This window comes from Camellia sinensis, chromosome 5 (assembly GCF_055761805.1).
Source record: "Camellia sinensis isolate YWXY chromosome 5, ASM5576180v1, whole genome shotgun sequence".
NCBI classification, from domain to species: domain Eukaryota; kingdom Viridiplantae; phylum Streptophyta; class Magnoliopsida; order Ericales; family Theaceae; genus Camellia; species Camellia sinensis.
Genome location: NC_138965.1, coordinates 134,588,238 through 134,660,326, shown reverse-complemented (window position 1 = coordinate 134,660,326; position 72,089 = coordinate 134,588,238). Strand labels below are relative to the sequence as shown.

General features: G+C 40.9%; 1 pseudogene; it reads right to left on the bottom strand.

The window, feature by feature from the left end:
• Positions 1–35,105: 35,105 nt before the first annotated feature.
• On the bottom strand, positions 35,106–58,349 carry LOC114289037 (hydroquinone glucosyltransferase-like; annotated as a pseudogene).
• Between the last annotated feature and the right edge of the window lie 13,740 nt (positions 58,350–72,089).

Here is a 72,089-nt window from a genome sequence, read left to right as displayed (position 1 = left end):
ATTTTTTATAAATAATTAAAACATTAATTAAAATAGTCAGCTCCCAAACACGTGTGATGACATTTGTAGTTTTTATCAAAATACACAGATCATAAATGCTACATGCACCCCAAAAAAATGCACAAAATAAGTCAATGCATAATTTATTCTGAGTACGGTGAAAATGATGATAAGTATGTTTCAATTGCCATGAATGAAGACATTCAATTCTAACTATGAGTTGTGAATGACTTTACGGTGATGTTATCATGATGCACTGGTGATGTAATAATCATCTGAAAATTATGCCAGTCTTAGGAGGAGTAATTCGGTGGTCATGATGGTTCACTACAAATATTTTAATTGATACAGAGGATAGAATTTATGATTTTATATTAAATGATTGAGAAATAATAAGAGAGATGATGTATGGTGATTGATGAAGAACATGAACACGTAGCATATCAAGAGCACTAAATAGTTTTTTTCCAATTTTAGAGTTACACTACAAAAATTAAGGTTGTAGAGACTAAAATTTAGGGACAAAATTATTTTTTAAGGAGCAAATATTTTTGTTGAAAAAAGTGTCATCATTATATTTTTAACAACGAAAATTAGATATTAATGATGAATTATTATCATTTTAGGACCATTTTTTATCTAAAAAAATCATTTTGAGACCAAATTATTTTATTTATAAAAGTCTATTTATTAGTGATATTTTTAAAATTTGATCACTAAAAGTCTTATTTTTAACTTTTCGAGATCATCTTTTAATGACTATTCTCACGACGTAAAAACTGACTCCTAAATTCTTTTTGTAACAAAATTTGTACTTTTAAAGATTAAAAAATTTAATCTCTAAAAATTTTATGGGTTATAGTGTTACAATTTGGGTCTAGTCTAACCCCACTAATGGAAGCTATGACGATCACGACAATGACAATTGTTTGTTGATGCTGATGAGAGAAATGATGATAAACAAATTAGAGGGTGTGTCATAAGGTTCATAACCTAACTACTTAGTGTAGAAAGTTATTGAATTAGAATTAGATAGAGAAGTATATGTATTTGGATTCTGTATCAATATCCTGTACCTCATCCATATTTGCATTAGAATAAAATATATGACAAGGACAATAATCCCCTATGAGGCAGGACGATTTTGGCAGCAGCAAATATCGGCTTTTGGATCTGCTTTTAATTAAGTTTTGTGGGGTATATTTTCTGAATACCAACACGTGGTATGGTGTCGCCGACGTGTCAGCCGAGGTGTCACGTGTCGTGGTAGTTAAGCCGAGATGATCTCAGGAGTTGCCGAGGTTATCCCCGAAGATATCGGAATCCGAGATAAGCAGATAAGGGACAAGAGTCCTAAGGCAAAGAGGGGACTTAACCAAGATAAGGATAAAGCTCTTAAGGAGTTTATCTTTATCTCTTAAAGAGTCCAAAGTAAGCACTAAATTGAAGTTCATAGAAGTCATACTTCTAGTGGGACTTGGATTTAGTATATTATAAAAGAGAGGCACCCCCGTGGGTCTAAGGTATGCAATTTATGTTTTGAGTATTAAGTTTTGCACTTGATTATCTTTGAGAGATATACTGACTTGATCGTCGGAGTGCCCCTGGGTGGAAGAACCACCGCCGGAGCCTTTTCTTTCTGTTTCAAGTTACTGAAGCCATCTATTCTGCCTGTGCTCTCCAGTTGATCACTAAGCAAGCAGTGTGGTCAGATTTTCACCACACAATTTGGCGCCGTCTGTGGGAACGAAGGAAGAATAGATGGCCAGTAACGGACAGCAGGAAAATATTGGGAATGACGCTCCCGTTGGGAGTGGCAGACCAATTGACCTTGACATTGAAGGAGACAACCACAATACAGAAGCCCACGACCAGGGTCACAGAGAGAACGACGTCATCCCGGAAGACGACACGTCAAAAAGGACAAACCAAGGAAAATACTACAATGAAGATAACCTCCAGGTATGGAGGGACAGGTGCCTACGGAGGGATGAGGAAGTGAAAGAATTGGCAAACAAGTTGGCAGACCTTCAGTCAGTCGTCAACTTCATAATGCAGAATAACGTTATGCAGCCACCATACCCGCTGCAAGATACGCCGATGCCAGCAACCAACACCCAGAAAGGCGGAAGAAAAACAATCCCCGAGGTCCCTCAGCATACCAAGAGCGGAAGGCATTCTCATCGGCCTTCTAGGGAAGTCGGACGGGAAAAACCGAGGCAAGAAAAGTCCTGAAGGACGCACCACATGAAGAATCCAGAACCCAAAGAACACCGACATGTTCAGGGGCAAGTACTCTACTTTGACACAACCCATGGAGAAAGATCCAAACGGACCCACCATGAGGCCGAAAGCAGTGTACCAAAAAGACTAAAATCCAAAGACAGCCGAGCTCCAGGGAGGAGCAAAGAAGACCTGAGGGACTACCTCAAAAGGAGGCAGCAGAATGCTGAAGCCGAGGTAAACTCCCCAGTAAAACCGAAGACAACCTTCTCGGTGGAACTGGACAAATTCGAACCACCAAAGAGATTCAGCATGCCGAGGTTCCAAATTTATGATGGCAAGTCAGATCCAAACTTTCATGTTGGACTATACTTGAATTCAATGGCGTTATACAGCGGGAACGAGCCGTTGCTCTGCAAAGTATTCCCCTCATCCTTTGGGGAAATTGCATCTGATTGGTTCCATAAATTACCAAAGGGAAGCATAAAGACATGGAAAGGCCTGGCCGAGATGTTTGTGGCCAGGTTCGTGACCAACAAGCTGCAACCCCTGAGGGTTGATGCTTTGATGGCTCTAAGAATCACCAAGGAAGAAGGCCTTAGGGCCTATGCGAAGAGGTACTACGAGGTGTTCAACCGAATACCCGAATGCAACCAAGAGGTAGCGGTCGTATCTTTCAAGAACGGCCTGAAAGATGACTGCCCGCTACGGAAGTCTTTGGCAAAAACATTGCCAAAAAGCATGGAAGAACTCATGGCAAGAATCGAGAAGTATGCCAGAGCCGAAGAAGATACATCGGGAAACAAAGAGATAAAACAAGAAAAGGGAAACGGCTCGCCGAAGCGAAGCCGAGGCAACAATGGACCGACCAAACAAGAAACAGAGTTGAGAAATAAACAGGCGGTAACAACAGTATTCCGGACCCCAATCCATAAAGTCTTAGATCAGATTCGAAATCAACCTTATTTCAAGGCTCCGGCAAGAGCACCAGGGGAATTCATGGGAAGGAACGTTGGTAGACGTTGTGCCTACCACAATGAAGAAGGGCACCCAACTCAAGGTTGCAGAGCCTTGAAAGCACACTTGGAGGACCTGGTAAGACAAGGCCTTCTAAGGGACCTGGTCGATGAGGCCAGGACCAGGGAAGAACATGCAAGGTTGCCTCAAGCACCAGCAGCACCGCCTCCCCCAGCACAACTACCACCAGTAGGAGGACCGAGAGTAGTTAATGTGATCCACTCTAGGGTCAACGAAAACGAAGTCAGAGGAGAGACCCAGAGGGTAAGACATTTACAGCATATCTACCAAGTCGGGGAGAAGAGACATCGGCTAGAAGAATGCCAAGGGCCGATGATAGCCTTTACTGAAGCCGACCTGGAATTGGTCCAACATCCGCATAATGATGCCTTGGTAGTATCCCTCCAGGTTGGGGAGTGCCAAGTAAAACGCATCCTAATAGATCAAGGCAGCTCCTGTGACATCATGTATGTCAGATGTTACAAGGAGCTAGGCCTTCACCCTGATGACTTAGAACAATCCAGCGGCCCGATGGTCGGCTTTAATGGAACGCCGACATGGCCACTAGGTGCAACAAGCTTGGAGGTACAAGCCGGCACTAAGAAGATCCAGACGGAATTCCTGGTAATTGACACGCCCTCACCATACAACATCATCTTGGGAAGGCCGTGGTTGTATGCAATGGGGGCAGTTCCCTCAACGTTGCATCAACTACTCCGGTTCCCAACAGAGCATGGGATTGAAGAAGTCAGAGGGGATCAACTACAAGCAAAAAATTGCTCCATGACAGCAATGAAATCCACCTGTAGTATACGGGAGCCAAGGAACGCAGAAGTTGAAGATGAGGACATGGAGGTCCTAGAAGACGTCGGGAAGGAACCAGCCGAAAAGAGCGAAGAGGCGCTAAAAAAAGTTTTCGTCCAAGAGGGCGACGAAGAGCGTTTCTTTCTTCTCGGCCCAGGCTTAGCTAGAGAAGAAGAGAAAGAACTGGAAGATTTCTTAAGGGCAAACATAGAGGTGTTCGCCTGGACACCTTATGAAATGCCAGGCATTGACCCCGAGGTCACTTGCCACAAACTGAATGTCGACAGATCGGCAAAACCTGTGATTCAACGAGCCAGAAGACCGACGTTGATGCACGTCGAAGCAGTAGAAGAAGAGGTAGACAGACTCCTGGAGGCCAGGGCCATCCGAGAAGTTCAGTACCCAACATGGCTGTCCAACACAGTAGTAGTAAAAAAGAAGAATGGCAAATGGAGGGTTTGTGTAGACTTTACCAGCCTCAACAAAGCTTGCCCCAAAGACAGCTTTCCTCTGCCCAAAATCGACCAACTGGTAGACGCCACTTCAGGACATGAAAGGATGAGTTTTTTGGATGCATACAGAGGGTACCACCAGATTGCCATTTACCCTCCAGACGAGGAGAAAACCGCGTTCATCACCCCTAAAGGCCTGTACTGTTACAAAGTAATGCCTTTTGGGTTGAAAAACGCAGAAACAACCTATCAGAGGTTAGTAACAAAGATGTTTAAGCACCTGATTGGCAAAACAGTAGAAGTCTACATCGACGATATGGTCATAAAGACAAGGGAATCAAAGGGTCATCTTGCCGACCTAAAAGAGGTCTTTCACATACTCAAAAGATATCGGCTCCGACTCAACGCCTCAAAATGCGCCTTTGGAGTTGGATCAGGTAAATTTTTAGGATATCTGGTAACAAGAAAGGGCATTGAGGCCAGCCCAGACCAAATCAAGGCCATCCTGGACTTACAGAGCCCGACATCGGCAAAGCAAGTTCAAGTGCTTACTGGAAGGGCCGCAGCCCTAAACAGATTCATCAGCAGAAGCTCAGATAAGTGCAGACCCTTCTTCAACCTGGTGAAAAAAGCCACGGACTTCCTATGGACAGAGGAATGTGAAGCCGCCTTAACCGACCTAAAAAAGTACTTGACCACAACTCCGGTTCTTTCCAACCCAGTACTAGGGGAGGAACTGTTTTTGTACTAAGCAGTCTCAGAACACGCAGTCAGTGCAGTGCTAATCTGAGAGGAAAAAGGAGAAGAAAAGGCTGTTTATTATGTAAGTAAAACTTTGGCCGACGCAGAAACAAGATACCTACCACTGGAAAAATTAATGCTAGCCTTAGTAATGGCTTCAAAGAAATTGAGCCATTACTTTCAGGCACACAAGATTGTGGTCCTAACAGAGCACCCACTGAAGTCCTTGTTGCAACAAGAAGACTTAACAGGAAGGATAGCAAAATGGGCATTAACACTGGGCCAGTTTGACCTGGAGTTTAGGCCAAGAACAGCAATAAAGGGCCAAGTTTTGGCCGACTTCGTCGCAGAACTCACACCTGAAGCCATCACACATCGGGCTCCGTCGAGCCAAGATGAGCATTGTCCCAACAAGCAAAAAGAATCCCAGCCAAAGACAAAAAAGCAAGAGAAGCTCAGACCCTGCAGCATCTACATCGGCGATTCATTCAGACTATTCGTCGATGAAAGTTTAAACCGCCAGGGAGCAGGGGCAGGAGTACTGCTGATAGCTCCAGATGGAGAAATAGTAGAACAGTCCATCCGGCTGGGGTTCAAAGCCTCCAACAATGAAGCAGAATATGAAGCATTAATTGCAAGGCTAAAGCTAGCAGCAGCAGCAGAGGCAGACAAGGTAATTGTTTTTTGTGATTCATAACTCATTGTTAACCAGTCAACAGGAGAATTTGCAGCCAGAGACGAAAGAATGTCGGCATATGCAAAGGAAGTCATCCGACTGGCAGCCCTATTTCAGAACTGCAGATTACTCCAAGTTAGCCGAGATAACAACACCCACGCCGACGCGTTGGCTAACCTGGCCAGTTCAATTCAAACTGGAAGAACAAGGACAATTATGATCGATTACATGTCGGCCCCGAGCATAGATAAACAGAGCACCGAACAAGAAGCAATGTGTGTAGACTTGGGACCAAGCTGAATGGATGCAATCATTGCATTTCTAAAAGAGGGGAAGCTGCCAGAAAACCATAAGGAAGCACATAAAATCAGACTGAAGTCGGCCAGATTCAGCCTAACAGCAAAAGGCCATCTCTACAGAAGGTCCTTCACTGGACCGCTTTTAAGGTGCGTACACCCTTTGCAGGTTGAAGATTTTCTTTACGAAATCCATGAAGGAATTTGTGGAAGCCATGCTGGGGGCAGATCATTAGCCCACAGGGCCATTACCCAGGGGTATTGGTGGCCCTACATGCAAAAGGATGCCGAAGCCTATGTGAAGAAGTGTGAACAATGCCAAAGGTTTGCACCTTTGATACATCAGCCAGCAGCTGACCTAAACCCAGTATCCAGCCCTTGGCCGTTTGCCCAATGGGGCATGGATCTGGTTGGACAACTTCCCCAGGCAACTGGACAGAGAAAATACTTGCTGGTAGCAACAGACTACTTTACAAAATGGATAGAGGCAGAACCTCTTGCCAAAATCCGAGATGTGGACGTCAAGAATTTTATATGGAAAAACATTATCACCAGATTTGGGATTCCAAGAGCAATAGTTGCCGACAACGGAACACAGTTTGACAGCAAACTCATCAAGAACTTTTGTGCAAAATTCAAGATCAAGAATTATTTCTCAACACCAAGTTTTCCCCAAAGCAATGGGCAAGCAGAGGCATCCAAAAAAGTAATTCTGGATGGAATAAAGAAAAGGCTGCAGGCAGCAAAAAGGAAAATGGGTAGATGAATTGCCCAATGTACTTTGGGCATATCGGACTACACCGAGAAGATCAACAGGAGAATCCCCTTTTGCCATGGCTTATGGCACAGAAGCAGTCATCCCATTGGAGATCGGCATCTCAGGGATCAGAACCCAGGGAGTAGAGAATGGCACCAATGACGTACTCTTAGCACGAGATCTGGATTTATTGGAAGAACGAAGAGAGAAAGCTGCAATTCAGCTTGCAGCATACCAGCAACAGCTTGCCAGAGCCTACAACAAGAAGGTCAATCCAAGAGATTTTCAAGTCGGCGACCTAGTCCTGAGAAAAGTCGTCGGAAACAAGAAGGACCCCAGGGAAGGAAAGCTTGGCCCAAACTGGGAAGGACCCTACAAAATTACTTCAGTATTAGGCAATGGAGCTTATCGGCTTGAGGACAATGAGGGCAAAGCACTGCCCAGACCTTGGAATACTTGTAATTTGAAATTTTTCTATCATTAGATGTACATCATATTTCGGCCGATATCATCAATAAAGTCTTTTCAGAATTCTTTCAACACACATGATTAAGAAAGTTATGCATTAATGTTTATTGAAGACATAATTAATGTGAACCCAAGTCAAACTCAGGTTCACATTGGGGGCAAAGAAAAAGCAGAGATTATTCCTTAATTCACTTGTTGAAATTTGTAGCAATTTACAAGTTGGAATTAAGCTGATTCCTTATCTTCACTTGTTGAAATTTGTAGCAATTTACAAGTTGAAGTTAAGCCGAGATTATTCCTTAATTCACTTGTTGAAATTTGTAGCAATTTACAAGTTGGAATTAAGCTGATTCCTTATCTTCACTTGTTGAAATTTGTAACAATTTACAAGTTGAAGTTAAGCCGAGATTATTCCTTAATTCACTTGTTGAAATTTGTAGCAATTTACAAGTTGGAATTAAGCTGATTCCTTATCTTCACTTGTTGAAATTTGTAGCAATTTACAAGTTGAAGTTAAGCCGAGAATATTCCTTATCTTCACTTGTTGAAATTTGTAGCAATTTACAAGTTGAAGTTAAGCCGAGGTTATTTCTTAAGTTCTCATGTGGATTGTTTAAACCTTAAGGAAGATGCTTAACACTTGTTGAAATTTGTAGCAATTTACAAGTTTATGTTAAGCCGACATATGGTCACCAGCCGAGGTATACAGAAACTTACAAGTTGAAATAAAGGCTAAGTATATGGTTTAAACACTTGTTGAAATTTATTCAACACTTAGAAAAGTTTACAGTATATGTTAACACTTGTTGAAATTTGTAACAATTTACAAGTCAGACCGAAGTCCCTATTTAATACTTGTCGAAACTTGAGAAGAAGCCTGCAAAGTTTACATTGAGTAGTATATGTTTTATACTTGTTAAAATTTATGAAAAGTGTGCAGGTCAGTATCTTGCCGAAATAAAAGTTTTGCAGTCATACCCGAGGTATGTAACCCCGAGAAGATTACCCAAAAGAAAACTTCTAAAGTATAGAACCATGACAGAAGCAATCAACAGAACATCACAAGATTAAAAACGTCTGTAAAAAGAACAGTTGCAGTTACACATTGAAAAGGCTACGTCGACCATAAAAAGGAGTTTTACATTGTCTAGAAACTAAAAAAGTACAAAGTACAAAGTACAGAAAAAAGAAGGAACAAAGTACAAAAGACATTATCAAGACTCCTCAGTACTAGCCGCTGCAGGGATTGGGACCTCAGATGATTCTGGAAGAACCTCCTCGGCCACTTTTTCCGCTTGTATCTCGGCATCAATCTCTGCTAATGTTTTCTCAACACTTCTTTCTACCAAGAGAAGATCGGACGATAGCTGCCCAGTGACAATTTCCTTGGTTGCCCCCTCAACCTCATCACCCTCCTCATCCAAGGTTAAGTCCATAACCTGCTCAGCAGGAGGAGGGGACTTGGCTTCAGCACCATCCTTCGATTTCCTTACCAAGGCTTCGTCATCATTTTTCTCCTCATCCTCATCCTCATCCTCATCCTCAGCATCTGCCTCAGTCTCTGATTCGCCTTCAGGAGGAGGTGGAGGAAATGGTAAAGGAATAGCGTCGGCCTGGCGCAATGGCGAGTCAGCAGGAAGATCAAGCTTCTTTATCAGGGACATCCAACCAAGCGAAAATCCCCTGTTGCATGCCTGCCTGACTTGAAGTTTATAGTCCTCTGCGACGTCGGCCATACCCTGGGCATAGGCCTTCTCGTCGGCCTCTTTGACTTCGGCCTCTTTGGTGGCCAGAGCTTGTTGGAGCTCTTTCTCCACTTGGGCTTTCTTAGCCTCGGCCTCTCTTTTCTCAGCCTCGACAACTTTTTTAACGGCCTCAGCAGATTCGGCCTTCTTAAGAGCTAAAGTTTGGGCCTTAGTAGCCGCCTCAGCCTGATCCTCCAATTTTTTCATCCTTGATTCAAGAGATCTGATCTCCTTCTTCATGGAAGATGCTTCCCTCTTCATATCAACCAATCTTTGCCGGTTTTCAAAAGATTGCATTGAAAATGAATGGGCATGCTGAATGGCCTAAGGAAAAACAGAAGTGTTAGAAAATATTCTCAGTAGGAAACAGAAGGAAGAATCACAAGCGCAAACAGGAACACTTACTTGAACGGAGTGTTGGAGCATGAGAGCGTAATTCTCATACTCGCTAAGCTTAGCATTTCGCTCCAAATCATTTGGAAGGAGAAGAGCAGTGCTGAGGGCGACACCAACGTTAATATCGTCGGCACTTTCACTGGCCATTATAGGCCTATCCTCCAGAGTTAATTCAGGAGCCCATGGAACGTCGGGCTTCTTTGACGCCGAGGTCGTCGCGGACGATGACCTTGGCCTCTTTGATTGTGTAGACCCTGAGGGTTGGCCCTCAGCAGACCTCTTGGTGGAAGCAGAGGTTGATTTTTTGCTTTCTGCCAGTTTAGAAATAGGCAAAGCATCCTCAGCCTCGGCATCTGTAGCCTTGGCCTTAGGCTGAGCCTTTTTAACTCTCTTTGGCTTTGGTGGGGGCATTGATTGCGTTGGTACAGCTTCGGCGTCAGTTGGAAGGTCGGCAAGAAGATCTTGAACGACAGGCCTTGGACGAACCATCTCGGCAGTCTTTACAAGTCTTCGACGACGTTTACGTTCTGGAATTGGTATTAAGTAGGGGACCGAAGTTGATGGAAGATCGGTTGGTTCAGAGGTGGATCCTTGATCTGTTCGGGATGAAGAAGCGGTTACAGTTGTAGCAGTAGGTGGAGAGAGACTCTTTTTCTTCCTTTTTGGGATATCGGGCAAAGTGGATTTATATGTAGGGATGAAGTTTAGTAACAGTGGGGCTTTTCGTTTATGGACTGGAAGGTCAAGGAGTTTTTTCAGATCTGTTCCTGGGAAGAAGGATTGACGGAAGTTTTTCGGTGGCTGATGAAGATCTGCAGGACAAAGAAACAGACGTCAGAAACAGAAAGTATTAAAGACTTAAATAAAAACAACTAGGTGTTGGCTCAGGGCTCTTACCCTTGCCCTCTGAAATTGTTCGAGGAAGAGGGTAGAGGTGGACATTTTCGTCTGGGCCAAATTCCCAGTTTCCCGACGCAATAACAAAGTCATCTCCAGCCCCCTTATTAGAGGCTAGAAGGTCGGCTACAATTTTAAACTGGGTGGACCTCGGCTTAAGGTAATAAACGAAGCCCCTATCCTTCAGGTTGAGGGGACACATGGTATAACAGTATTGAAGGTCGGCCAGGGTGATTCTAAGATTCTCCTGCCTAGCTAAAGCTATAATACCGTTAATCACTCTGTAGGAGTTGATAATAAGTTGCATGGGGTTCAGCCTGTAGAAATGAAGAACTTCACGAAAAAGGGGGTGAAGTGGAAGCCGAAGTCCACATTCGGTAAAAGCTACTATAGGAAAAAGGCATTGTATGATCTATGGGCATGATGGTATCATTATCCCCAGCTAGCTTAAGGTGAACATCGGCTGGGATAGAGAATTCCTGCCTAAAGTATTCAAGTTTTGTTGGGGTATTTACCCTATGCCTCCACATACCCATTATGTCAGCTTAAAATATGTTTCAGAAGATGGGCGTTTTAAGAAGGGTTACAAGAACCTCGGCAAAGACCTAGGAAAGGGCTGATAAGGCTTGTTTCAGTTTTTCCTAAATTTGGAGGTTCTACGCACAAATCCCAAACCTAAGAACTATAAAGATCAAGATCGAAGGCACAGATCTGGGACAAATACAAAAAAGAGAAAACAAAGACGAAGTTTCAGATTCAAGAACAAAGATGGACTATCAGAAACACGAAGAATACAAAGGGATAAAGGTCAAGAATTATGGCAAGAAAAATATTGAAACAGTACAAATGTTCAAAATATGGGAGAAATCGAGCAACAAAGCAGTAATGGTAAAAGCGCATAAAGAGAATTAAGAATGAAAGGAAAGGATCTTACCAGAACAAATGAAGCCGGGGCAATGTTCGCCGAGCTCAGAAATCAGTTGCAACAGCAAAGAAAGCTTCACAAGAATGGGAGATTAAGGACAGTTCCAGAAGAGAGATCGAAGCAATGGCAGATTCGAAGAAGAAGGAGCTTTTGGAGAGAGAAAGAGCAAGAAATCAGAATGAAAAAGTAAAGGAAAAATAGAGGCAAAAAAGAGTTTTTGTCAAAAATTTGAAACGGCGGCAAAATTAGGGCAATTATTACGCTTGGAGCAACGCAGGCGTCAGACGGCGCAGACAAATGACAGACAGCTTTCAGGCGCGTCACAGACACGCTCCAATGAAAACAAAACACGTGAAAAGGAACGGTTAGATATGCATGACAGCTCATGCGCGTGGAAAATTGCGTTCGAAACCTTGTTCTCCGAAGAAAACACGTCGGCTGAAAGAGGATTATCTCGGCCAAACAGTTTTTAAGCCATTACTCAGAAAAGAAATGTTGAAATGTCGATATAGGTTCCATCACCTCAGAATGCCGAGGTAATAAAACCTAGGGGGCAGTTGTGGGGATATATTTTCTGAATACCAACACGTGGCATGGTGACGCCGACGTGTCAGCCGAGGTGCCACGTGTCGTGGTAGTTAAGCCGAGATGATCTCAGGAGTTGCTGAGGTTATCCCCGAAGATATTGGAATCCGAGATAAGCAGATAAGGGACAAGAGTCCTAAGGCAAAGAGGGGACTTAACCAAGATAAGGATAAAGCTCTTAGGGAGTTTATCTTTATCTCTTAAAGAGTCCAAAGTAAGCACTAAATTGGAGTTCATAGAAGTCATACTTCTAGTGGGACTTGGATTTAGTATATTATAAAAGAGAGGCACCCCCGTGGGTCTAAGGTATGCAATTTATGTTTTGAGTATTAAGTTTTGCACTTGATTATCTTTGAGAGATATACTGACTTGATCGTCGGAGTGCCCCCGGGTGGAAGAACCACCGCCGAAGCCTTTTCTTTCTGTTTCAGGTTACTGAAGCCATCTATTCTGCCTGTGCTCTCCAGTTGATCACTAAGCAAGCAGTGTGGTCAGATTTTCACCCACACAAGTTTTATAGTCAAAATTGCAATCAGAATTTAGGATTTTGCAGGGTAAGAGTTTGACTATGAAAGATGAGATTTTGGCACTGTTAGGGTTGTGAACAGTGGCTATGAACAATGTTTTGAGTCGTTAAAAGTGTAGAAAATAAAAGAAGAAAAGATAAAGATGGAGAAGGAGAAGGAGAAGGAGAAGGAGAAGATAAATTTAAGAAATACTCTTAAAAAAATTTTATACATTACATTTAAGGTTGTTAGGGAAAATATGTGATTCCCCACAAGTAAATCAATCAATGGGAATAAAAACTAATGCGAAAAAATTAAATCAAAAGCAACAAAAAAATTTTTACGTGGTTCCCTCAATGTGAGGTACGTCTACGGGATCGAAATCCGATTCCACTATCAACCAAATAAGTTCCAAACGATTACAAACGAAACACTAATGGTCTCATAAAACCACCCTTAAGAGAATTTCAAATAATCACAAATAAACAAAGAGGAAAGACCTCACCAAATAGATGAACCAAAATCTTCAAAACCAGAGTTGAAGAAGATCCAAAATAATTATCCCAAATCAATTCCCCCAAAACAGTCGAAACGAAGTGAAGAAAATTCCACACACCAGCCACCGAATAATAGTGCTGTTGAAAGAACAAAACTTGAATCAATTTTAGCACATGTACCAAGATTGAATAAACAAATAGCTGCTGCCGTTGTTCTTTTCCCACGGGATGAGCCAAAAAAACAAACCTTAAAATATTGTGAATCTAGGGTTTATTATCAAATCTTAGTTGTTTTTAAATTGGATTGGGTCTCCACAAATATAATATATAAAAATATATTATGCCTAAATCAAGTCAAATTAAAATTCTTTAACAAACCAATTGGATCCCACACTCCAATAAAGAGGTATACCCAACAATTCTCCCCCTACCGACTTAGGTGGAGATATCAACCATACCTGCCAAAGTTCGACACTTCAAATGTTTGTCCCTCGACAAAGTCTTTGTCAACATATCCGAAATATTATCATCCGTGTGAACCTTTTCGAGTTGTAACAATTTCAAATCTAACACATCACGAATCCAATGGTATCTCACATCAATGTGTTTCGATCTCGAATGAAAAGTAGAATTTTTACTCAAGTGAATAGTACTTTGACTATCACAATAAAGCACATACTTTTCTTGCTTCAAACACAACTCTTGCAAAAATTTCTTCAACCACAACTCTTCTTTGCAAGCTTCTGTAATAGCAATAAATTCAGCTTCGGTAGTTGAGAGAGCAACACATTTTTGTAATTTAGATTGCCATGCCATAGCTCCCCCTGCAAAAGTCATCAAATACCCTGAAGTAGATTTCCTAGAATTAACATCACCAGCCATGTCAGAATCTGTGAACCCATCAAGCATCGGCTTACCATACCCAAAACACAAACACACCTTCGAAGTCCTTCGAAGATACCTTAGAATCCATTTTACCGCTGCCCAATGTTCTTTACCCGGATTAGAGAGAAAACGACTCACCACACCAACGGCGTAAGCAATATCTGGCCTTGTACACACCATGGCGTACATCAAAGAACCAACTGCTGAAGCATAAGGAACTTTCAGCATCTCTTCCTTGTCTTTCTCACTTGTAGGACATTGATTCGAACTAAGCTTGAAGTGACCCGCAAATGGACAACCAACCGGCTTCGCTTTATCCATATTGAATCTCTCAAGAACTTTCTCAATGTAGCTTTCTTGAGACAACCAAATCAGCCCCCCTTTGCGATCACGAACAATTTTCATACCAAATATTTGTTTTGCCGGTCCCAAATCTTTCATAGCAAAAGATTTACTCAACTCTAACTTCAACTTGTTAATCATGATAGAATCTTGACCCACAATTAACATGTCATCAACATAGAGCAAAAGAATAATAAATTTACCATCCGAAAATTTTTTCACAAACACACAATGGTCTGAAGTGGTTTTAGAAAAACCATTATTCATCATGAAAGAGTCAAATTTTTTGTACCATTGTCGCGGGGCTTGTTTGAGACCATACAAACTTTTCTTCAATTTGCAAACAAATTTCTCTTTCCCTTTCTCCACAAAACCTTCCGGTTGCTCCATGTAAATTTCTTCTTCAAGGTCACCATGAAGAAATGCGGTCTTCACATCAAGTTGCTCAACATCAAGGTTCATACTTGCAGCCATGCCAAGTACAACCCAAATAGAAGACATCTTTACAACAGGTGAGAAAATCTCGTCAAAATCAATGCCTTTCTTTTGCCCAAAGCCTTTCACAACAAGACGTGCCTTGTACCTCAGATTCTTGCCATCATTCTTCAATTTGAAGACCCACTTATTTTTCAAAATTTTCCTCCCCTTAGGCAACTTCACTAAATCATAAGTGTGATTTTCAACTAAGGAATTCATCTCCTCGTTCATGGCCTTTTTCCAATCATCTTTCTTTGCATGCTCAATTGCTTCTTGGTAGCTCTCAGGCTCCCCTTGATTGGAAATCAACACAAATTCATTAGGAGGATACTTTCTTGAAGGTTGTCGGTCCCCTGTAGATTTCCTCAACTCAAGTTGTGGTGACGGTACTTGAGTTGGATGCTCTTCCTCAATTTCTGGCTCAACTTCATTAGGATTAGCATCATCCTCCACATCTTCAATAGGTGGCTGCACATCGCCCCCATTTTCATCATTAACTGAAGATGAAGGAGATGGATCCATGTCAATGAGATCACTAGTTTTTGGCTCCGGTTGATCACCTTTGCCAAAGTCTTCAATTGTTTGGTCTTCAGGAAACACAACATCACGGCTTCGAATGATTTTCTTGTCGACCGGATCCCACAATCTATACCCGAATTCATCACGCCCATAGCCAAGAAAAATACATTGTCTTGACTTGCTGTCAAGCTTGGACCTCTCATCCTTTGGAATGTGAACAAAAGCTCGGCAACCAAACACTCTCAAGTGCTCATAAGTCACATCTTTACCGGTCCAAACTCTTTCTGGAACATCACCATTCAAAGGATAGGAAGGAGACAAATTGATCACGTCAATCGCTGTCTTTAATGCCTCACCCCAAAAGGATCTTGGCAATTTAGCTTGTGAAAGCAAACACCTTGTTCTTTCCACAACTGTGCGGTCCATCCTCTCGGCAACGCCATTTTGTTGAGGAGTCTTCTTAACTGTCTTTTGGTGTCGAATACCTTGGCTGCGACAATACTCATCAAATGGCCCAATGTATTCACCACCATTGTCTGATTGGATGCACTTCAATTTCTGCCCTATTTCTCTTTCAACCATGGCCTGAAAATGCTTAAATACTTCTAGAACTTGATCTTTAGTTTTTAGTAGAAAAACCCAAACTTTCCTTGAATAATCATCAATGAAAGTAACAAAATAAAGTGCACCACCATGTGTTCTAACTTTTAAAGGACCACAAACATCTGAATGAATCAACTCCAAAACATTTTCTTTTCTAGAAGCAACATTTTTATGAAAAAAAACTCTATGTTGTTTACCTGCCAAACAATGAACACAAGTTTTAAGATGTATATCTTTCAAACCGGGTAGAAACTCTTTCTTAAACAAAACTTGCAGCCCCTTTTCACTCATGTGGCCAAGCCGCTTGTGCCACAATTCGGTAGAAGTATCATCTTGAAGTGCATTGACAACACCTTTACAAATTTTTCCTTGCATCGAATAAAGTGTATGAGTCTTCTTACACTTAGCCACCACCAAAGAACCCTTTGTGAGCTTCCATGTTTCATCACCAAATTTGTTGTTGTAGCCTTCATCATCTAGCTTCCCGGTAGAGATCAAATTGAGGCGAATGTCGGGAACATGCCTCACATCTTTAAGCAACAACTTACAGCCCAAATTTGTTTCCAAGCAAACATCACCCATACCAATAATCTTGGACAAACCTTCATTACCCATTCAAACAGAACCATAATCTCCTTCGGTGTAGGTAGTGAAGAAATCAACTCGAGAAGTCACATGAAAAGAAGCACCGGAATCAATCACCCAATTGCTCTCTTGGCCCACAAAATTGATACAATCATCTTCACAAACGACCATGAGATCACCATTGGTAGTAACTACCGTTGTGTCTTCTTGCTTCTTGTCCACACTTTTGTCACGTCTTTTCTCCTTGTTCTTGAGCTTTCGGCATTCTCGCTTCATGTGCCCTTTCTCATGGCAATAATAGCACTCAATGTCTTTCTTTGAAAAAGAACCATCTTTTGATTTGTCACGGCTTTGATCACGACCATGAAGAGTCTTACTCCTCCCCCTTGTTTTGATTTAGCCTCTCACAACGAATGCTTCCAAATGAGAGGAACCCGCTGATTTTCTTCTAGTTTCTTCATTCAACAGGCTACTAGTGACGTGGCCCATTGTGGCAACTCCATCAGGCGCCGAATTACTGACGGTCATAACCAAAGTCTCCCAACTTTCGGGTAAAGAACTAAGTAGCATCAAAGCCTGCAACTCATCATCAAAAACAATTTTCATAGAGGCAAGTTGGTTAACAATACTCTTTATTTTATTCAGATGTTCCGGAATAGGGCTGCCCTCTTTATATTTTAAATTAACCAACTTAAGAAATAAAAAAGCTTTATTTGTGGCTGATTTTTTATCATAAAGGCCTTCTAATTTTTTCCATAAATCATGTGCCGAAGTTTCAGTAGCAACATGGTGAAACACACTGTCATCAATCCATTGACGGATAACACCAACGGCTTTTCGATTAAGCCTATTCCATTCATCATCTTTCATACCCTCGGGTTTGCCACTATCACCCTCAATGGGTCCATACAAATCTTTACAAAATAATAGGTCCTCCATTTTAGTTTTCCAAGTTACCCAATTGCTTCCATTGAAGCTAGACATACGACCTACATTCCCCTCCATTGATTTACACAAATAATTAAACCCAAATAAACCGTATGCTCTGATACCAGTTGTTAGGGAAAATATGTGATTCCCCACAAGTAAATCAATCAATGGGAATAAAAACTAATGCGGAAAAATTAAATCAAAAGCAACACAAGAATTTTTATGTGGTTCCCTCAATGTGAGATACATCCACGGGATCGAAATCCGATTCCACTATCAACCAAATAAGTTCCAAACGATTACAAACGAGACACTAATGGTCTCATAAAACCACCCTTAGGTGAATTTCAAATAATCACAAATAAACAAAGAGGAAAGACCTCACCAAATAGATGAACCAAAATCTTCAAAACCAGAGTTGAAAAAGATCCAAAATAATTATCCCAAATCAATTCCACCAAAACAGCCGAAACGAAGTGAAGAAAATTCCACACACCAGCCACCGAATAATAGTGCTGTTGAAAGAACAAAACTTGAATCAATTTTAGCACATGTACCAAGATTGAATAAACAAATAGCTGCTGCCGTTGTTCTTTTCCCACGGGATGAGCCAAAAAAACAAACCTTAAAATATTGTGAATCTAGGGTTTATTATCAAATCTTAGTTGTTTTTAAATTGGATTGGGTCTCCACAAATATAATATATAAAAATATATTATGCCTAAATCAAGTCAAATTAAAATTCTTTAACAAACCAATTGGATCCCACACTCCAATAAAGAGGTATACCCAACAATGGTTTGATTGCATCACACAATCTATAAAGAAACTTTAAAGTTCTTAATTTTTTATAAAATATCAATTCTATTAAATTTTAATTATTACATGACTTTATATAGAACTAGAAGACTTTCTGGCCCCGTTTGTTTTGAGGTTAAATAGATGAGAGGGGATAAGGATGAAGGTGGGGTTATTTAGTGTTGTGTTTGTTTGTAGAGTTAGGGAGGGGATTAGCATGGAGAAGGTGATATACATGGAGGTTGGAAGGGAGATTGAGATAGAAGAGGTGGAGATGGTATTAGAAAAATAGTGAGGGGATCAGAAATTTTTTTTATTTTTTTATTTTTTATATATTGGGAATTTTTTTTAAATATTAACGTTTAATTTTTTATATTTTTTTATTTGTTTTATTATTTTATATAAAAATAATTTAACAATTCCTACACTAACAATTATCATCAAAACAAACACAATTTTACTTAATCCCCTCACTATCAATCCCCTCGCTAACAATCATCTTACTATTAATCCCCTCACTATGAATCTCCTTCATTCTACCTCTGAAAACAAACAGGGCCTCTAAACCAATTATAACAAAAAAAGAAAACTTCTATAATATTTTTGACTTCCAAAACCAACTTAAGAGCAAATAAGAAATATAAATAAAATCTAAATAATTGACCCATTGGACAAACCATGAGCTACTCACACGACTCATATTCGGAAATTCTATAAATTATCAAAATGCCCCTAAGTTAAAATCTTAAAAAACATAAATATAATTATAAAATAAGACTTTAATAATATTATAAACAAAATTATAGAAGATTTCTATCAATTTCTCTAAAAAATTATGCTAATGTCCAAATATTATCGTTTTTTTAAATTTAACCTTTCTTGAGTTTCTTATATTCTGCATCATTCTCCCTTGGTTGGAAAAAAACTCGATCTCGAGTTTTAAAGTGTTGAAGTATAACAATCCACAAGTTTTGAAATTGCATCCATGGCTTCACATTAAAATTTTCAAGTTGATAATATCGTTTCTTCTTCACTGGAGGTAGCAATGAAAGCAACAAGATATTGCCAACTCTAAAACTGATTTTTTCTTGAATGACGAAATCAATTGAAATAGAAGATGAACCCTTAAATTGATTCAAGTGTAGAGTTGCAAAATTATGCCCATCCATTCCATTCTCCTTTGGTTTTGCAATGTACTGCTTGCAATCAATTTGAATGCTTTTGCTTGAATCAACAATCATGGATTCCATATTATTAGCCTTTTATTCAATCAAAATGTTGTCATGCAATTCAACCTTGACATCCTGTTGAATGAAATCAAAACATATCATTGTTTCTGGCATGTTATACTCACTCAAATTTGTATTATGTGCTGGTGGGTTAGTTAATTGTGACTCTAATATAAGATCAATATCACACTGGACAGTATGCACGGGTAAAGGTTCATTAGATAACTTTGTTGGCTCCAGATTAGAAACTTTAGGCAACACATTGGTGACCTTTAAAGGCATATTTTGCACAATACTAGCAGCTGGTTGTTTTCTTCAGTCCCTACAACTTCCATAGCATCCAATTCCTCGTTTTCGACTCTATCCTTTACTTGAGTAATAGCTAAAATTTTTTGAGATGCTTTTGGATCATCAATAAGTGCCTTGTTATCCTTCAAAATCTGGTCATCTTTCATCTTAGAAAAATTATAAACATATTCATTGGCTTGCAATTTCAATTTTTGTTGCATCTTCTTGTAGCACTTTAACCCTTTGTTTAGGAGTTTTTGTTGGTTTTTCTTGTTGGATAGTCTTTCCATTATGCACAGGCTTCAAAACTGTAGATTTCTCTTTAAAGTTTACAAAAAACTCAAATTGCATAGTTGTTTCAATAGCATTTTCGAGATCTTCCAAATATGCATGAGACATCTCTTCTTTTATTCCATATCTCAACCCACTTTTGAAATGAGCAATAGTTATTCATTCACTTTCGACAACTCTCCTTATATTTTCTTGCATAATAAATCACACACATATCACTTTGCTCAAGAGTATACAATTGATCAAGAAAATCATTTTGAAGATCCTTCAGACGAATTTTTTCGCTAAGAAGAACTTTACTCTCTTTCCAAGTCAATCCACTTGTATAAGATCTTTCACAATGTGAAAACATCATGGCAGAACTTTAAGTTCTAATACCAAACAGATGCAGGACGATTAGGGCAGCAACAAATATGGGCCTTTGGAAATGCTTTTAAAATATTAGGGTTGATTTAGTGATTGGATAGAGTTTTGAGGTTGAAAAGTGCACTTTTAAAGGGCTGTGAAGAGTAATCCAAGAATAGAAAATTGAAATAGAAAATAAGAAGAAAGAACAGAAGAAGATAGGTCTAGACATCGCACCTAGATTTCTTAGGCATCACATCTAAGATTTGATTGCATCACATAATCCATAAAAAAATATTCAAAATTCTCAAATTTTTATAAAATATCAACTCTATTAAATTATAAGCATTATATGACTTTATATAGAACTACGAGACTTCCTAAACCAATTATAACCAAAAAAAGGAAACTATTACAATATCTTTGACTTCAAAACCAACTTAAGACCAAATAAGAAATATAAATAAAACCCAATTAAATAACTTGACGCATGGGCTACCCACACAACCATATTCGGAAATTCTGCAAATTATCAAAATACCCCTAAGCTTCAAATCCTAGAAAACATAAATATAATTATAAAATAAGACTAATAATATTAGAAACATAATTATACAAAAATTTTATCAGTTTCTCTATGAAATTATGACAATGTCCAAATATTATCACTTCTTTAAATTTAGCATTCCTTGAACTTCTTATATTCTACATCACTCTCACTAATAACAATAAAATAAAATAGCATCTATTCTAATAGATAAATTTTTAGGTATCCTTGCATTAAACAAAAAGCAAAATTCATTTTACCTCATGTGGTTAGTCTTGGAGCACTTTACCCTTATCATTTGAAAATAACGACATAGCCCCTATGTGGTTTTGGACTGAAATACGCAATTAAATCTATCAACGGAAAATGAAAAAAGACTTTTTTAACCTTCTCACTGCAACCCATAATAGTATCTTTCCCTTCTCTTCTTTCTAACAGAAAAACAATCACTACTATCTATATAGTCAACCTAACACCACCATTAATTTTAATTATTGCATTTTTTGTATGTAATTTTTAATGGAAAGCAAATGTATCACCATGATTTTTGTATTCAATTTCCACAATTTTTGTATTCAATCTTAATGAAAAGCACACCACCACCATTTTTGTACACAAGGTAATCTTATTAAAATAGTAAGGAATTACACACACATATATACATATGTAAATATATATATATATATATATATATATATATATATATATATGTGTAGACACCTCATTTTTGACCGTCCTCAAGACTCGGTTGTGCTTGCAGGTACATCCGGACACAAGTTCGATTGCTCGTCGGGCATTCGACTTTCACGGCGGAACATTACAAGTTCAAGCTTTCCAGACCCTGTATCCTTTCTGCCCCATTCTTGGACCATGACTTGGTCCTTTCAGCGTCTTTCTCCTTGTGCATTGTCAGCCATGGTCTGGCACTACCGGCCATGCCTTTGTTGCTGCCGGCCATTGAGTGAGCCTGTCGGCCATCAATGAGCCATTGTCGGCCATCAGTGATGGCCGGCAGAACCCTTGTCTCAGCTGGTTTTACTCCAGATATTTTGAGCCAGTTGGAATCCTTTTATCTGCCCTCCATACACGTGTATGGAGGGATAAAGCTCTTGCCAAGCTTTTTGAAGAAGCTTTGCATTGCTTTCCTTCTATATAAGGAGAGAGCCTTTCTCCTTAGAAGAGGTTTAGCTCTTTGGAGAAGAAATATCCCTCTCCCTCTATATTTTGTTGTGTATTTGTGCCTTGAAGTCCATTTTCCTTGCACTTCTACACTACAATACATAGAGATACACCACCACCATTGGATTGAGGTTCTTGGGAGGACTTCATGAGCTCTGAAAGTGAGGTTTTACCCCCTGAGGTTGCTGATCTCGAAGTTGGTCTTCAAAGGTGACTATTTTTCCCATTTTAGCACTTTTTTGTAACTCATTTTGGATCTCGAAGTTGGTCTTCAAGGGTGAGTATTTTTCCCATTTTAGCACTTTTTTGTACCTCATTTTGGCCATCCTTGCATATTGTTTTAGGCCTTGCTTTCAACTAAAAAAGTCTTGTTTTTAAGCGCTTTTGGGGGTTGTTTAAGGTCTTTTGGCTGTTGAGGGTCTTCAACCCTCTTGTTGGCCTTGTTTGGCCTTGTTTTGAGTCATGCCTTAAGGCCTCCAAGCTAGCCTTGGTTTGGCCTTCTAACCACTGAAATCCAGTGGATTTTCAGTAGTAGGCATGAGGTTTTGAGGCCTCAAATCAGAGGGGGTGGCCCCCTCTCTTCTGGTTCTTGTTTGCTTGCATTTTGGGCTTTCCAAAGTAGCATGCCTCTATGTATTTTTGAGGCTTGGTTCAGGCCATTTTTTGTGACTTTTAGGACCTGCCTTAAGTCTATCCATGGCTGGTTTGGTCATATTTTTTATGCATCTTACATGTGTAGTGCAATCACATTCATAGCCTTACAAAATAGCATGTTCTTCTTGCATGTGTTGGCTCCATTTCAGTAGGTTTTTGGTGATATTTTACCATGCTTAGATCTGTTTTGGGTTGGTTTTGTTACTCCATGCATGCATCTTACTCTTGTAGTGTAAATCCCATAAACTAGTCTTGTATGCTTCTTGCTTTAGCATGTCATTCTAGCTTATGTTGAGCCCATTTCAACATGTTTTTGGTGATGTTTTGCCATGTCATGACTCTATCTAAAGTGGGTTTGGTCATCCTTTGTATGCTCCATATACTTGTAGAAGAAATCTTGCTTACTAGCTTTATGTGCATGATGCTTTGACTCATCATCCTAGCATATTTTGGCTTTTCTCCAGCATGATTTTGTCCTTGTTTTAGACTGTCCTAGGACTGTTTTGGGCTACCATGGCCATATCACTCTTGTTTTGAATAGCTATAGTATAAATGCTTAGGCTAGTCTTGAGTTTTGAGGCCCCTACCATGCCATACATATGATGTTTGCATGCTTTGCCATTATTCTAAGTGTTATTTCAGTCCATGAAATGTGGCCATACACTTGCATTTGACATGCTTTTAATGCTTTGGAGCTTTGGCTCTTTATGCCTCAAGAATAAACTTTTGTGCATGCTATTAAGCCTAAGCCTTTGGCTCATCATATCAGTGCATTTTTGGCCTTGTTATACCATGATGTAACTCTGTTTTATGTAGTCCAAGTCATGCCATGTTTGGATCTAATAGGTATGGTGTAATGCCTCTTTGTAGCCTTGCATGTTCCATGTTTTCAGACTTGTGTTCTAGATCGTGTTGGTTAACTTCGAGCTTATTTTTGGTCTTGTTTGGACCTACCTTGGGACTGTTTTAGGTCCCCTTGGCCCTTTGGGGCTTGCTATGTATGGCCAGGGCTTGAGTCCCTTTACTTATTTTGAGCTTTGAGCATCCTAACATGCCATACTTGCATTGTTGAGTTGATTTGGCATCAATTTACATGAGATTTCAGAGCTTAGGGTGCTGTCACATATCCATGCTTATTACTCTTTAAGTGTCCTTAAGAGTTGCATCATTGCGTCTTAATCCTTGAGCCAATTGGCATGCATGTTTGTCTCACCATTTCATGTTTTTCATACCATCATTCCAACACTTATGGCCACTGATTTTAGGCATGGCTGAGGCCTATCCATCTTTAGTGTAAGCCCATCTTACCATGTTGTCACATGCTTGTCCCATTTCGTATGTTGTTGCATACTTGTATGCCTTCACATGACTTGCATGTTTGTATGTTCATGTTGTATTTTATGATGTGATTCAAGGTTGTTACCTCACATCATGCTTATATGCTTGTTGCATACTTGATTTATTGCATTACATGTTTGCATGCTTGTTGCATTGCATGTTTGCCATGCTTGCATCGCATTGTTGTTTGGGTTAAGTGTTAATCCGAACACGAGGAACGAAGGGCGTTTCATATTTCAAGTGATGGAACATGTCTCAATTCTTGGTCGTCGATACTCTTGATAACCTATGATAGAGTTTTAGGCTTTATGTGTTTATTTGTGCATTCATTTCATATTGATTTGCACAAGTTAGATCTTTGGCCATCATGCATCGGGTTGATGGTCGTGGATCCGACTATGCCTCTTCCTTGATGTTTCGAGGTGATATGGGGTGGCATAGTGCACACATACCCTTGGGAGACCCTCCCTTTCCTCTATTTTGTGCTCTGTTGCAGCTTGGTGTCCCAGCACATCAGTGGTCGACAGTGCCTTGTAGATGGCTGGCACCCTCTTATTGATGGCCGGCAGTGCCCACCCTTAGCCGACAGGTGGTCGGTAGCAGCTTCCAATGGCCAGCAGGCCACTGATGCACTCCCCTAGACTAGTTTTGGTAAGGTTCAGCAGGAATTCTTTGAGGACACCCTACAGATAGAGCCTCTAAAGAGCAACCATAAGGCATTTCGAGGCGAGAAACCGAGCGCGAGCATGCATACCCTTCTGCTTCTGTGAACAAAGCTGGAGCAGCTTTGTTTGTTGCTTTTCAATTTGTAATTAATTAATTTGTTAATTAATTAAGTGTTGTAGTAATTAGTTGTAGCTAGTTATTCAATTTGGTTATGTAATAATTAATTAGCTTGTTAGTTAGTTAATTAGTTGGCATGTATTATTCATTTGGACCCTCTATCGAGAGGGCTAATTGTGTAATAAGTGTGCATGCGTGTGTGCATATTTTCTAACCCCACGCCTTTCTCCCTTTTACTTACCTGCTTTTGTTGGTTAGTTTTAGGTCATGTTTTAATTAGCATACTTATGCTCTGCATGTTTGCATCCATTCATCTGTCTAGCATCCTTATGCTTTGCATGTTTGCACACATTCATCTATCTTGCATGCACCGAGCTCGGCGCATCATACTAATTACATTGTATTTCAATTTCAAGTTGAATACATGTATCAATTGTTGCATCTTATATGCTATTTTAGGATAGTCGAGCCTATTTCTAGTTGCATCTCATGTATGTTGCATTAGCCATCTCAACATAGCTAGGATCATGCATTTGATTACTAACTAGCTTTTGTTTTGGCTCGGAGTACTAGGTGAGTATTTACGCTTTAGCATACTGCATGTGTGTGAATGTTTCCATGAAAGCATGCTTGCCATGAGGCTAATTGCTTAGTTGATATAACTGCTTGAATGCCTGTGGGTGAAGGTTGGATTGCTTGAATTGGAACAATTCGTTGAAATCCACATTTTAGCCTACTTACGAGTAGCAAACTTCGAACCATTTCCAAACAAATGGATATGCGATGCTTTGTTCCAAATTAGGCGATCTAGTCTATATTTGTATGTTGTCCGTATTACATAGTAATTCTAGCTAATTAACCAGAATAAGAACTCATGTATTTTCAAAAATGAGATATCATGTTTAGTAGTGGCCGATTTTTGATCGGGTGAGCGGGGGTGCTCATAGCTAACCATCCGCAATCGTACCCAAGTTCCCGAGCCAAGGCAACTTTGGTGATAACAGACACGTGGCCTTAGGCGCGAGTCAGGGTTTCCTAAATTTCTCCAAAAAATAAAATATTTAGGTGGTGACTCTGTATCTGGCAAAGCAGGTCATGTTTGGCACTTCTTTACAAAAATCAGTTTTCCAAAACAATTTGCCGGATTTGGACTCTTTGGTGATTTATCGGTCTTGCATTGCACTTTGCGTTTAAATTCTAGTGAATGTAAATATTCAGCTATAGAAAAGTTTTGCCTTGCGCTGTATTTTGCTGTAATGAAATTAAGATATTACCTTTTGCCTACGACTGTCTTGGTAATTGCAACCACAGATTTGGTTAAATACATGTTATCTAGACCTATGTTGAGGGGAAGAATTGGCAAATGGGTATTAGCCTTGTCAGAATTTCACTTAGAATATGTGCCCCAAAGGGCAGTGAAAGGACAAGTTTTAGCCAATTTTTTGGCAGACCATCCATCTCAAACAGAGAGTCAAGAGATAATGGAACTCAGTATGGCTAATGTCGAGCCATGGCAAATGTGGTTCGATGGATCGAAAGCCAATGGCCTAACTGGAATTGGTATATTGATCAAGTCACCGCAAGGAATAGAAACCACACATGGTTTCAGAGTGGATGAAACTGCTTGTTCTAATAATCAAGCTGAATATGAAGCTTTGATAGTGGGATTGGAAATTCTTATTGGATTACAAGTACATGCAGTTGACATATTTGGAGATTCCCAATTGGTCGTTAACCAAGTAAAAGGGATTTTCAAGTGTCAAAGTATAAGTATGCTGCCATATTATGTCGTCGCATTACATTTGCTCTCTCAATTTGAAATAGTAAATGTAACTTATGTTCCGAGATTCTTGAATAATAGAGCTAATGATGTGGCTCAGAAAGCTTCGAATTTCAAGAGTAGGGATGGTACCCAGTGGGATGTAAGCCAAACAACATACCAAAAATCTATACCACCCTTAAGTAAGAGGAACATGGTCCTGGAAATCAATTATAATGATCTGCAGGAACAGGATTAGAGACATCCAATAATACAATACTTGGCTAGCCCATCCTCAAAAGCCAGCAGAAGAGTTAAATTGCAATCTGTGCAATACATCATATACAACAATGATCTCTACAAAAGAGGGGGAGATGGTCTATTGTTGGAATGTTTAGGGCCAAAAGAAGCATTAATAGCTATGGCTGAAGTTCACAAAGGCATCTGTGGTGCACATCAGCCTGGTGTAAAAATGAGATGGCTGCTTCGAAGACATTCCTATTATTGGCCAACTATCCTTAAAGACTGCATAGAATATGCAAAGGGCTGCCAGGCATGTCAAAAGCATAGTACAATAAGGCATGTGCCCATAACTGATCTACATGCAGTAGTAAAGCCTTGGCCATTCAGAGGATGGGCCATGGATATGATGAGGAAAATACACCCTCCCTCTTCGAAGCATCATTGTTTCATTTTGGTAGCTACTGATTATTTCACCAAATGGGTCGAAGCTAAACCATACAAAGCTGTAGATCAGACGGAGGTTATTGGGTTCATTAAAGATTTGATCCATAGGTTTGGCATCCCACAAACGATAACGGTCGATAATGGGACTGTTTTTTATGGGAAAATGGTAAAGTCTTTTGTGGCTGAGTTTGGGATTAGCCTTGTTAATTCCACCCCATATTACGCACAAGCCAATGGTCAAGCTGAGTCATCTAACAAGTCCTTAAAAAAGGGAATACAAAAGGTTGTGGAAGATAATCCTAGAGATTGGCATAACTTATTGTTAGATGTATTGTGGGCTTATAGAACTTCCCAAGGTCAAGCACAGGAGTCACTCCTTATGCCTTAGTTTATGGGCATGATGCAGTATTACCTGTAGAGATCAATGTTAAATCCTTAAGGGTAAGATGCCAAGACCAGTTGGATCCTGAGCAGTACTATCAGAGTATGTGCTTGGAGTTAGAAGACATAGATGAAGCTAGAATTTTGGCATTAAATAGCATTCTCTTTCAGAAGAATAAAGCAGCCAAAAATTATAATAAGAAGGTCAAACACGTTGGCTTTGATGAAGGTGATTTGGTGTGGAAGACAATACTTCCAATAGGAATTAAAAGTCATAGATTTGGCAAATGGTCACCTAACTGGGAAGGACCATATCAAATTCATAGAGTTTTGCCTTTTGGGGCATACCATTTGAAAATTTTGAATGGTTATGTGCATCCCAAAAATATTAATGGCAGATATTTAAAGCCTTATTTTCCAACTATTTGGGAAACACAGGAAATAAAATAAACACTGAGTACAAGAACATAAGATAGTAAACAAGGAAATGTTTTATAAAGAGTCAAGTACATCGTGCCACAAATTGGCCCAAAAATCATTACAATGTTTTAACTGTTTTTGTACAACAGACTTCCTATTGGTAAACGACGAAAATAGTTGAATAGCTGCGGCCATGTCTCTCTTTTGATCGGTCAGCACTTGATTGGTGATTTGCAGTTTGAGGTCAGTTCGGAGTAAGGCCTGATTCACTGCAGAAAGCTCCTCTTCGAGTTGAGCTTTCCTCTCTAGCAGTTGAGTTCGAAAGTGAGAGGCAGAGGAGTGTTGTTCCTTAAGCTTCGATACTTCAGTATGCACTTGAGAAACAAAACTTTGGTCTCTAACCAATTTCTCATCTGCAGCCTTGGCAGCATGACAGATGCTGATGCAAAAATCGATAGTAGCTGCTGCCTGGGATAGGTGATTTGAGACATCCATACCAGACTGCTCAGCAAGTTTGCAGCATTAAAGAAACCCATTTTTAATTATAGGCCTTTGTAAAGCCTCGAAGGGAATCCTCAAAAAAGAAATTAACAGGTCTAGACAGGTGTCCAAGTCTATCAAAGGCACAGAAGGTTGGCTGCTGGAGGAAGGAGAGCTCTCAAAAATTTCCAGCAAAGAATCAGCCAAAACTAATGGCTCAGCCTCCTCATCGAATGTCGGAGAAGTAGAGGTGATGTCAAAAAGACTAGCCAATCTTGCTTCAAAGATATCAATCTCATCATTGGACATGAGGGGCGCAGAGAGAGTTGCCATGGGAGACACAGAAGATTGCATAGGGATAGGAGAAATGGGTGGAGCATCTTTAATGGTCTCCATGGTCCTAGCCACCAATGAATCAAGAGAATGAGGGCTGGAGCTAGGTAAAGGTGGTAAGTCACGAATTGGAGAGCTGTCAGCACCCATCAGAGATAAGGTAGCAGTTGGAATCTCCTTGGAAGGAGAAAGAGGAGCAAGACTCGGCAAAGAAGTAAATTGGGGAAAGTCAAGAGTCAAGTAAGAAAGATATGGAGTCAAACCAAGAGAAAGAGGTGTAGGAATGCTTGGCCTCAAGAAAAGTGCAGAAAATGTAGACCCTGAAAATGGAAGTATGGTCTGAGTAGTTCTTACATCTTGCATCTGATTAACCTCGAGTGAAACTGAGAGAGGTATCGGAAAGATGAAATCAGAAGTTGCCGCTGCAAGAAGAAGAAATGTAAGGCAATGTTAAACCTCGATACCAAAGGCTGACAGAGGAAAAATCGCAGAAGCATAAAAATTACCTGCTCCAGAAGTGTCGGCAATGATGGGAGAACTACGAAGGGTGTAATATCTGGCAGTTTGTTGCCTTCTTGCAGTTTCCCTTTGTAGTATGTTAGCAGCGGCAGCTTCATCTCTCAAAAATTGTTGCTGCCGTCTCTTCTCAGCTCTCTCGAAGACAATCATGGCTTTAGAATGTTCTTGCTCTACTGTCTTGACGGCTGCTTCATGAATGGTATCATCGACCGAGACAGGAGCGGAAGCAGACAACTTTTTTCTCTTCTCCATGGCTTTGGCAATTGTCTCAGAATCAGAGTCTTCGACCATATCAGAAGGAGAGACAGTCACCTTTCTTTTCCTTTTCCTCTGTATTGGTAGGGTCTGTTCTTTCTCAATTTCTTTCTCAACTTTTTCCACAACTTCTTCAAGCTGCGATCTGGATTCCAAAGAGATGAATTCATCTTCCATCTCTCTAGTAGTTGTCTCATCCCTAACCGAGTCAGATGAAAAGACGATCGCTTTCTTCTTTCTTTTCAAAAGTAACTCTTCATCTTCATCTGTTTCTTCTTTTTCTTCCCCTTGAATATCGGATGTTCCCTTCTCGAGTTCAAAGAGCCTCATTTTCTTTTGTGATTGACCACCTCCACAAAAGAAGAATTAAAGATAAGGCAAAATGCATTATAAAAGACAAAAGGAGAAGAGACAAGGGTATACTTTTCTTCGAGGCAGCCCGAGTAACTCTGGGAGAAATTGAAGCAGCAAGAGCAGCATGTGCTATATCTGAAACAGTGGAAGAAGTGACAACCCCAGTTTCTTTGGGCTTGGTCACATCTAACACCGTTAGTAGGTTTAAAGGTGAAATGGCCAAATAAATCTCCATGTTAGTCACCCACCAGTTTTGGTGCCTCTTCAACACGGTACCTTGAGGAATGAAAGGGGTGTACTCAAAGTTGGCCAAGTCATCTACAAATTTCAAAGTTGCCTCTTCTAGCCTGAATTTTCGGACTTTCAGATCCCTTCTAGTAAGGCTGAGATTTGTGTTGCTACAGAGAGGTATTGGGACCCCTTGTGTGAGGCCAAATTGTCTAGCAAATTGAGCTGGACAGTAAGGTTCAGCAATGCATTTGTAGGCCTTCGGGTTCAAAGTCCCGATAAATAACTCTCTGGGAATCAGAATGGAAGCCCATATATCCTTGTGAATAGGTGAAGTACAAGACTGGTCACTTAGGAAATTCCTCAACCAAGATGGACCAATGGAAGGTTCGAAGGGATGAAAATGGTAAGTAGGAAGGGAGGCTGGAAGCTGGTGAAAGAAAGAGAAGTAAAAAGCAAAGGTAGAAGGGTAAAGTGAAGCATTGTCCATCCTTATGCCATGAGTAAGAGGGTTTGGCTCGGAAAATTTAAGGCATTTGGATTGTAACTCAGTAAAATAGGCGAAAAGCCAAAACTGAAGGATCCAAAATGGCCCCCCTTGATTAGCATCTAAGGGTTTCTCACAGAAAAGGGAGCAGACTCTATATATGTGCCCTAGAACATGTGGGGCTAAGGCCACCTTTTTCTGTAAAACAAAGGCTTTGGCAAGAGGGGCAAATTCAGGCATGATTCTCTGAGAGGAAGTGCAAAAAAGGAATTTGCAAAGCCAATACAATAAGAAAGAAAAGAATTCCCTATCAGTCATAGGGCCCTCTCTTTTATTCTCAACCCTAGCGAAATCACTATAAGATGAGTTAAGGGAGGGGAGAGAGAAAGGGACTGCTAAATCAGGATAATCCGGTCCAAAAGGGGTGCCAATGGGAGATAGTCCTAGTAAATGGCAAATATCAAGAACAGTAGGGGCCATCATCCCACATCTAAATTGGAAAAAGTTAAAGACAGGATTCCAAAAACATAGGGCAGCAGGAATAAGGAAAGGGTCCTCTGAGATAGTTACCCTAGATAGTCTGAGAGCATCGAGAAGGCAGAGTTCTTGAAGGTCCAGGGTCCTAGCAGGAATAACCTGATCATACCATTCTTGCCACTCTGGTCTCACCATGGGCCAGCATCGGTGGGGGCGATTTATCCTCCAGTTCCTCCAGTCAAGACCACCTTCATAGAGAAGACATTGGTTTTCCAGTCGGGGATACAGGGCTGGGAGCTTAGTAAGGATCTCTTTGAATATGGGCCCGAGCACGTAGTCTAGCTGCACATGGTGACGAGGGACAAAGATGCGTCCATCAATAGCGTTTTTCTCCCCAGCTTTGTACTTTTCACATTCTGCATTAATAATCCTCTTCAGGGCCACAGATGGGCTCATACGCTCTACGACTGATACTGAAGGAGAAGCCATTGACAGTATGCTTTTCTTGAAAGTGAAACCGGGAAAGGAAGTAGAGAGAAGCCGAAGATCGGTAATAAGAGGGGTTTGTGCGATTAGAGGAGCAAGTGATTTCAGAACACGAAACAAAAGGGTTTTTAAAGCCCTCATATTTGAAAATATATTACATGAGCTGTTAAGTATTAGAAGTGCGAATACAAAAGCTTCCTTCAATATTGATGCTTTTGGAGAGAAAAACAAAGCCCAGTTGTTGAGGCTAGCTTCGAAGTAAGATATTTTGCTTCGAAGCCAAGTCAAACGGCTTCAAAACAGAGAAGCCGGCTTCGAAGCAGGTTTCCATACCCAAAATATAAAAATACTCGAGTGTTTATTTCACTTAAAAGAGTTTAAAGACCTGTTTTTAGGTTTTTTAACAAAGGTAATGTCCTTCGAGGCAAAACTTGAGATTCTTTAAGGATGGGATTTGGTGTTTGAAACATCAAAAGCAATAATGACAATGACTAGATGTTGACTATGGTCAAAACAGACTTTAAGTGTAAGATTGCTAGATTCGGAGCACCGTTTCTAATTAAAAATCAGCCAAAATTGTCAACTTTATTTCACAAATTGGAAAGGTTTACAATTGGCTCATTTAAGTCAATTGTTCGAAGGATGAAATTGTTCGAAGTTCGAAGTTCTGAGTTGACTTTTAAAACACAAGTGAAAACACAAGTGAAGATAGGGTCAAACAAAGACAAATGAAGAAGAATTTTGTTTATATTAAGACCAGAGCGATTACATCAGCTGACCCTATCTCGGTATGAACTCGAGCTCATAAAAATAAGGAATGGAATAAATAACAAAATCATGAAATTTAGTCCAACAATGATCAATGAACTGTTGTTCTTTCCTTATTCTATCTTCCAAATTTTCTAGCATTGGCTGCATAAGTTGATGTGCTCTCACTTCATAGTAGAGCTCTTCAGGCTTTATTTCGAAAGCCACCTCTCTTAATCCTTGTTCCAATTCGTCAATGTCTAAGTCATCCCAATACGCAGAATCTTTATTCTTGAAATCATCGAATTCTTCAATAAAGTTCTCTGCTTTGTACTGAGCATGAATTCGAAGAGACGAAAGTTGGTCTAAAGATTGTGTAGTAGCCACAGAATTTCGATGCTAGTAAAGGAACAATGGAAGTTGGTCCAGAAACCTATGAAGTTCTGCCTGAGCAAGGGGATTAAGGACATGGCCCCTAGTCAGAATATCACAAGCCCATCGAAGGTTCTTGAGAGGGACTTCGTCCTCAAGTACATTAAAAGGCAAGTGAGAGAAGGCTGCAAGAAGAAGTTGAGCCTGTTTCCGCTCAGCTGGGGTAGGAGGAGGTAGAGGTTTATAAGGTGGGAAGACATTCTCCATGGATAGGGTAATCTTCAGTCTCTCTGTCCAAGAAAGAATTGGTGGGGGAGAAGGTATGAATACTTCAATTTCGGGAGACGAAGAAGAAGGTGTGGACGCTTCTATTTTCGGGGATGACACGGGAGCAGAAGGAACAAAGCCATTAATATAATCAAGCCAGTCAGAAGAACAGATCTTCGCCTTCTGGGCTAAGAATGATGGGTTATACCCTTGTGCTTCTTCTGGGCGGGGGGCAGCGTGCACTATCTTTGTAGGCATGGAGGATGTATACCATGCTATAAGAAGATTCTCCTCCAGACTACGCCGATGGTCAATAGGCACATAGGGATAAACAACTGAACTTCGAGCATAGGAAGGAAACTCTAAAGGGTCAGTGAACTCAACAAAATGATGGTTGATTCGCTCCTTCAAATCATAGGTCTCAGGTATTGACCAGCTTGTCCAGTCAGAACCCCCAGAAGAGGAAGAAGTTGCAGCTTTATCCCATACAGAAATTTGTGAAGAAGAGTTTCTCAAATCCATATTTGCAATTTTCCGAATCAAAGGTTTGAGAGCAGTTTGTTCGAACTGTAAAGGTAGGTCAGAGGGAAAACTTCTTATGTCTATGTTTGTAGCTTTCTGAATCAAAGGATTAAGAGCAATGTGTTCGTAATCCAAAGGTCGGTAATTTGCAAAGGCATCCATGACCTGAATATAGAAAGGTGGGTAAAGGTGGCTAATAAATGCATGCTTTCGATGAGAAATAACATCGACATATAACTCTTCGTGTGCTTCATCACTGGAGGAAGGAATTAATTTGGCCATGAAATGTATCAGTCTGTTCGAATACTAAGACAGTGAAAATACTTAAAGGATCAAAACGAGAGTATTAATACAGATGGTGAGTGACAGTTTCATTTTTGGGAAGATGCAAAACCCATGCACGTTCTAAGACGTGGGAAAAAGGACCCTGATCCACTAATATCACCAAGTCTTGGGCATATTAGTGCGGGGGGTAATGTTGGCTACATATTTTGTGCTAGCCAGTGACAATTCGACGCGTAGCAAAGTAAGGGTAATATGGGGAGACCAGGCAGGTCTTCGATCCTGATCATACACGAGGCAGTTAATATTGGCTATTATAAGATCTGAGTAGTAGCGGATCAACAAAGAGATGTACGGTGACGTGGCTTCAACGGTTGCTCACATTCAAATTCGAATATAGGAGGGAAGCCTAACTGCAAGTGAAGGCGTAGTGGAACTACTTATAAGGTAGCATGATCAGCGATCACGGAGGAGCAGTTCGACGGTTTGAAGTACAGTTCGATGGTTATCTTCGGAGAGTATAAATAGCAGGAAGGACTTCAGAGATGGGGACGAGAAAAAAATCTAAAGAAAACCAGTCTTACTTTACATATTCCAGTTTTATTTCCTGTTCTTTACATTTCTGTACTTTAAGTTCCTACGCTGCACTTCATTTGTAGGAGTAGTTTTCGAGTATATTGCCGCTGTAAATCTCTACGGAACTAAGATCATTGTAAGTTTTCCATACTAATGAAATGCTTCAGTTTATTTAACTGTTCTTATGCTCAAGTTCTCTGAAGTCAAATTACCAGTAAGCCACCAGTAAAAGTCCTCTTTATTGAGGCTAAAAGAACCATAACGTAATCGCCTGAATAATTGGTTGGCAATTACAATTCTGTAAGGACTGATTGATCCTTGCTGGCAGGCTCATAACTACAAAAATAACCTTCGAAAGCCAAAAAGCTAACAATTTCGTTCAATACTGTTACTATTTTTCCAACGGTAATTTGGTAAAAGATTAATTTAATTTGATTACCTAAGTGATTTATGTTCCCATGCATAAGTTTATCTTGATTTGAATTCATTTGGATTTGATTGTGCTCATGTTTTAATGAGGTCTATTTTTCTATCAGGTCACCTAGCAGGTTATGTAATGAGGGCAAAGGAAAAGAAAACACTAACAACAACAAAAAATTATTCTTGTACATTAATCCAATCCACCCAATCCAAGTACAACAGCCAAAAACATTTGTAAATAACACTGAAATTCGAACAAACAAAGGAACAAGATTCTAAATGCTCTTCTGATTCTTCTTCCACTTGTATGCTAACTCAGAGAGTGCTTTGGTAGAATCACCATCTTTGCTTAATGCCTCCACGGCAAAATTCTATAATTCTTTTATTCTTTTGTGAATGGTGTCTGCCTCTTGACCCACTAACATTAGATCCTTTACAACTTTCACAATCTCTTCACGCTCCACAAGACCCATTTCATTCGCATTTGGCGTCAGCGCCACTTTTAGATCCTTGGTTAGCATTATAGAATTCATCTTTTGCTCCGCAAAGAGTGGCCAAGTGATGAAAGGCACACCGTGCACAATGCCCTCGAGAATTGAGTTCCAACAACAGTGGGTTAGGAATCCCCCAGTCGACTCATGGCTAAGGATTGCGACCCGGTGGTGCCCAAAAAGGCACCACTAGACCGCGCCCTCTGGTCCTATCCAGAAACCCTTCTTGCAGCAAAGCTAATGGGTTACTCTAGCTTTGGGCAGTAAAATACGTAGCACTAGCAGATTTAGCTGGGCTTCTTGCAACCCATAAAAATCTTTGCTCACTCATCTCCAGCCCAGTGGCTAGTTCAGTGAGCTGATCATAGGATAGAGTCCCACCACTCCCAAAGGAAACAAAAAGGACGGACCCACTAGGCTGGTTATCCAACCATGTTAAACACTCAGACCCATCAGCTCCTGAACCGGACTGTACAAGCGGTCCAATAGGGTAAACCGGTGGCTTACCTGGTTCTTCCACTTGTAGAGCTTTTATAGCTCTTGGTTCCAAGTCCATGAAGCTATTGACCATTATACCTGTGGGTACTGATTTTCGACCACACTACCAAACAGGAACTCAACAGGAGAGCACAGGCAAAATAGATCTCACCCGAACAACCTGCCATAGAAAGATAAGACTTCGGCGGTGATTCGTCCACCCGGGGGCACTCCGACGATCAAAGTCAGTACTCAGTTATCTCTCAAAGATAGAAAATAGTGCTTAACTCACTGATCAGAATACAAAAAGCATACCTTAGACCCACGAGGATGCCTTTCTTTTACAGCCAGCACTAACCTGATCCCTGTAGAAGCCTAGCTTCGATGGATTTTGGCTCAATGCTCATCTTGGACTCCTAACTAGATAGAGACAAACTCTCTAAGAGCTTTATCTTTATCCATACTAAGGTCCTCCCCAGTTCTAGGACTCTTGTCCCTTATCCGCTCATCTCAGATTCTAGTATCTCTGCAGATAACCTCGGCCTAGCCGAGATCAACTAGGTGTCATGACCAAGACACGTGGCACCTCGGCTGACACTTCGGCGTCACTTTGACCACGTGTTGTCATTCAAAAAATATGTCCCCACAACTGCCCCCTAGGTTCTATTACCTCGGCATCCTGAGGTGATGGAACCTACATCGCTTGTCCACAGAGTACGTCGGCTAACACTTACTCCATCCTTCATGGCCGATATCATCACACGTCGGCTTCTCATGACCAAAACTCTACAGTCTACTTTATCAATGACCAAGAACCAAAAACCAAGTTCTTCAAGTTCCTTAACCGAGATCGTTCCTATAGTCAAGGTTTTTGCTTCATTAAATCAAGAACTCCAAGAGTTTTATCTACTTGTCAGCTATCATGCACGGTTTACTCAACCGTTTTCACCACACGCCCTTCTTCCATTGATTCGTACCTGACACGCGCTATCAGGTTACGTCGCTTCTGCGTACATCGCCTGACAGGCACGTCATCCAAGGCACATTCATTATGGTTTTGCCGCCTTTTCGTGTTTTAACAAAAACACTTTCCCTCTCTCCGTCTTTTCACTTCACATCTTTGATTTGGCCTTTGAAACTTTCTCTCTCTAGCGCCTCTCTCCCAAAACCGTCATTGTTCAAGTCTTCAAGCTCTGTAACTTGCTCCAATCACCTCCTCCGGCCAAGCATTCACTGTCCTGCTCCACTTGTTGTCACCGTCTGACTTTAGTGAACCTCAAATCAGTGTCCCTGACCTCAGACCCAACTAGTGAGTTCTTTGCTTTCTTTCAATTTTCAGTTTCAGCCCTTCATGATTTTGAAAATGTTTTTCACCATTTGTCCATCCCGTTGTTATTGAATCTGTTTTCATGGTTACAATCTACTTCTTTTTTTTCCTTCGATCATGAATCGATCTCCTGGTTCCTGAATCTTGAATCTGTGTAGTCTTTTATGAAAATGTCAATCATGTTCTTTTGCTGTGACTTTTGCACATTGTTCTTCACACACTCACCCAGTGTCTTGAAGTTTTGGATGTGTACATTTATCGTCTTGCTTTCTGCTTCGCTCCTGATGTCTAAATTTCATTTCTTTGCTGGTCTTCTTGCTTTATTTCCAAATGCTTGCCTTTGATTCTTGTATCTGCGTAGATTTAGGTTTGGGATTTGATCTAGAACCCTGTTTTTTAGGAAAACTAAACCGAAACCCCCTTAGATTCTCAGAAATCTTTACTCCAGTGCTCCCTAGGGTTTAACCGAGATCATTTGCCACTTTCCAAACCACTTACCAAAAAACCTGAAATTGGACCCACTTTGGCCGAGATAATGGGTATGTTCAGGTGGAGAGTCGACACCCCTTCTAAGCTAGAGTACTTTAGGGAAGAGTTTTCCATTTCAGCCGACATCCAAATCCGGTTGGCTGGAGAGAATGACTCAATCATGCCTGGGAAGGATTACATGCCCTTTTCCCATAGTCTCCGTCATTGAAGAAGGAGTCAGATTCCCCCGCAACATCCTCTTTAGGTAGGTCCTCCACTATTAAAAATTGAACCCATGCAATTAGCTGTAAACACTTTTAGGATCATAAACGGCATTTCCGAGCTGGAACGCCGGCAGAACGCTAGGATCACCCTGTCTAATATCCAGTACTACTACATGATGTGTGGCCTTAAAACCAAAGTTGGCTATACATATTACCTCAAGCCGAGATCCACCCAATACAAGCTGATAGCCGATATTCCAGACTCAAATAAAGGCGTAGCAGATGACTACCTGATTGTCTCGGGTAATTGGAAGTTCGCGCCAGATGACGAACTCCTCCTCTTCCTTTTGCGCCGTGAAGCTTTAGGGATAACAAGGGTAAGGACTTAGTTTCCCTTCCTAGAGTCCCTCCCTCTACTTTTTAATCATTTCTCTGTTAATTTGTTTCTAATGTATGATCTCTTTTTTGCAGCTCTTCCCCAGCCAGAAAAAGACTTTCACCGATACTACACGCCGAGCAAAGACTTGGTTCGCCTTCTTGGCCTGCCAATTGAACTTCGCAAGGCTCCAATTCTCCTCAACTACATCCCGACTTACCGGAGCCCACTACTTGACGTTCCTCGAAAGAGCAAATCTCTACCTTCTACAACAACTCCCCTTGCCACTTCATCGCCAAGGCCTGATTAAGCCTCAACTTCTGATCTAGCGAGGCAGCCATCAACATTTGATCCCTAACTGATTCCTCCAACCCAGCGCCAACGCCGACACCGAGCTCCACTCTTCGCTTCTACAGGCAGAACTCGTAGCCGTAAACGCCAAAGCACTGAGACGTCGGCTTACGATCCAGCAAACCCACCTACTGCACTTCTTACAATCCGCTTCGGTACCAAAGTTACCATTACCACTACCGCCGAAGAAATGGGTCGTAGCGAGGCTGTCGTTGAAGATCTCTTGGCCAACTTGCCTGGGGTCGTAACAGTTTAATCCTCCCCCTCACAATCCCAACCCAACGCTAAGCCAAAGAGGGTGAAGAAAGCCAAAGCCAAGGCAACAATGACTCAGATTGACTCTAAGGACACTGTACCAATCTCCAAGTTCGCCGAGGCTAAAAAGAGTACTCCTTCAGCCGACAAGAGACCAGCCGAGGCCGAGGCGTCTGACCCACCACAATCTAAGAGGCCGAGGTCCAGCGGCTCCTCTAATCCTTCCGATTTTCGTGTCGACGCTCCCTGGAATCCATCTGTTACAGTCGGAGACCGACCTCTTCTAGCCAGGGGGACAGTACCCAAGACAGTTTGGAGGTCGGTGCCGCCATTTCCACTGCCGTTCTACTCCCAGCCGACATCAATCAGATGGCTGAGCTTTTAGAGTATGAAAATTATGCAATGATGATACAACATTGTGTCTTGGTAAGTCTCAATACTTGTAACTTTTTATTTAGATTTAACTCTGGTTTTCATACTTAACTAATTTCCTTTGCACTCTTGCAGGCTATCCAGCAGGGTCACTCCCTTGCAGTCAATACCGATAAATTCAAAAAATAACTTACCCAAAAAACAAAGGAGGCTGCCAAACTCCTTTCCTCACTCACCAAGGCCGAGGCCGTATCTTAGGTCTCTTGGATCAGGCCAAGGCTACAAAGTTGGCCTTGAAGAATGCCGAGGACCGAGCCGAGGCAGCGAAAAATGTCCCTGAGGTCGTTAAGGTCGATGCAAAAGAAGCCAAGAAGAAAGAGGCCCAAGTCCAAACTGAGCTCCAAACGGCATTGTCCACAAAGGCAGCCGAGATCAAAGAGGCAGACGAGAAGGGCTATGCTGAAGGGGCAACCGACGTCTGTTAGGAATACAAAAAGCAAGTCAGATAGGCATGCAACATGGGTTACACCCTTGGTTGAATGGTGTTCTGAAAGAGCTGGCTGTCCTTGAGGACTCACCCTTCCAAGATGAGAGCCAACTTGTCGTGCCCTTTCCCTCCGCTCCAAGGCAATCTGAGGGTGAGGCTGGGGGAGAAGAAGAAGAAGAAAAAGAAAAAGCTGAGGTCAGAGCTGGTGCTGAGGGTTCTGCTAGGGCCAAGTCCCCAACTCTGAATGAGCAAGTCCTGGACTTGACTCGGGACAATAAGGATGAGGTCTCCAAGAATGCCTCTCCCAAAAGAGCCATGTCAGAGGCCGAGGTACAGACAACCAAGAAGAGCATCAACCAAACTCTTCAAGAGATCGATGCCGAGATTGAGGCTGAGAGAACTGCTAAGAAGCCATCCCAATTGTCTGCCGAGGTCGAAACACAACCACCTGCCGACGTAGAATAACCTGTTTAGAATCTTTTCTCTGTTTTGTATCTTGTACTTTTTCCTCTGTAGTCTTTGCAACTTTTTTGGACAATGTTTTAATTCCAATCCGGCCGATGTGCCTTTTTGTACTTGAACAAGTTGTCTTTTTTTAATGCAAGTCTTCATTTTTTTCTTCCAAGTGTTGAATGTGTGCCATGTTTACTGCTTTTTTTTATACCTTTTATGCTTTCATACTTAAAATATTTTTGCACTTCTTCAAAGTATACATTTAACTGTACAATAACTCTGGGGTATAATACCTCGGATACAAACCTTAACTATTTGCCTCGGTCAAACATTGGCACACCTCAGCTAACACTCAAAAATATCAAAAGTATTTCTGCAAGTGTTATTCAATATTTCTTTTTATGCTATCTTCTATCAAGACTTCTTTCTTCTATCCTTTCCAAGCCTGGCAACCTAGTTGACCATCTCGGCCATTATGTATCTCAGATACTTTTTTTTTTATATTACCTCGGCTAATCTTCAACCTGTAAATTTTCTCTGAAATATTAACAAGTGTTAAGCCCATTCTGACTTGTAAATTTTGTCTACAAAATTTCAACAAGTCCCAAGCACTTCAAATTTTTAAGCTTATTCATCATTCTCTATCTCCCTACCCCCTAATGTGAACCTAAGTTTCACTTAAGTTCACATTAAGTGTCTATAGCCCATTGCCAAAGTCAGATTCAAATAAAGACTAGCCGAGGTGTTTCAACATTGGCTTCTATGTTAATTCGATTTAAGTACACTTGCTTCATTTTAAGCTTAACTCTGCCAACATAGCAAGTCTAGGTTGTTTCAACTTCGTTCAACTCTATCATATGCAAGTATAATTCAACTCTGCCATATGATAAGTCTAAGTTATTCGTTATGTTTCAATCAGAAACATTGCCAACTTAGTTCAACCCTATTATATGCAAGTATAATTCAACTCTGCTATATAATAAGTCTAAGTTATTCATCATATTTCAATCAGAAACATCGCCAACTTAGTTCAACTCTATTATATGCAAGTATAATTCAACTCTGCCATATAATAAGTCTAAGTTATTCGTCATGTTTCAATCAGAAACATCGCCAACTTAGTTCAACTCTATTATATGCAAGTATAATTCAACTCTGCCACATAATAAGTCTAAGTTATTCGTCATTTTTCAATCAAAAATATCACCATAGGACTGGTCAGTCTAATTGTCATGACCCGAACCCGCCCCTATGGGTTAAGGACATAACCGGCCAGCAATCTTGAGATTACCTACGGCCTCAGACCAAAACAGACATGACTTGTCAGAGTAAAGGGGCCAAACGGAAGCAATAAATAAAAACTTTGTCCATAGAGCCGTGCTTATATGCACATTAACAGACCATATTCAGTTACGTTAATAACCCACGTCAAAAGTACAGTTCCACAAAATTCATTACAGACAGGATCATCCAAAACGAGTCAACCTATGACAGACTATTTACAGATATACATAAAGTCCTTGCCGGCAAGACAAACTATAATTACATAGCAAAAAGGCAAGGGTAGGTCTCAAGAGTGAGACGCAAGGCTGACTTCCGCAAAACTCGGATGTTTTCCTAGCAGACTTCACTGGGGCTGGGTTTGGACTTCCCTTGGCTCACCTACAAACACATGAATGAGCGTGAGCGATAGCCCAGTGAATAATATCAAATATGACAGTTACATAACAATGTAGAACAACATGTTCCAAACGGCCTTTGGCCCAATTTACATTTCTACTTAACATGTATATTATATATATACTTATACAAAATTTAGATCAAGTGACTGTAGTTCCAACGTGCTGGCCTTTGGCCCATTCAGGTTTCTGTTCTTGTCAAAACGGCCTCCGGCCCATTCATTTATGTCAAACGGCCTTCGGCCCATCCATTTATGTCAAAACGGCTTTTAGCCCATTCATTTACGTCAAAACGGCCTTCGGCCCACTCATTCATGACAGAACGACCTTCGGTCCATTCATATTCATCCAAACGACCTTTGGTCCATTCATATACATCGAAACGACCTTCGGTCCATTCATTCTTATCAAAACGACCTTCGGTCCATTCATATTCATCTAAACGACCTTCGGTCCATTCATATACATCCAAACGACCTTCGGTCCATTCATTCTTATCAAAACGACCTTTCGTCCATTCATTAATCCCTGTCAAACTTTTGTCCACAATCCCAATTAACAACCCATAAAGTTTATAAGGGAATAACAATTGGACATTGACAAGCTTTCAAATATTGATATTACTCACAGTGATCGGCTTGTGGATTCGCCCTGGAGCTTGACCCTACACATTCCATGCACACAAAAGGGTCATTAACCATTCAATCCGTCCCTTAATTCACATATTCCTCTTTAGGCTTTATTCTTATCTCATTAACTCATTTATAATGTTTAACACACGCCGAAGAGTGATTACAAGTGAAAGAGAACGGAAAACGAAACACAGAACGCATGAACAAAATTCCAGAAATTAGGGTCCCCGCTCGAGCGTCAATTTACCCGCTCGAGCGGACCCTCAAGGCCAACAAAAGTACTGGTTGCATGAAAAATACGCTCGAGCGTGAAATAGGGCGCTCGAGCGGAAAGCCTGACAAAATAGCTCCCACGCTCGAGCGTCAACTTCCCCGCTCGAGCGGGAACCATGTCTGCAAAAACTGCTGGGAGCTCGATTTCTCCGCTCGAGCGTCACTTCACCCGCTCGAGCGGACATCGAAAATCTGGGTTTTCCAGATTGAGTTCTTGAGCTTCATCTTGACATTCAAAGACTCTAAATGCATGATTTCGGTCCAAACTTCACATAATCATATACTAACATGGTACAAACATAGAATTACAACATATTGAAGCTCAATTTCATAATTTATCTACATGCATGTCCCAAAATATGTCAAACTCAATCATTAACATAACCAATTCATGCATTCAAACTCATGTCTTCTCAATTTGTACATGCATGTGATGGATTAGCCACATTCTCAACTTAGATAACACAAATGGTGATCAAAACATGAGTTTCCTTTTAACATTTCACATGGGTTATACACATTTGTGCTTAAACATGCAAATTTCAAGGTATTTCTTACATGCATGCACATATTAAGCCTCAATTCAACAAACACAACTCAACTTCATCACAATCTTGTTCTTGATCACCAAGATAGCTTGGACATGCACAAAATTACAATTATAATCCAAGAATCACTCACCTGGGAGCTTGATTCTCACAATCTATGATCAAATCTTGACTTAGGCTTCCAATCTCCAAGTTTCAAGACCAAAGTTGCACAATCCCTCTTTCTCCCTCCCTATAGTCGGCTCTCCCTCTCAAATTGAGTTCAAGAATCAGCCAAAATAAGCTAAGGGAGAGAAATAAGGTGTAGTGCTGAAATATGGCAAGTCCCACTAAGTCAATATAATATTAGGAAATAATTGGGCACCAATTTACCAATTAAATCAACTTAATCTGGTCCGAATCAATTTTTCAATTAAATTTCACCGTAGGCTCTAAAAATTATGCCAATCACAATGGCGTAATCAATTTCGGGTTCTGTGGCCGATAAGACCCTCGATTAAATTTCCAAAGTTGATTAGTCAAATAGATATTCCTACGGTGAACAGATAAAACTTCAAAATCACATATATTCACATAATGGCACATAAAATCATGATAAACACATAATCCTACTCAATTTAAGGACCAATTAGCATACTACGGAACAGGGGTATCACAGTCTTCCCCCCTTTAGGAAGTTTGGTCCTCCAAACTTAATTTACCTTCGTCGGGAAACAAATGTGGATAGCGTAGACGCATTTCCTCCTCTTTTTCCCATGTAGCATCTGTCCCATAGTGTTCCTTCCATTCCACTTTCACCATTGGAATGGATTTGTTTCTCAATTCTTTCACTTGTCGGTCAACAATTCTTTCCGGCCATTCAGCATATTGCATATTTTCATCAATAGCAACCCGGTGATAATCAATCACATGCAACGGGTCTCGAAGGTAACCCCTCAACATTGACACATGAAACACATTGTGGATTTGCTCAAATCCCGGTGGCAAAGCGACCCTGTAGGCAACTGGACCAAGCCTTTCCAAAATTTGGAACGGCCCAATGTAGCGGGGCGACAACTTGCCCTTTTTCCCAAACCTGACTTGGCCTTTCATTGGAGAAACACGGATGAACACATGGTCGCCGACCTCATACTCAAGAGGCCTTCTCCGGACGTCTGCATAACTCTTCTGTCGGTCTTGAGCTGTTTTGAGCCTTTGCCGAATAGTTTTGATCTTTTCAGAGGTGTCTTGTACAATTTCAGTCCCAAGCAAAGCTCTATCCCCGACCTTCGTCCAACAAATAGGTGATCTACACCTCCTACAATACAAAGCCTCATATGGTGCCATACCGATGCTGGAGTGGAAACTGTTATTATAAGCAAACTCTGCAAGTGGCAAATAATCTTCCCAACTCCCCTGAAAATCCAAAGCACACATGCGAAGCATATCTTCCAAAGTTTGTATCGTTCGTTCTGACTGGCCATCTGTCTGTGGGTGGAATGCAGTACTGAACCTTAGTTTTGTTCCCATAGCTTCCTGCAAACTTTTCCACAATCTAGATACAAATTTCGGATCCCTATCTGACACAATGGACACCGGAACTCCTTGTAACCGGACAATTTCATCAACATAAATAGTAGCCAATCTGTAAGCAGTAAATGTAGTTTTGACAGGCAGAAAATGTGCAGATTTAGTCAGTCTATCAACTACAACCCAAACAGAATCCATACCTCGGGAAGTCCGAGGTAGGCCAACAACGAAATCCATAGTCACATGTTCCCACTTCCACTCAGGAATAGGGAGGGGTTGAAGTAGACCGCCTGGTTTCTGATGTTCAGCCTTAACTTGCTGACACTGAAGGCACTTGGACACATATTCTGCAATCTCTTTCTTCATTTTAGGCCACCAATAGGTTTGTTTCAAATCCCGATACATTTTATTGTTACCCGGATGCATAGCAAATACAGATCTGTGGCTTCATCTAAAACCCTCTTCCTTAGCTCCGGAATATCTGGGACACATATTCGGTTTCGAAATTTCAACATTCCATTCTCGACACTGAACTCCGCTTTTGGGCTTACTTCAAATTCATCAATTACCTTTCTGAGGAACTCATCTTCTTTCTGTTTCTGCTGATTTCATCAACAATTGCCGGTTCGGCTGTAATGGCGGCTATCAATCCGTCCTGTTCACATACCACCACTTCAATTTCAGACTTTTCAAAGTCTTGCAAAATCTCCCTTTGTTCAGTAAGCAAACAAGCCATACTCCCTGTTGATTTTCTGCTCAAGGCATCAGCCACTGTATTAGCTTTCCCGGGATGGTACTGAATCTCTAGGTCATAGTCTTTTATCAGTTCTAGCCATCTTCTCTGACGCATATTCAACTCTTTCTGCGTGAAGAAGTATTTCAGGCTCTTATGATCCGTGTAGACTTCACACTTTGCCCCATACAAGTAATGCCGCCAGATTTTCAAAGCAAAAACAACTGCGGCCAATTCTAGGTCATGTGTTGGATAATTCTTCTCATGTGGCCTCAACTGTCGGGAGGCGTAAGCAATAACCCTTCCGTTCTGCATTAACACACAACCCAAACCCTTATAAGATGCGTCACTGAAAATCACAAAATTTTCTGTACCTGAAGGTAGTGTCAGAATTGGTGTAGTGGTCAATCTTGTCTTCCATTCATGAAAGGCTGATTCTCTTTCACTATTCCACTCAAATGGTTGTCCCTTACGTGTCAATTGGGTAAGAGGTACAGCTAATTTCGAAAAGTCCTTTACAAACCTCCTGTAGTACCCAGCTAAGCCCATGAAACTGCGAACTTCTGTCACATTAGTTGGTGTAGGCCAATTCACAATTGCTTCTATTTTCTGCGGGTCCACTGAAATTCCTTCCTTGTTGATCACATGCCCTAAGAAAACAACCTCGTCCAACCAAAACTCACATTTCTTTAGTTTAGCAAATAATTTTCTTTCCCGAAGTATTTGTAAAACAGTCCTCAAATGATGTTCATGTTCAAGTCTATCTTTAGAATATATCAAAATATCATCGATGAAGACTACAACAAACTCATCAAGGTAGGTTTTAAAAATTCTATTCATTAGGTCCATAAATGCTGCCGGAGCATTAGTCACTCCAAATGGCATAACAAGAAACTCAAAATGACCATACCTCGTTCTGAATGCGGTTTTCTCAACATCCTCTGTTTTAACCTTCAGCTGATGATACCCGGATCTCAAATCAATCTTAGAAAACACCTGTGATCCCTGCAACTGGTCAAATAAGTCATCAATACGGGGTAGGGGGTATTTGTTCTTCACTGTTACCTTATTCAAGTCCCGGTAATCGATGCACAGGCGCAAAGTACCATCTTTCTTCTTTACAAACAACACTGGTGCACCCCAAGGTGAAGTGCTAGGCCGGATAAACCCTTTGTCAAGAAGGTCCTGCAACTGTTCCTTTAGTTCTTTCATTTCGGCGGTAGCCATTCTGTAGGGAGTTTTAGAAATAGGTTGGGTGCCTGGCACAGTTTCAATGGTAAACTCGATCTCCCTGTCTACCAATTCCCCTGGTAATTCATTCGGAAACACATCTGGAAATTCTCTAACAATAGGAATATTATTCAATTCAACATTCTCAAATTGTTCAGACAACACATAGCACAAATAACCCTGGCACCCTTTCCTAATCAGTTTACATGCTTTCATTGCAGATATCAAATACGGTGGAGGCACTACCCCATTACCCACAAACACAATCTCTTTCTGTTCTGGGGGTTTAAACACAACCCTCTTTGTCACACAATCTGTAGTGGCACAATACTTGGTCAACCAATCCATGCCCAAAATTACATCGAAGTGTCTAAAGTTTAAGGGCAACAAATCTACGTATAGGGTAGCATCCTCAATATGCATGTCACAAACCCGATATATATAGTCACATAACACAGATTCCCCCGATGGAGCAGACACACATAACAAATATGGCAATAACTCTAGGGGTCTATTCAGTCTAGATGCAAATGTATATGTCACAAATGAGTGCGTCGATCCAGAATCAATTAATACAAAGGCATCCTGATTACATATTGAAATAGTACCTGAGACAACGGCATTGGCATTCCGTGTATCGCTCGGAACAAGTGCAAAAACTCTCCCCTGTCTCACTGTATCTCCAGTAGTAGCGGATCTCAAAGTGTTTCCCGGCTTTGGGATCGATGCAGTGGAACTAGCAGCTATCCTCCCACTATTCTGATTACAATCTCGGGCTATATGCCCTTGTTTCCCACACTTAAAACAGGCTCCCGATGCACGGTAACAGACTCCGCGGTGCCTTTTGCTACAAATGTTGCACATGGGAGATGTGTCTCGGGAAGAACTTGAAGTAGTTGAGGAGCCCGTGTTTTGCTTTTTCAGAAATTTCTTCTTCGAAAAGAAGCCTTGTCTTTTGTTGCCTTTCCATTCGGTTGTTGGCTTAGCTTGTCTAGCTATGTTAGCCTCTGATATGATGGCCCGGTCAAGCACTCCGATGTAGGTCTCTAACTTCAGGACATTCACTCTCTCTAGGATGTCACTTCGGAGTCCACCTTCAAAATGCCTTGCCTTCTTATAATCAGTGTCAATTACGTGTGGTGCAAACCTGGCCAACTCAGTAAATTTGGCCTCATACTCAGCTACAGTCATGCTGTCTTGCTTGAGTTCCATGAACTCTGCCACTTTCCTATCTCGGACACACTGCGGAAAGTACTTGTCATAGAATATTTCCAAAAATTTCGCCCAATCAACATCTCTGTGGTTTTCCCTCATCAACATCCACCATCTTCTCGCTTCATCTTCTAGCATAAAGGTGGCTAGGAGCACTTTCTGTGTATCCGAGCACGGAAACACCTCAAACAGTTTTTCGATCCCAAGAACCCAAGCCTCAGCTTTCAAAGGGTCCAGTCCGCCATGGAACTGTGGTGGTTTCATTTTCTTGAATTCCTTGGTGAGGGCGATTATCCGATCATCATTTTGATTATCTGGCACAGGTGGTGCCGGAGGTGGAGGTGGCGGGTGTGGTTGCTGCCACTGTTGTTGCCACTCCTGTTGCTGTCTCAAAGCTTCTGCCATTTCCTGTATCAGTCTTTCCATTCTGTCCAGTCTGGCAGTAGAAGATTCCTCTATCTCATCACCTCTGGTTCTCACCATCTGATTAAACTTGCATTATATTTCATACAAAAGGTACACAAGCACGCATACACTAAGGAGCACATATTTCCAGATAATTTGCAATGCAAGTAGTTCACAACTTACACATATAATTATTCATAACAAAACATTTAAGCATATAATCAATGCTTCCAAACTCGTACTTATCACATGAATGCATCCTAGATCTTATCTAGACGCTTATTGCTCTTTTTGGACAAGTGTGTGAGTTATTAACTCGTGCTCTGATACCACTCTGTCATGACCCGAACCCGCCCCTATGGGTTAAGGACATAACCGGCCAGCAATCTTGAGATTACCTACGGCCTCAGACCAAAACAGACATGACTTGTCAGAGTAAAGGGGCCAAACGGAAGCAATAAATAAAAACTTTGTCCATAGAGCCGTGCTTATATGCACATTAACAGACCATATTCAGTTACGTTAATAACCCACGTCAAAAGTACAGTTCCACAAAATTCATTACAGACAGGATCATCCAAAACGAGTCAACCTATGACAGACTATTTACAGATATACATAAAGTCCTTGCCGGCAAGACAAACTATAATTACATAGCAAAAAGGCAAGGGTAGGTCTCAAGAGTGAGACGCAAGGCTGACTTCCGCAAAACTCGGATGTTTTCCTAGCAGACTTCACTGGGCCTGGGTTTGGACTTCCCTTGGCTCACCTACAAACACATGAATGAGCGTGAGCGATAGCCCAGTGAATAATATCAAATATGACAGTTACATAACAATGTAGAACAACATGTTCCAAACGGCCTTTGGCCCAATTTACATTTCTACTTAACATGTATATTATATATATACTTATACAAAATTTAGATCAAGTGACTGTAGTTCCAACGTGCTGACCTTTGGCCCATTCAGGTTTCTGTTCTTGTCAAAACGGCCTCCGGCCCATTCATTTATGTCAAACGGCCTTCGGCCCATCCATTTATATCAAAACGGCTTTTAGCCCATTCATTTACGTCAAAACGGCCTTCGGCCCACTCATTCATGACAGAACGACCTTCGGTCCATTCATATTCATCCAAACGACCTTTGGTCCATTCATATACATCGAAACGACCTTCGGTCCATTCATTCTTATCAAAACGACCTTCGGTCCATTCATATTCATCTAAACGACCTTCGGTCCATTCATATACATCCGAACGACCTTCGGTCCATTCATTCTTATCAAAACGACCTTTCGTCCATTCATTAATCCCTGTCAAACTTTTGTCCACAATCCCAATTAACAACCCATAAAGTTTATAAGGGAATAACAATTGGACATTGACAAGCTTTCAAATATTGATATTACTCACAGTGATCGGCTTGTGGATTCGCCCTGGAGCTTGACCCTACACATTCCATGCACACAAAAGGGTCATTAACCATTCAATCCGTCCCTTAATTCACATATTCCTCTTTAGGCTTTATTCTTATCTCATTAACTCATTTATAATGTTTAACACACGCCGAAGAGTGATTACAAGTGAAAGAGAACGGAAAACGAAACACAGAACGCATGAACAAAATTCCAGAAATTAGGGTCCCCGCTCGAGCGTCAATTTACCCGCTCGAGCGGACCCTCAAGGCCTGCAAAAGTTCTGGTTGCATGAAAAATACGCTCGAGCGTGAAATAGGGCGCTCGAGCGGAAGGCCTGACAAAATAGCTCCCACGCTCGAGCGTCAACTTCCCCGCTCGAGCGGGAACCATGTCTGCAAAAACTGCTGGGAGCTCGATTTCTCCGCTCGAGCGTCACTTCACCCGCTCGAGCGGACATCGAAAATCTGGGTTTTCCAGATTGAGTTCTTGAGCTTCATCTTGACATTCAAAGACTCTAAATGCATGATTTCGGTCCAAACATCACATAATCATATACTAACATGGTACAAACATAGAATTACAACATATTGAAGCTCAATTTCATAATTTATCTACATGCATGTCCCAAAATATGTCAAACTCAATCATTAACATAACCAATTCATGCATTCAAACTCATGTCTTCTCAATTTGTACATGCATGTGATGGATTAGCCACATTCTCAACTTAGATAACACAAATGGTGATCAAAACATGAGTTTCCTTTTAACATTTCACATGGGTTATACACATTTGTGCTTAAACATGCAAATTTCAAGGTATTTCTTACATGCATGCACATATTAAGCCTCAATTCAACAAACACAACTCAACTTCATCACAATCTTGTTCTTGATCACCAAGATAGCTTGGACATGCACAAAATTACAATTATAATCCAAGAATCACTCACCTGGGAGCTTGATTCTCACAATCTATGATCAAATCTTGACTTAGGCTTCCAATCTCCAAGTTTCAAGACCAAAGTTGCACAATCCCTCTTTCTCCCTCCCTATAGTCGGCTCTCCCTCTCAAATTGAGTTCAAGAATCAGCCAAAATAAGCTAAGGGAGAGAAATAAGGTGTAGTGCTGAAATATGGCAAGTCCCACTAAGTCAATATAATATTAGGAAATAATTGGGCACCAATTTACCAATTAAATCAACTTAATCTGGTCCGAATCAATTTTTCAATTAAATTTCACCGTAGGCTCTAAAAATTATGCCAATCACAATGGCGTAATCAATTTCGGGTTCTGTGGCTGATAAGGCCCTCGATTAAATTTCCAAAGTTGATTAGTCAAATAGATATTCCTACGGTGAACAGATAAAACTTCAAAATCACATATATTCACATAATGGCACATAAAATCATGATAAACACATAATCCTACTCAATTTAAGGACCAATTAGCATACTACGGAACAGGGGTATCATACTAATCATAAAAAATTTCAAACTAAAAATCAAGCTAAAATTTTATTATTACTTCAGCTAATGACAAAACTAAAAATCTAATGATAAAAAAATTTTAAGTTGCAAGTGTTCCAGAGTCTTGGAAACTTTTTGTCTTCACTGTCTTTAAGCCGATATGACCCATTGTCGGCGACCGAGATAATTCTATAAGGCCCCTCCCAATTTGGGCCAAGTTTTCCTTCTCAGGGATCCTTCTTGTTGCCGATGACCTTTCTTAGGACGAGGTCCCCAACTTGAAACTATCTTGGGTTGACATTCTCATTGTAAGCCTTAGCAAGCTACTCCTGGTATGCCCCCAGCCGAATTGATGCTCTCTCCCTTCTTTCTTCTAGTTGGTCCAGATCTCGGGCCAGAAATGCCTCATTAGTCCCATTCTCTATTCCCTGGGTTTTGATCCCTGGAATGCCAACTTCTAGTAGGATAACTGCTTCAGTGCCATAGGCCATGGCGAATGGAGACTCCCCAGTTGATCTTCTCAGCATAGTCCGATATGCCCATAGTACATTGGGCAATTCCTCCACCCATTTTCCTTTTGCTGCCTCCAGCCTCTTTTTGATCCCATCCAGGATAGCCTTGTTGGATGCTTCTGCCTAACCATTGTTTTGAGGGAAGCTTGGAGTAGAGTAGTAGTTCTTGATTTTGTACTTTGCACAGAAGCTTTTGATTAGCTTACTGTCTAACTGCGTACCATTGTCTGCTATTATTGCCCTTGGGATCCCAAACCTGGTGATGATGTTCTTCCATTTGAAGCTCTTCACATCAATATCCTGAATCTTCGCAAGGGGTTCAACTTCTATCCACTTTGTGAAATAATCAGTTGCTTTGCCCAGTTGCTTGGGGTAGTTGTCCAACAAAATCCACGCCCCACTGGGAAAATGGCCAAGGGCTGGACATCGAGGTCAAATCTGCTGCTGGTTGATGTATTAAAGGTGCGAACCTTTGACATTTCTCGTACTTCCTGACGTAGACTTTAGCATCCTTTTGCATGTAGAGCCACCAGTACCCCTGAGGAATGGCCCTATGAGCAAGTGATCCGCCCCCAACATGGCTTCCACACATCCCTTCGTGTATTTCGTACAAGAAGTCTTCAACCTGGGAAGGATGCACACACCTCAAAAGGGGACCAATAAAAAACCTTCTGTAAAGATGTCCTTCTGTCGTTAGGCTAAACCTAGCTGACTTCAATCTGGTCTTGTGCGCTTCTTTTCGGTCATCTAGTAGTTTCCCATCTCTAAGGAACATTACTATTGCATCCATCCAACTCGGACCCATCTCCACACACATTGTTTCATACTCTGTGATTATTGGTTCCACACTTGGGCCTGACAAATAATCAACTATTATTGTCCTTGCCTCCCCTGATTTCATTGCACTAGCCAGGTTAGCCAAGGTATCGGCATGGCTGTTGTCATCTCAGCTAACCTGCTGTAGTCGGCAGTCCTGAAACAAGGCTAACAGTCTAACAACCTCTGTGACATAGGCTATCATTCTTTCATCTCGGGCTGCATACTCATCTGTTGCCTGGTTCACGATAAGTTGGGAGTCATAGAAGACTACCACCTCGTCGGCTTCCATTGTTACTGCCAACTTCAATCCTGCAATCAGTGCTTCATATTCTGCTTCATTATTTGAGGCTTTAAACCCCAAACGTATAGACTGCTCTAACATTCGCCCATCTGGAGATACCAACACCACTCCTGCCCCCGCTACTTAACGGTTTGAACTCCCATCAACAAATAGGCAAAAGAAGTCGTCGATGTAAATATTGCAAGGCTTGAGTTTCTTTGCTTTCTTCTGCTCTAGTGTGGAGGTTTTCATCCCCAGCTAGGTCTCTTCTTGTTCCCCTGGACATCCTAAGCCGCGGCTTACCAAAGCCCGATGTGGGATGGCTCTAGGTGTGAACTCGGCCACGAAGTCGGCCAGAACCTAGCCTTTAATTGCTGTTCTAGGCCTAAATTCTAGGTGGTATTGTCCCAATACTACTGCCCATTTGGCTACTTTGCCTGTCAGATCTCCTTATTGTAGTAGGGATTTCAAGGCGTGCTCAATTAATACCACAATCTTGTGGGCCTGGAAATAATGGTTCAACTTCTTAGAGGCCATCATTAAGGCCAATGTCAATTTCTCTAGGGGTAAATACCAGGTCTCTGCGCCTGCTAAGATTTTACTCACATAGTATATTGCCCTTTGTTCTCCCTTCTCTTCTCTGATTACCACTGCACTTACTGCATGCTCTGAAACCGCCAAGTATAAGAACAGTTCCTCTCCAGGTACTGGATTTGAGAGAACTAGAGCTGTGGTCAGGTATCTTTTCAAGTCGGCCAAGGTGACTTCACATTCTTCTGTCCACAAGAAATCTGTGGCCTTTTTCAATAGACTGAAAAATGGTTTACACTTATCTGAACTTCTGCTTATAAATCTGTTCAGGGCTGCGGCCCTTCCAGTCAACATCTGCACTTGTTTTGCCGACGTTGGGCTTTTCAAATCCAGGATGGCCTTAATTTGATCTGAGCTTGCCTCAATGCCCCTTCTAGTAACCAAGTATCCCAAGAACTTACCAGATCCAACTCCAAATGCACATTTCGAAGCATTGAGTTGGAGCCGATATGTTCTAAGGATGTCGAAAATTGCCTTCAAGTCGGCCAAATGATCCTCAGGTTCTTTGGTCTTCATGACCATGTCATCAATGTATACTTTCACTGTTTTGCCAATCAGATATCTGAATATATTGGTCACTAACCTCTGGTAGGTTGCTCCTGTATTTTTCAAACCAAAAGGCATCACTCTATAGTAATACAACCCATTTGGGGTGATAAATGCAATCTTCTCCTAATCAGGGGGTACATTGCTATTTGATGGTACCCCTTGTATACGTCCAGGAAGCTCATCTTTTCATGTCCTGAAGTGGCGTCCACCACCTTGCCCTGAAGTGGCGTCCACCAATTGATCGATCTTGGGGAGTAGGAAACTGTCTTTGGGACAAGCCTTATTTAGGCTAGTGAAGTCCATGCAGATCCTCCACTTCTCATTCTTCTTTTTCACAACCACTGTGTTGGACAGACAAGTAGGGTAGTTTACTTCGCGAATGGCCTTGGCGTCCAGCAGTTTGTCCACTTCCTCCTCAACTGCCTCAACATGCTTTAGCATCGGCCTCCTTGCTCGCTGGATGACAGGTTTAGCCGACCTGTCTACATTGAGCATATGACATGTAACCTCGGGATCAATGCAAAGCATCTTGTAGGGCGTCCAGGCAAACACCTCTATGTTTGCTCGAAAGAATGCTTCCAACTCCCTTTCTTCCTCATCAGCTAACCTTGAGTCAAGAAAAAAGAAGCGCTCTTCATCATCTTGTTGGACCAGAACCTTCTTCAAAGCTTTCTCGCTTTTGTCAGCTGGCTCTTTGCTGACGTCATCTAGGACCTCCATGTCCTCGTCCTCGTCCTCGATTTCTACTGTCTCTGCCTCTCGCATGTTGTAGGTGGACTTCATTGCTGTCATGGAGCAATCCTTTACCTGCACCTGATCCCCTCTGATCTCTTCAATTCCATGCTCTGTTGGAAACTGCAATAGCTGGTGTAGTGTTGAGGGAACAACCTTCATCACGTGCAACACGGCCTTCCCAAGATGAAAATGTAAGAGGAGGGGGTGTCAATTACTATGAACTCTATGTTTACCTTCTTGGTGCCTGCCCGCACCTCCAAATTTATTGCTCCTAGGGGCCAAGTCGGCGTTCCATTGAACCCAACCATCAGACTGTTAGACTATTCCAGATCATCTCGGTGAAGGTTGAGCTCCTTGTAACATCTGACAACATCTGACATATATGATGTTACAAGAGCTGCCTTGGTCAATCAAAATGCGCCTTACTTAGTATTCTCCAATCATGAAGGATATCACCAGAGTATTGTTCTGTGAATATTGCACCATGTCTAGGTCAGCTTTAGTAAATGACACTATTGGTCCCTGGTACTCGTCTGCCCTAGGCCTTTTTTTTTGGATCTGATACACATGCTGTAAGTGCTTTACCCTTTGAGTCTCCCCACGTACCTCGTTCTCATTGACCTTCGAGTGAATCACATTGATCACTCGAGGTCTATTTGCTTGTGGTTGCAGTACTGGTGGAGGTGGTGCTGTCGGTGCCTAAGGCAGCCTTGCTTGCTCTTCCCTTGTTTTGGCGTCATCAACTAGGTCCCTTAAGTGACCTTGTCTTACCAGATCTTCCAAATGTGCTTTTAGGGCTCTACAACCCTGTGTCAGGTGTCTATGTTCATTGTGGTAAGCACAGTGCTTTCCTAGGCTTTTTTCCATGAATTCGCTAGGAATCTTTTCTGGCGCTCCATAATACGACTGGTTTCTGATTCTTTCCAGAACTTTATAAACCAGAATCCAGCAATACGGAGGTGACTGCCTGTGCGGCCCTCAGTCCTATCTCTTGCCTGTTATATCCAGTATTACCTCGGCCTCGCTTCGGCGAGCCATTTCTCTTCTTGTGTTTCAACGCCTTTGTCCCTGGCGTGTCTTCTTCAACTCTCGCATATTTCTCGATCTTGGCCATGAGTTCCTCCATACTTTTTGGTAGCATCTTTGCCAGTGACTTTCGAAGCAGACAGTCATCGTTCAGGCTGTTCTTAAAAGATATGACCGCTAACTCTTGGTTCCACCCTGGTATTCGGTTAAAAACCTCATAATACCTTTTGGCATAGGCCCTGAGGCTTTTATCCTCGCCAATTCTCAGAGCCATCAAGGAGTCTACCCTCAACGGCTGTAATTTGTTTATAATGAACCTGGCTACAAACATCTCGACCAGGCCTTCCCAACTTTTCATAGTTCCTTTCAGCAACTTGTGAAACCAATCTGATGTGATTTCCCTAAAGAATGAGGGGAACACCTTGCAGAGCAACGATTCGTTCCCGGTATACAGTGCTATTGAGTTCAAATATAAGTCGACGTGAAAGTTAGGATCAGACTTACTGTCATATATTTGGAATCTCGGTATGTGGAACATTTTTGGGGCCTCAAACTTATCCAATTCTACTGAGAACGGTGTTCTCGGCTTGACCGGAGATGTGACCTTGGCATCTTGTCTCTTCCTCCTTAGTTCGTCCAGGAGCTCGGCTGTCAACAGATTTTAGCCTTTTTGGTGTGCTGCTCCCGGTGTCGTTATGAGTCCTCTTGGACCTCGCTTTATTCATCGTGTCAAAACAAAGCTCCTTCACTTGAACATGCCGATGTTCCTTGATATAAGTTTCCTTGGCACAAGGTGTCTTCCGAGACTTTCCTCTCATCGATTCTCCTCGCCCGACCTTCCGTGAAGGCCGATGCGAATGCTCCTTTGCCCTGTCATGTTGAGGGACTGTAGGGATTACTTTTTATCCCCCTTTCCGGGCATTGTTCCTGGCCGCTGGAATCGACATGTCCTTCAATGGAAACGATGGCTGCATGACGTTGTTCTGCATCATGAAGTTGACAACCGATTGTAGGTCTACCAACTTGTTTGTCATTCCCTTCATCTCGTCATCCCTCTTCAGGCATCTATCTTTCTATACCTGCAGGTCACTTTTGTTGTAATATCCACCTTGACATGCTTTCTTCGATGCGTCTCCCTCTTGGCCGATGTCTTTTGCTCCGGGATTCTTATCCCGAGGTTCTTCAGTATAGTTGTCCTCCTCAACGTTAGGATTGGCGTTTTTATCACTCCCACTATGGATGTCGCCTCCAATCTTTTCTTTCTCCCCATCGTTGGCCATCTATTCTCCTTATAATTCCCACAGACGGCGCCAAATTTTGGGTGCTAATTTCCGACCACACTACTAAATAGGAACTCAACAGGAGAGCACATGCCGAATAAATCTCACCCGAACTACCTGCCATAGAAAGATAAGACTCCGGTGGTGGTTCATCCACCCGGGGCACTCCGACGATCAAGTCAATACTCAGTTATCTCTCAAAAATAGCAAATAGTGCTTAACTCACTAGTCAAAATACAAAAAGCATACCTTAAACCCATGAGGGTGCCTTTCTTTTATAACCAACACTAACCTGATCCCTGTAGAAGCTAAGCTTCAATGGACTTTGGCTCAATGCTTATCTTGGACTCCTAGCTAGATAGAGATAAACTCCCTAAGAGCTTTATCTTTATCCATACTAAAGTCCTCCCCAGTTCTAGGACTCTCGTCCCTTATCCACTCGTCTCGGATTCCGGTATCTCCATAGATAACCTCGGCCTAGCCGAGATCACCTTGGCATCATGACCAAGACACGTGGTACCTCGGATGACACTTTGGCGTCACCTTGACCACGTGTTGTCATTCAAAAAATATGTCCTCACAATACCTTCAGCTAATCTATAACATTTTGCGTGGTGAAGCACCCATTCGTATGCATCACCCTTCCATTCTTGAATTAGATCAAGGAGATCTCTACCATGAACTGGGATGCACCCTGGTATTTTCACCGGTTCAATCAAGTCTCTATATTCACACAAAACTGTCTCATCCAAGTCCGGAAAATACAAAAAATTGATAAAGTCATGGCCATTGACAAGAAAAAGATATATGAAGAAATGTTGAATTCCTTTGCAACATCAAATGCATCGGTGCCAAAAAGATCAACAACTAAAGCAACCAAACGGGTGGTGGCAGTTAAAGACATGAACAGTTGACGAATAGATGGAAGAAAACGATTTATTGCGAGGGAAATTCGAGCTTCGCCACTAATGTCTTCGGGTTAGTCCTTAAAGCTAGCAGGGGAAGAATGATATAGTTAATGTTCTCTGGTAGGCTATCAAGAAATGCTTGCTGAGCTTTTGGTGGAGTCCCAACTGTGGGAACAAGGGAAGTTACAGAGAAGTTGTGGTGGAGAACAAGTTGCTTTGCAAACTCAACAAGTGGGATGAGATGACCCATCCCTAGACTCTGTAGAATGGCTATATGAGGGGTGTGATTGGTTGTTTCCATAGCTATAGCTCAAATGAATTGCAACCGATGGAAGCAAAGAGTGAACTTTATGTTTAAATGTGTTAGAGGTGATGGAGGCAAAGGAAGAATGAGAGTACTTTATATTTAGCTTAAATATGTTAGAAGTTTGGCGCCATTGAAGGGATAGTGATTTATTCTGTGCAGGTACATTGATGCTATAGACTATTTGTTTTATTAATGAATAAATTCTTTTCTTTTCTTTTCTTTTTTGTGCGTGTGTTTATCTCAGAATAAAAAAGTCAAGAAAGAGGACAGAAGGATTTTTAGAAAGAAAGTAAACTGATATTATGATGAGTAATTGAAATGCAAGTTAGTATTTCAGCGGAAAGGAAAGAAATTAAGGAAACTAACCTACTAACTAGTTTTTATTTTAAAAGTTTTTAGTAAAATGAAAAGCTAAAGTGATGCATTTCCACTTTGGCGTACTAACTACATTGGTGTCACTTGTCAGATATTGTCAAAGACAATGTTCAAGAAAGCATAAAAAAATTGTAAGTATGGCATAATCAACTTTGAATGATCTGTATTCACCATTGCTTTAATTGGTTTTTGTCTACAAGAGGATTGTGGGTCTCTTGGTGGTGACTGGTGGACTTATTTAACTTATTGTTATTAATTTTCTATATTAAATTAAAATAGAGTTAGGAATATCCTAGGGAATACCTAAGATATGGGCATGCATATATGCTACACATTATGAGACGTCATTTCCAATATAAGCCTTGTATTATTGACCATGGACCACCCAGGGCATTTCCTAACATGTTGGATTTTGGGTTCCATTTGATTGAAAGCTAAGCAGGCACACTATGGACAAGCCTTGTATAATACAAATAAATTGGGAACTAAAAATAACTATTGCAAAAAAAGGGCATCATACAAAATGAATTAAAGACGCATCAGAAAAAAAAAAAAAGGTTACAAGGCATATTTTTTTTTCTTTCCGTCCTCTTCTTCCAAGACTTATGATGGAAAACATTTATTCTGGAAAAACTAATAATAGGACTTGATCCAACACATGAGTCTACTCAACAGAGGTGTCCCGTATGTAGTCTTATAAGTCAACCTTGGACTTCGTCTGCTCCCACTTGGAAATATCGTCTGCTATGGCTTAATCCAATAACTAACCTTAAAAGTTTGCTCATTTGGGTTTCATCACAAAAGGTGCCACCTTAATGGAGGTGTCCAGTATTGTCTTATAAGTCCATCCTTAATACCGTCCACAACTAATGTGGGATGCCAACAGTTGCAAATCTCCCAGTGCCAATGTTAGCAAAAATCTAATTTAGGTCAAATCAATAGAGGAGATTCAATAGAATAACCAAAATTTCACAAACAACAACAAATCAGGCAATTGTGGTTGGTATCCTGTGCATTAACAGTTTCAAGGAAGTCTTTGGAGGTTGTAATGCGAAGAAACAAGTGTGAATAAATTGAAATTTGATTGAAGAACAAGTAAACTTGCCACTTAATTACAAAAATTAAATTACAAGTTCAATGTGCATAACAATCGACAGAGGAAAATTGGCCACAGAGGCTGAATTACAAACAAAATACTAGTAAGTACAAAAGCTACTGCTATCTAAGTTAAGTTACTCCTAATTCCACATGGGTTATGAATTTTGTTGAAGACCTTTTCTCCTTTGAACTTCCAACCGTTATGCTACTAACCCTGTTACTTGCTTGTTGACACATGTCCCACCATGGAGCAAATTACCTCCACTTCTTGCATAACTATCCATGATCACCATAACCGTTGGTAACTACTTCTCTACTGTAGCCTTCTCTTTCTCTTACAAACGAATCGTGTGCCCTTCATCACTTACATGCCTAACTTCATGGCTTAACACCTAGGCCACGTTTGGCCACATCCCACTACACTATCAGATGAATCGACAAAGAAAATTGCGCTTGCCACATCTGCTCCCTTGGCTGTTTCGCTCTTGTCACCTGTTCTGCATTCTAGGACTCTCATTCCACTACAAATTCATGGTCTTTATCCCTAGCATTCACTGGATCAGCTCTCTGTATTTTGTTACACTTGTTTGATAGAGAATAAATTTTACTACGAACAATGCCCCCCTCATTCAAAACAAAAACAAAAAGGATGTTTTTGTTTTGAATGAATATCAGAAAGAACAGTGTAAAGTCTTGACACTTATATACTTGGACGGTTTATAATAATTAGGCTCATAAAGACAAACCCACATATCAAAGCCCAAATACCACAATAAAACCTGTGTGCTAAAAATTGGCCCAAAATACGAATTAAATAGGCCCAACTGTTAGTAACAAGCCCAATTGTCGGTAACAAGCCTAAGCTCAATCAAAAGGGTCCACCATAAGCTATTTGAATGCTAGAATTCGAACCATCGCTACTCTCACTTCCTCTGTTTTGCTCTGTATTTTGACTCCTCAACCTTTCTACTTCGAAAGATTTTTGTTCACATACTTCTATGGTGCCCAAATGAGCTCAAACCAAAGGAAAGAAACAAATATAAACTTTACCTGTGCAACATTTCCCAACTGAGATCCAGCAGTTACTCTGTCAACACATCTTCAATAGCTGTATTATTCCACGCAACAACCACTCTGCACAAGGTGAATTGGGTCCTATTTTCACCGCAACAATTCCTGATGAACTTACTCATTGTTACCCTATTGCAGACACTGAAGTGATGCTTTTCCATAAGGCGAAGCTGGCTTGGTACCATTAGGACTCAAGTCCTAACCCTTTACGCTCATGGCAAAAACCTAACCCTAACTGGAGGCTATGGGTCCAACAAATGATGGTATACGACATTGATCTCTGGAGGGCTTTAGGTATCTATGATGCCATCTGACTATCCACGTTGGCCCTAGACATGGAAAAATAGGCCATCAGTGTTGTCGCTTGCTTTTGGTCTTTGTCATGCAACTCCCTCATCTTGAGATGTGGTATGATCTCTCCCACCATCATTGATGTCATACATTTAACTGGCCTTCCTACTTCTAGCCAACATATCAATGCATTTTTAACCCCCAAGACACCTATTAAACTTGATACCGACCTTAGCTATTGAAAATTCCAAACCAAATATCAATAGTTTGGTCTTGAACCCATAGATAAAGAGAGAACAACTTTTTACTTATTGTGGCTTTCTCAACACTTCTTATGTGTCCTTGGGTTTAAAATTACCAAAGAATATTTAGCTCTTGCCACTTGCATTCAAGAAGGCATAAAACTACCATTTGCTCCTTTTCTTTTAGGCACCCCATACAGAGGTCTTTTTTTCCTTAGTTGATAAGGAAATTGATCATAACTGTGGTGGCCCCTTTTGGCTTTTCCAAGCTTGGCTTTGTGCCTATTTTCTTGAAATCAGGCCCACTACCCAAACTCCATATCTCTCACCATGTGAAAGCTATGCTGAATTTTTCCTTTCCTTTCCTTTCCTTTAGACCAGCTACCTCCAGTTCCTTCACCAAAGTGTTTACCACTCTCTTTGAACTATTTATCGACAGGGATCCCCAACTTTTTATTCCCTTCCAACACTTTTATTTTACTTCATCCAGACTCGCATATATTAATGTTGAGCCCCATATCCTAGATGATGACTGGAGACAAAAACAAAAAAGCTTTTGGGCTCAAATCCTTACTCCTAGATATATTATAGTGTGAGGGTCTATCTTCACCAGTAGACTCTCAAACTACAGCTTTGAGAGCTACAACCCTTGCCAATGGGCCAGGAAAATGGGTCTGTATCAAGCTGTTCCTTAGCCTTATTTCCATTCCACAATTCATGAACAAGTTGGGGCCAGACTTCAATTTAAAGATCATTCAAATGTAGAAACTCTCTTAGCTAATAATCAGAAGTTATTTGACCAATTTAGCTTTTACTACTGTAACACCACACCCTACCTTACCACAAGATTCAAATAATGGTGGTTTCTTTTGAGTGCACTGATCTTTGACAATGAACTTGAAGTCTGTCTCTGGAATGTGCACCCTGACAACAGGTAAGGAGTAGAAATAAGCATTGGTAAACACTTGTGCTCCCTTTTCCCTTATACCTGTTATTAAAATTGCTTTCCTTGGGTGTGTAATGGTACTGTTTTTCCATATTTCCTTCATGCAGACAAGTCTCTTATCAAGACCACTCCTCTAGCTATAGAGATGCCTACCCAGGCTGTTCTATTCCCTAAGAACAAAGGCAAGGCTCCAATGAACCCACCAAAAAAGTCCAAAGGTAACTCCTTAAATACCACCAGCTATGTAGGGTTCATACCTTATAACCAAGGTGTTGAAATTGAACAAAGAACTAAGAAAAGACAAGAAGAAATTCAAGAGATTCTTTCCTCTCAATCTCAATTGGAGAGTGGTGCAGTTCTTGAAAGGAGGTCCAAAAGAAAACAAGAACAACTAGCTCATTTCCAACTACAACTCCAGCTGCACCAATCACTTCCTCTCCTAGCAGTTCTTTCTCCCCACCTATAATGGTATAGATTTCATTCAAACCTTACTAAACCACTATATATCATGTTTAATGTACTGACCCTCTATTCATTTTTCTTCTTTTCAGACATATAGGAGGAGAAAACTTCTCTCTCTAGTTGTATCTCATTCCTCTCATGAAGAATTGCCTGAAAACCAAACCAACCTGCCCTCTTTTTTGCCTAAGAATCAAACCAACTTGTCCTCTTCTCAAACAAACTTAAAGCATCAACCTCCCTACCATAGAGAGTAGACTAGTCAAGAGAGAGCAAGCCTAAGAGAATTGGCCCCTGAATTAGCTCAGATTTTGTCTGACAATCCTCAGAAGATAGCTTTAGGGGATTTAATGGCTTCCCTCTTAGAGGGGTACGCCACAGAACAAATGAACTCATCAATTTTTTTGGTGTGGCCTCTTCCTTAGAAAAATCAGAAGCCCCTGGGCATGCTAGAGAGACACCAATTGACTTAACTAGAAACCCTGATAACTATACATCCCCTATCGATAGAATTTCACCTGTCCATGAGCAAAATGATGTCATCCATCAAGATGACCATTTTCAACCTTATAATCAAGGGAATGAGGTTGACAGAGCTGACACTAAGGTCCTAGATAATGAGTCATCTTCAAGTGACAAAAGGACTCCCCATGAGGGAATTACACAACCTTTCAGCAAACCTGTTCAATCTTCCTCTACCTCTATACAAAAATCGAAGGAGGAAGTACCTTCATTCCATCTACCTCCAGCAATTGGTGTCCCCCTTATCATTCCAAATTGAAATTCCTATGAGTGAATGGACCTCAATTTTGTCTAAACCAATCACCATGGACATGGGAGTTCAAACTTCCTATAGCTCTAGTCCTATTAGAGTATCTATCACCAATGCCCTTGCTACAACCATTTCTGAAGTGCAAGTAGCTCCTTCACAGGTAGCATTTTCTATGCAAGTGTTTATCTTATCCTTTATCTCTTTTGCCCCATCAGACTTTTGATTACAACTTCATCATGCTTTTGATTACTCTAACAGACTAGTATATCCACTCATAACTTAGTCACTACTGACATGGGGGTACAAACCACACCATCTCAAAGTCCCTCAAGAGAAGTATTGGCCACTTTCATCTTGCCCAACACAAAAACTTCTACTATGCCTTCAACAAAGGTAACACATTCTCAAGTTGTTTATTTTTCTCATAATTTGAAATAGTTACTGACTTAAACTCTCTATCGCAATAGCCCAGAGTTGCTCCTCTTCAAGTCTTACTTTTGGACATCCCTGTTGTTCAGCAAACTATTGCCAACATGACTGTCGAAAAAAGATTAAAGCAACTGTCTAATGAAGAACAGCAAATGATAGGCCAATTCTTCACCATACTTGGTCAACCTTTGGATGATTTGGCTCTTTCTTATACTACAACTTTGACTGACTGTATGGAAGCCATTGCACCTCTGATGCCTCAACTTTTTTACCCTGACCAAGTGTAGGCTTTCCAAAACTTCCTCTCAGAGCTTCCACAGCACTTAATGGCTATCAACCGATTTCACACTGAACCAAAAACCACTGAAACCCAAGTGGATCAAGTGAGAAAAGCAGTCAATGCTCTGATTGAAGCCTCTACCCGATCACAAGCCCTCATTACTCAACTTGTCATCCTCACAGAAGAAGAGGCTCAATTGGAGGCTCAACTGGCACATATGAGAGCTCAGAAAGCTACTGCTGAATAAGAACAAGCCAACATTTCCCAACAAATTCCAAACCTTCTTGTTCAAGAAGAAGGTGGCCCACCTGCCATTAAACAAGCCCAAGCCATAAACTGCCCTTCAAGCCTAGAGTAGGCTTTTAATGCACTTTCAAAAAGCTAAGGCCAAATGTAATTATCTTGATTGTGCTCTTGACACAATCTTTAATGAAAGATCTGTCATATTTACTCTAGCTTTTCTTGGCTTGTCACATATGCTCATTTTCATGCTTTTGTGATTTATTCATGCATTCCCACATGGTTGGATAATATTTCTTTAGGTACTTGCCATTAATGACCCTTCTGCGTGGCTCACCTTCTAAAGAGGCAAGATGATAAGCTCCCCCTCTAAGGACCTTGTATATTTTAAATGGACCTTCCCAATTTGGGGACCATTTGCCATATTTTGGGCTTTTTAAGCCAATTGGTAAAATGGTTTTCCACACCAACTCTCCTTCAGAAAACACTTTATGTTTTGCTTTCTTGTTATAATTTCTCTCAACTTTCTTTTTCTAAGCTATCAAGTGATTAAAGGCCATAATCTCTTTTCCTCTATGTCTTGCAACTCAATCAACATAGCTTCAATATATTCATCCATAGGGATATCTAAATGTCTAGCCAGCCGATTAGACCTCACTATTACTTCTACGGGCAACACAACATCTTGTCCATACACCAACTCAAATGGAGTTATACTTGTGCTATTTCTTTTTGTGTTTCTGTAAGTCCAAAGTACTTTTGACAGGAGATTATGCCAATCCCTAGGGTTATCCTCAATCATCATTTCTAAAGTATTCTTGGCAATCTTGTTTGTTGCCTCAGCTTGCCCATTTGCCTGAGCATATTAGGGTGAGGAATTTAATACATGAATGCCATATTCTATAGCAAACCCCTTAGTCTCATCCCCATTGAACACTGTGCCTTGATCGACAGTAATGGATTGGGGTAAACCAAACCTATGAATCACTTTTAAGGGCACTGTTTCTACCCATTTGGTAAAATACCCATTTGGTAAAATAATCAGTGGCCACCAATAGGTAAGAATGTGTTTTTGAAGACGCTGGGAAAATTTGCCCAATTATGCCCATTGCACATCTCTAAAAGACCAAGGCTTTATAACTGAATGAAGGTTTATAGCTGGTACTCTTTGAATATTGTCATGTTTCTGGTAACTCTGACATCCTTTTGCATACATTATGCAATCTTTTCTAATAGATGGCCAAAAATAACCATACCTGTTAATCAACCATCTCATCTTATCACCAGCCTGATGGGCCTCGCAAATTCCTTCATGTGCTTCAACCATAGCTTTCATTTGGTCTAGCTTACCAATACAAAGCAAAGTCAAACCATCATGAGCCTTTCTAAATAAATCATCTCCCATGATAACATAATTTAGGACTTGATATCCTATTTGCCTATCACTTCCTTCACTAGGATTCAATAGGTACTTTATTAAAAAAAACGTCCAATGTTTCTCTGTCACATCCAAAGTGAAAATAGGCAAGAAATTTCTACACCTATTCCTAAGTGGAAAAAAGTTTCTTCTCTTAATTTGAACTACCATTTCTTGAGCTCCTATAGGAATTTTTAAACCAAAAGCTACTTGAGCCATCTCAGTGGCCTCTTTATTCTTTAACTTATATCTATGTGTGAATGTGACATGGTCAAAGAAACTAATTAACCATTTGACCTCAGTTAGATACTCCTCTAGAGCACCACTTACACACTTGAACTCACCCAAGACTTGTTTAATGACTAACTATGAATCCCCAAAAACCTGAAGGCTTCTAATTTTGAATTCTATGGCCAACTCTAGGCCAATTATCAGGGCTTTATACTCAGCTTGATTGCAAGACTGAATATGTTATGCTTCCAACTAATATGCAAATTGGTACATTTGCTTGTTCGGCACAATCAACATAATACCTGCTCTAGCTGCTTCATCTGTCTTTGAACCATCAAACATCAACTTCCAAGGTTCATTCTCTACCATATTAACTTCATATAAGTCTAAATCGGCAGATGTACAAGGGCGTTCCATTAGTAAATCAGCCAAGGCTTGTCCTTTGACTGCTTTTTAAGGCACATATTTGAGACAATATTCAATTAATGCTAATATCTATTTGCCTTGTCTTCCACTCAAGATTGTCTTAGACAACATGTATTTAATAACATTTGTTTGGGCTATCACAAACACTTCTGTGGGCAATATATAATGTCTCAATTTAATGGCTGCAAGGGAAAGTGCTAAACATAGTTTTTCGACAGAATTATATCAGGTCTCAACGTCATTTAACCTCTTACTTAGGTAATATATGGCTTGTTCATGACCCATATCATTTTCTTGAGCAAATAAACATTCAATCGACAAGTCAAAAGCTGAAATGTACAACTTCAATGGCTTACCTGCCATTAAAGGCATACGCACTGGAGGACTTGCCAAATATCTTTTGAGCAACTCAAAAGCTTCTTGATGGCATTCCTCCCATTTAAACTCATTTTCTAACTTGATTTTTAATAGAGGAGAAAAAGCTATAGTTTTCTTAGCCAGATTAGCTATGAATCCCCTTAAAAAAATTATTTTTCCAAGGAAACTTTGCAACTCTTTTTTATTAGTTAGAGGTTTTGCTTTCGAAATTGTCTTGGCCTTATTAGCATCCACTTCTATCCCTTTGTGGTGTACTACGAAGCCTAGAAAATTTCCAGCAGATACCCCAAATGCACACTTTAAGGGGTTCATTTTGAATTTGTAGGTTCTCATTCCTTGAAATGTCTGCTACAAATGTTCCAAATGCTCATGAAAACTGTCAAATTTGATGGCTACATCATCTATGTAGACTTCTAAGTATTTTCCAATCAAATCATGGAAAATGAAATTCTTTGCCCTCCGGTATATTGCTCCTGCATTCTTTAATCTAAAAGGCATGACTACCCATTCAAATATCCCCAAAGTACCAGGACACCTGAAAGTTGTCTTATGTGTATCCTCTGGGTTAATAAAAATCTAATTATACCCCGCATGACCATCCATAAAGGACAAAATCGTGCTCTTGAATGCTGAATCTACTAACAAGTCAGCCACTGGCACAGGATATTCATCATTAGGAGTTGCTAGATTTAGGTTTCTAAAGTCTATGCACGCTCCTAACTTATCATTTTTCTTCATAACAAGGACAATATTAGACAGCCACTCAACATACCTGACTGTTCTAATGAAACCTGTTTTGAGCAACCTTTCAATTTCCTCCTCGACCAATTAGGTGACTTCATTGGTCATCCTCCTTGGGGGTTGTTTATGGAGAAGGAAATTTCTTTTAATTGGGAGCCTATGCTCTACCAATGCTCTATCCAATCTAGGCATTTCTTCATAATTCCATGCAAAGCAATCCATATACTCAGAAAGCAAACCAACTAGCTTGCTCTTACATTCATTAGATAGATTAACATTTACATAGACGGGTCTCTTACAAGCCTTACTCCCTAAGTTATACTCCTCTAAAGGATTTTGCACATTTGCCTTGAGGTCATCAAGCTTGGCAGGAGTAACCTTCAAATGCTCCAGTTGCACCTCTTTATAACTCAGAGGGCTACTGTCGATAACATATTCTGCCTAAAAACAATTGGGCAAACACTTAGGGCTAAACTTACTTTCAAATAAGAAATAAAAAAGCCTAGAAAAAGTAGATCTAATTACAATAGTTGTCTCATCTAGCTTGTCTTCTTTTATCACTTGTGCCTACATTACTCTTGATCTTCAGTAACCTCTTCTATCATAGGCCTTTTATGCTTCTGCATCAGGCTTGGCTTGGCCAATTCTTGGCCTATTTGCTTGAAACCTTCCTCAATGAAGGCCTTGAACTCATCATTAGTCAAACTCTTCCCCTGGGACTTAATCTCTTCCTCATCAATCACAACTGGACCCAAATCCTTATCATACAACACAGCTTCTATGTTGTTAACATCAGCAACAAAAGGATTTGCATCTGTCCCGTAAACTTCCATTCCTCCCTTTTCACCTTGACCACCACTAGTTAAAAAGATCAGTGCCTGGTGCAAAGAAGAGGGTACACAACCATTAAGGTGTATCCAATGTCTAACTAGTAGCACATTATAGTTAGAGGTGGAATCTATTACAAAGAAAGTTGTTCCCATTAACCTGGAACCAACTTGAAGCTGTAAAGCCACTACTCCTTTAGCCTCAGATGACCCACCCGTTAAATTATTTATATTCACATCAGTAGGAAGCAAGTCATCGACAGATTTCCTAATAGCTTTTAATGTCCTAGAAGGAAAAATGTTGACAATAGCTCCATTATCAACCAACACCCTTTCCACTGGCACTCCATCAAGATAAGCCCTAACATATAAAGGCCTTAGATGCCTGATAAGCTTGTCTTCTGGCTTTTGTAGCACAACCTTCTCTCCATCGACAAACCTTACTATCTCAATTGATCTTGGTAGCTTGGCATGTGTCTCAGTTATTGCTATTTGAACCACAGTCTCGGTCAAGTCTTCCACATCTCCTGCTAACTCATCTAGTTGGTCAGGCTTGACCTGGAACCTATGAGAAATAGCCATAATCATATTGCACTCCTTAGATGGAGGTAAAGAACCAAAGTGAACGGCAACTAACTTCTCCCCAAAGTCACCACCAGAACTATCTAACTTGACTTCATCTTCTCTAACTCCTTCCTCACCATTCATGTTATCAATGGCCATTTCCTAGTCCTGAACTCCTTTCATTGCCACATCTTTCTCATTGGTGTCATCTTCATCAGACATTAAATCCTTATCCAGCTCTTTCAATTTCTGTCTCAACAAAGCCTTTTCAAAAAGCTTCCCAACAGGTCTGTCATTTCTCTTTTCTGGCTCTATTTTCCATTTTAAAATCTGAGCTGGTTGTACTGGATGAGCTCTAGAAGTTGAACCCTTCACTTCCTTTTCTCCAGTAATAGGAACCAATCCATTTCTAGTCCATACTAAATCTTGTCTTCCAGCTGGCTTATCCTCCGCAGCTGTAGACGTCATGGCATGGAACTTTCTTTGTTCTCTCCTTTTCTGAGTTCTTGTTTCTCCCATTAGTCTCCAACCAGTCATAAGAAACTTCGGATGAAACACTCCTTACTATCCTAGATGGGATGGTATTGGAGGTTTTACCATCCTTGGCTGAACTAGTTACATATCTAGCCTCATTCTTGGGCCACGATATTGCTATTGAAGTCCCTCAAATGGTCTCACAAACTGTTGTTGCCCTCCATATGGCCTTCCAATCTGTTGATGGCCATTATGTGGTGCATTAAACTACTGTTGCTAGCCAATATATGGCCTAGTTAGTATCTTGGGATTTCCATAGGGCTTAGGACCCTTTTGTTATTTGAGCATAGCCCTTACGTTACTTGACCCACCAAAGCATAGATGAACAGAAGCCATTTGGAACAAGAATGGAGCATCATCCTTCCCATATTTTTTTGCAGGACCAAATATCCCTATGTCTGTCCCATCATAGTGTAGACGTCCCCGAACGTCCCGGGAGGGAATCCCGTTTTGTTCATTTGGGCTCACTACAGTTCGGACTCAAATTGTCACGGTTCTTAATCTGATCTCACAATGTGCGATGTGAGATTGATAAATCAGCAAAGAGTCCAAATCCAACAAATCGTTTTGAAAAATAGATTTTTAGAAAGAAGTGTCAAACCTGGACTGCTTTGCCAGATATAGAGTCGCCACCTAAATATTTTATTTTGGGAGACTTTAAGAAACCCTGACTCATGCCTAAGGCCACGTGTCCGTCATCCAAAGTTGCCTCGGCTCGGGAACTTAGGTACGATTAGGGTAGGTCACTTCGTGAGCACCCCCGCTCGCCCGATCAAAGATCGGTCTCTACTAACCATGATATCAAGTTTTGAAAACATTATGTGCTCTTATTTTCCGGTTATTAGCATAGAATTACTATGTAATGCACACAGCATACAAGAATAGACTAGATCCCCTAAGTTAAAACAAAGCATCGCATACCTGTTTATTTTTTAAAATGGATTGAAATTTGCTACTCGCAAGTAGGCTAAAACACCAAGTTTCGATGAATCATTCCAACTCAAGCAACCCAACCTTCACCCACAGGCATTCAGGCAGTTATATCACGTAAGCAGATAGCCTCATGGTAAGCATGCTATCATGGCAAAAATCACACTCATGTAAGGTGCTAAAGCATAAAAACTTACCTAGTACTCCGAGCCAAAACAAGAAACTAGTTAGGAATCATGCATGACCCTAGTCCATATTAAGATGGCTAATGCAACACATGCAAAATGCAACTAAAATAGGCTCGGCTATTCTAAGAATGGCATGTGAAATGTGGCAACTAGATACACGTATTCAAGTTGGAATTGAAACGCAATGCAGTTAGCATGATGCGCCGAGCCTGGTGCATGCAAAACAGATGAATGATGCAAACATGCGAGCATAAGCATGCTAATTGAAACGTGTCCTAAACTAACCATCAAAAGCTAGTAAATAAAAGGGAGAAAGACGTGGGGTTAGAAGACATACATCACATGCACACACACTTATTACAGCATTGCCCTCTCGCAGAGGGTCCGAATAAATAATAAAAAACAAATAAATAATTAACTACTCTAGCTAATTAAATATTACAAAATCCTAAATTAATTAACAAATTAGTTACAAAGGGAGGCCGCTGCAGCCCCGCCTCGGAATGCTTGGATGATGCATGCTCGATTTGCCTTGCTCGGAAACTCGTTCCCATGCCTCAGTTGCCTCTGTTTGCACTGTTCTGCACCCTTGATAATTGTAAAAATTCTTGGGATGCTTCTGAATTACTCCCTGATCATTATGGGATATCACCGGCCAAGATATCTGACCACTGGCTATGGAAATATGGTAACCGACCAGAAGTTAGTCCATCGGCTGGACTTTTGTGTTCGGCCGGCACTGAAAATTGCCGACCGGCCATTTCTTCCTGCAGAATACTAGTTTTACTGCAACAGAGGACAAACAGTGCATGGCAAGGTATTTTCAAGGCAATGTGTACATAGCCACTCTCCCTATCATGCAACGAACTCAAGGGAGCATGGCTCTCGGTCCTTGGGCCACCAATCACGCATTTCGATGCATGATGGCCAAAGATGCCAAGTTTGCAAATCAATGTAAAATGAATGCAACGAAAACAAATGAATGCTACACACTCTATCTTGTTGGGATCAAGAGTGTCGGTGACCGAGGATTGAGGCGTGTTTCGTCACTTTAAGTACGAACACACCTCATACCTCATGTTTGGTTTGACACCCCAAACCAAACATAATGCAATGCATGTATGCAATATGGCTCAAATATGCCAAATGGCTCATGTATGCAATATGAGGCTAAGTTAGCAAAGCATGCCAAAGGCAATGCAACCTAAACATGCAAATGTACAATGTGCTAAGCATGCAAGATGCAATGCAATGTGACCTAACATGCAAGCTAAGCTAATGTAACACAAGCACACCAAGTATGCAACAAGGTTATGTGATGCAACTAGCTAAATGACATGCAATATAATAAACATGCAAACATGGTATAATGCAAGCATGCAACAACACACAAATGCAACATGTCAAACATGAAACTATATG